The 71,664-nt window shown below is 46.7% G+C and overlaps 3 protein-coding genes across 7 annotated transcripts in view; all 3 read right to left on the reverse strand.

The window, feature by feature from the left end:
- Positions 1 to 474: 474 nt before the first annotated feature.
- On the reverse strand, positions 475 to 29,973 carry LOC125466847 (out at first protein homolog). Its single transcript, XM_048561944.2, has 4 exons — positions 29,024 to 29,973; positions 5,208 to 5,342; positions 4,469 to 4,649; positions 475 to 3,571 (listed from the first exon to the last, which is right to left on the reverse strand). Exons 1-4 carry the CDS (start codon positions 29,603 to 29,605, stop codon positions 3,306 to 3,308), a joined length of 1,164 nt encoding a protein of 387 aa, XP_048417901.2. The 5' UTR covers positions 29,606 to 29,973; the 3' UTR covers positions 475 to 3,305.
- Positions 29,974 to 35,537: 5,564 nt separating this feature from the next.
- LOC125466848 (myelin protein zero-like protein 3) lies at positions 35,538 to 52,174 on the reverse strand. 5 transcript variants are annotated; one of them, XM_048561945.1, is made up of 5 exons: positions 52,071 to 52,174; positions 51,828 to 51,985; positions 44,457 to 44,821; positions 37,300 to 37,363; positions 35,538 to 35,683 (listed from the first exon to the last, which is right to left on the reverse strand). In XM_048561945.1, the coding sequence occupies exons 1-5, from the start codon at positions 52,138 to 52,140 to the stop codon at positions 35,621 to 35,623; spliced, it is 720 nt and encodes a 239-aa protein (XP_048417902.1). In that variant the 5' UTR covers positions 52,141 to 52,174; the 3' UTR covers positions 35,538 to 35,620. The 5 variants fall into 5 exon arrangements, 3 of the variants coding, with proteins under 3 accessions (XP_048417902.1, XP_048417905.1, XP_048417903.1); XR_007250515.1 differs by lacking the exon at positions 35,538 to 35,683 and adding an exon at positions 40,480 to 40,557; XR_007250516.1 differs by lacking the exon at positions 35,538 to 35,683 and adding an exon at positions 40,480 to 40,553 and having other exon boundaries at positions 37,339 to 37,363.
- A 12,955-nt stretch (positions 52,175 to 65,129) lies between these two features.
- Positions 65,130 to 71,664, reverse strand: part of LOC125466849 (myelin protein zero-like protein 2) — a 23,759-nt gene continuing 17,224 nt past the window's right edge. Inside the window, exons 5-6 of the mRNA XM_048561949.2 lie at positions 67,445 to 67,534; positions 65,130 to 66,655 (exon numbers count right to left, since the gene is read on the reverse strand). Of these exons, the coding sequence (XP_048417906.1) occupies positions 67,462 to 67,534 (73 nt within the window). The 3' untranslated portion in view covers positions 65,130 to 66,655; positions 67,445 to 67,461. The remainder of the gene's footprint in view (positions 66,656 to 67,444; positions 67,535 to 71,664) is intronic.

Here is a 71,664-nt window from a genome sequence, read left to right on the forward strand (position 1 = left end):
ATCTTACCAAAATCTTTCACTCTAAATCATTTAAATCCCAATCTCACAGAATTCCGTACACAGTTCCCTATTCACATGTGCGTTGAGAATTTTAATCTTCATTGAATATTCTCTTGTTACCTGTGCAATATCTTCTGTTTTATACTGTCTTCCACATTCTTCTGTCCTAATAGTTGTACTTTTATTTACTGTCATTAGATAACCTGCTCATTGAAGCTTCCTCTTCTTCATCAACTGCCTTACACTTCCTGGTTATTCTGTTGTAACCATTTACACTCCCCTTTTTCCCAGGCTATTCCACTCCCCCTCATTCACCATCCTTCATCACCTCCACCTCCCTCCCACAACCTTTTCTTCTCCCTCCTCCTGAAGCTCACACCAACTTAATAACCAAGAATCAGTTAAATACCCGAATGGAAGCAGAGAAGTGAGACAGCAAATCAATTCAAATCTATCACAAAGAAATAGGTGTCACCAATGCATGAGTTTATTATCGAATCCAATAAATTCTCCAAATATGCAAACAGAGTTAATTTCTTTTATGAATAAAGCAATCTTTTATTTTTACACAATAATACAAAAATAATTTTATTTATTAGGATATTTCTGAAATACTGAAGGCACTTTGTGAGATTCTGCAGAGTTATTGCAGTGAAGGCATGTGCACTGTTGATTCACCCCAAAACATTCCCCTATCACCGCAATACCCCAAACATTCCCCTGTTGTCATGGTACCCCAAAACATTCTCCCACTCCAAACAAGCATTTCCTCAACACCCCAAAACTTTGGCACCAACACCACGGCATCTAGAAGCAAACAAACCTCCTCTGACTGCATAATGAATCTGTTCTAAGGTGCAATGTGGACTCAGTTTCTTCATGAATATCTGAATACTGACCAATCTGATAAATGACAAATCTAGTTCATCAGCATTTATTTTGCAAGGATCTCCCATCGAGGGTGCAGTTACTGCTTGATTCCGTGAAATCTTTATCAGAAGTAACAGCTACTCTGAAAGCCTTTGTAAAGTATTAGCATTACATTTGAGACCAGGAGATTAATGAAAACAAACATGGCTTCAGACCACCAATGAGGAGGAAGAATGAAAGAACAATCACCAAGGGATCACAGATTTGAAAGTGATCTGTTTAGTCTGGGCTCTCACACATTTCTCTCTCCCAGTCTGTGGCCAATTAATGGTTCAAGAACTCTGTCAGAATATGGCATCACAGCATCAGCTATCACTGCACCAAGTGATGCTAGATCTAGTCACATTCCAATCCAACATCAGTAAGCAAGACAACTGATTATAACAGACAAGTAAGAACCTGAAGCCAAACACCTGCAAATTAAAATATATTTCTTTATCTGGCACAACCTGGCAGTGCAGAGCATCAAATCTGCAACACTGACTTATAAGTTGAGTTAAGGCACCAATTCTCAAACGATGCTCAGTTACTGACCATGAAACTCAAATTTAAGTCACAGTCTGATATTCTTTTCATTTCTGGTGAAAAGTTGAGAAGCAAAGTTATTGAAGGATCAAAGAGGATGCATGCTCAATCACCCAGAGATTCCTTCACAAGAAGGAAATGTTGATTTCAAAAGGAGTTGGGACAGCTTCCCAGATCTTTGGTTACTCAGTTTCATTTAAGTTTTTAATTCACAAACACATTCCTCAGGGAAAACACTGATAAGAACTCAATACTGTGGCAACGATTAAACTCTTTCCTTGCAGCTAACCCTCAGACTTCCATTTTGCAATGAATAATTTCTGGGGGTGATTCAGACGTTTAAACTGAAATTTAAAAGGACTCTGGCTTCTGGAGAACTCAGGTCAAGGAGGATGATCCTTTGAAAAACACTATATTCTTCAATTTTTGGAAACACTGACTCACAGAGTTTCACAGGACGGATGTCTTTACAAATAGCATATACACAGTAGAAAATCCTTCTCCTTGTGGTGACTGGCAAACACAGAGCGGTACAAAGAACTGGAACCATTTGAAATATTTAGACTAAATCAACAAAGAAACTAAGTGGTTAAAAGATGAAGAAAAGTATCTTGGCGAAACTATAAATCCCATTATTTCATTCCCAAAATCTGCAAAGTTCAATCTTCACAGGTCAGTCACAGCCAAGTCACTAGCTGCAGAATGTGTTATACATTAAGGGAAATTAAGGCAACAATGGTGAAACACGCTGAGGAGATGACAAGAATCTACCAATTTCTCCCATTTTTCCTTGGTATTCAGGTGCCACCCGCCACCTCTGGTAGACAACACAACTGTTAACTGCAGACTTTCAGACCTCCATAAGTCGCAGCTGGTTCTGAACCAGGACACCTGAACACAACTGAAACAGCCAAGGCTCAGACTTCAACAAAATCTCAATCACAAGCCTCTCTGACACAAAATAAGGGCAATCACAAATCCAAGTGGTTGCTGACAAACAGCAAGTTCAGGATGGAGGTCCAACACTGGAGAAAACACAGTATCCTGCTACCATTCAACAAGTCAGTCCCTGGCCTGCGGAATCAGTGAGAACCTCCTCCTGAAAGACTGGACCACTCTGTGAAGCTGATAAGATGCTGGTCACAAATGTGGGGGTGGGTGGGGTTGAGCATTATGTTAAAGGTGGGTGAAGGTGGAGGAAAGCCTACAGTGGAACGTGGTTCTCTCTGACTCAGGTTTAACTCCCTCCTTGAGTCAAATAAACTGAGCCCCACACCCCACTGCCTGACCTGAGAGGTATCTAACTTGTTCAGCAAACATCAATATATTGCAGACTTTAATTACTGAAGTTTCAGAAACCAGAAAGATTGGAAATTCTCCTCTGGAATTTCACTACTGTGAATGGACCCAGATAATCTCACCATCTGGACTGTTGGAAAACAGCACTGGAATTAATCAGAATTTAAGTAAACTCTGATATTAGTTAGTCCTCCAAGTAATGAGAGGGTAAATCAGACAAACCCTAATGATAGACACTCAGTAAGAGTTCCCAATGCACAGGCAAGGTCCTCAGCGACATTTGAAACCTCCTTGGTCCGTACAGGGGAGTGGAGAGGGTCGGGGGCCTGTCCCAAACTGGAACTACCGATCCAATAAGCCTACGAACTCCAGTGCCCCTGCCCAGTTAGGGAAGGGGCAAGGGGGGAGGTGACTGAGCACAAGCCGGAATTTCCCTCACTGAACCCCAGTCCCATCGGATTCTGTCTACAAGGGGTGAGGGTGTGGGGGTTCAACTCTCCCCTGCAGCCATCTTCTGTCAGCTGGTCCGAGCAAATGGGCGATGGAAATGGTTAAATATCTTCATCCCACAGGCACAGCTGTTTCTGCGGGACATAGAAGTCAAAATGCGAGCATTTCTGGCAGCTTTTGATGCCACACTTGTAAGAGCTGGTCTTGCCGGCAGGGTCTTTTGTGCGACAGTATTTCAGGAAGCATGGGTACCACTCGATACAGAGGGAGTAGCGGCAGATACAGCCCTTCCAGCGATCCCGACTCAGCCGGCATTGCGGCACGTCCTCGGAAACTGCCACCACTTCGAAAATCGAAGGATCTATACCTGTACGGAACCCAAAGAGAAAAGGTCAACCCTGGGGCCTATTCCACATCCCAACCCAGACTGCAGGCCCTCCCCTCCCTCCCTATCCCCTTTACCCCCACCGCTCTCTTTGATTACACTGCACTGACTGAAGGTCACCCTTGTACTGTGTGAATCATACAATAACTCAGTCAGCTTGCCGCAAGTTACACAGTCACATTCTGGGATAACCTGGAGACAGGCAGAAAGGAAAATGGTGCTGAATCGATTTGGGAATCTGGCTGGTGAATTTGATCAAAACTGTAAGTTCACGCAGGCGACAGCAGTTTGCAGGAACACCTTCAACCCAAGTGGCCTGTTTTTTGCAACAATAACAAAAATTGCTGGAGAAACTCAGCAGGTCTAGCAGCATTTGGGAAGATAATCTGTGCTTTCTGCTTTCTCTCCACAGATGCTACCAGACCTGCTGAGTTTCTCTAGCAATCTGCTTTTGTTGCCGATTTCCAGCATCTGCAATTCTTTACATTACTTTTGGTATCAATTTAGCATTTGTATGTTTCTCTGCGGATGTGAATGAGAGTCTCTGATCTGCCTGTCTGCGAGAACCAGACATCAGTTTCCGAGACGGGAAGCGGGGTGGGGGGGGGTCTAAATGTTAAAACATGAGCCAGACAGTTTAGGGGTTAAACTCAAAAACACTTCCTCACACACACAGGAAACTAGAAATCTGGAGCTATCCCCCGGAAAAAAAACTATTGATGCTGGAGTTTTAAAGCTGAGATTATGAAGATTTAAGTTGGACAAGGAGGCTGACAGTTGATGTATAGATGGAGCAAAATAAAACCGAACAGCAGGACAGGCTTTAAAAGGACTAAATAGTCTCGTCCAGATTCTCTGATCAATCTCTGTCACATAAACCTTTCTGGATCCAGTATTTCACATCGCTCTGCCTGGAGTAGACTGCATCAGTGGCCTCTGCACAGGCGCTGTTGATGTGGGCACTCAGGCGGCGGGCCTTGCTGTAATTCACTGCAACATCCATGTACAGGTGCTCGGGACCTCGCTGTTCCTCGGCCACACGGACAGTTCTCGGGTTCTTCTGTAGAGACAGAACGAGAACAGACTCAAGGGTCAGCCGACTGAGCTCAGGCAGGAGCTGACAAAGCAATATTTCAAAAACAAACCTGACAAATACAGCAACTAGAGAAACAAAAACAAAGAACATTAAAAAAATCAGGCTATTCAGACCATCAACCAAAGATCTGCCCTAAATGAGCCACCAATCGAATCCACATTCCAATTATCTAACACCTTTCACATAACAAAAGATCCCATAATGCTTCATGGTAGTAACACAAAGCAAAACAGATGATCCAACTTCAAAACGGGATAACGAGCCAGAAAATCCCAAACTTTTGTCAAATCCGTAGGTTTTAATGTGCCTGAAAGCGAGAAGCAAAGGGGGGCGGGGAGAAGGGAGAGATGATGGGGGAAAGGGGCGGGGAAGGGAGGCAGGGGAGGGGAACCCAGAAATGAAGCAGCAGAGATCCCGAGGCGGTTAGGGGAGAACGCAGCAATAGGGGAGGGGGTTTGAAAACATGAGGAGGCAGGAAAGAGGTTTGACAGGAGCTTCAGTTTCTGACACTTCCCAACTTACCTGACGCAGCTTGGCCATCGATTCACTGGGAATCATTTCATTCTTGTGGAGTCTGGTAATGAAACACAAACCCTGGAACTGTCTCTGACCTCGTTCCAACTCGCCCAATATCAGGGAACGGATAATCTTTACATCCTTCGTAGGAGCAGACGGTTAGAGAGAACAGAAAAATGTTATTAGATTGTTTTATTCATTGATGGGTTGTGAGTGTCACTGGCTGGGCTCAGCATTTCTTGCCCATCCCTAGTTGCCCCTGAGAAGGTGGGGGTGAGCTGCCCTCTTGAACCGCTGCAGTCCTCCTGCCGTGGGTTGACCCACAATGCCCTTAGGGAGGAAAAATCCAGGATTTTGACCCAGCAAGTGAAGGAGTGGGATACATTTCCAAGTCAGGATGGTGAGTGGCTTGGAGAGGAACTTGGAGGTGATGGTGTTCCCATGTATCTGCTGCCCTTGTCCTTCTAGATGGAAGTGGTTGTGGGTTTGGAAGGTGCTGTCTGAGGATCTTTGGTGAATTTCTGCACAGCATCTTGTAGATGGTACACACTGCTGCTACTGAGTGTCGCTGGTGGAGGGAGTGGAACCTTGTGGATGTGGTGCCAGTCAAGCGGCTGCTTTGTCCTGGAAGGTGTCAAGCTTTTTGAGTGTTGTTGAGGCTGCCCCCATCCAGGCAAGTGGGGAGCATTCCATCACACTCCTGACTTGTGTCTTGTTGATGGTGGACAGGCTCTAGGGAGTCAGGAGGTGAGTTAATTGCTGTGATATTCCTAGCTTCGGACCTATTTTTGTAGACACTGTGTTTATGTGGCTAGTCCTGGCCAATTTTTAGTCATTGGTAATTCCCCAGGATGTTGATAGTGGGGGATTCAGTGATGGCAATGCTATTGAATGTCAAGGGATATCGGGTTAGAGTCTCTCCTGTTGGGGATGCTCGTTGCCTGGCATTTGTGCAATGAGAATGTTACTTATTGTGCGAAAGCACAGAAGATGTGTGAAGCTCCCAAGTCTCCACTTGTCATTGAGATTCCGTGACTGAAAGGAGCTTGGACTCTCAGCCAATGGTCAGCAAAAACTAAAGTCTATTGGCGGTGGTGTGAGAACTAATGTTTCAAATCAGTGACTGTTCATCAGAAGCTGTCATTTTCTCAGATTATATTTAAATATAATTTCAGGAAATAATTGGATCAGAAATCTCTCTCCACATGAGGGCGCCAGAAACCATCAAACCCAGAGCCTCCCACTGACCACAACCACCAGCCGCCCCAACTTTCCACAGAAAGCCCCGCTCTCCCATTACCCTCTCCCACCAAACCATCCTCCTCCCTCTCCCCAATTCTGTCTTTTCAATATCCATCCCTCCTTCCTCCAGATCACAGGGTAATTAAACATGCATTAAAATTGTGCAGAGTCTTGCCAGGATAACATCTGAGTTTTTGGGTTCCAGTCTGACCATCTGCACCACTCACTGAATAACTAGAAACATCACTAAACCTTGGACTTGAGTTTGAGGAGACAAGTCATCAGGGAGGTTGTAAAAAGTTCCTCCAATCATTTGAATATTGACTGCAATGACTCACAGCCGCTCCCCACACAGACACATTCTCACACCCAGTGTTTGCTCAGCTTCCCACACACACTGCAACTCCACCGTGAGCCTATCCTTCATTTGAATGTGGGAGATTTTACTGAGAAACTGAAAGATGTTCCTTTTAAATAAAACTATTACAACAACCTTTGATCCCAAAGCTGCTGATTCCAATCACCAGGGTTATTTTCCCAGGTCATCAAATTTCTTACCAAATGCCAAACAATTCAATAAACAGCAGCTAAAGCACTAGTCTTATATGGTGACAGTGTCGAGGTGTGTAAAAAAAACCAAGGAGATTAGATCTCCTCAGCTGAGGCGACTGAGCTGACTGTCACAGCCAGTAATCTGTAGAGAAGGAAGTTTTTTTAAAGAAAAAAAACAGTCCAAAGCTCAAACAGCAGCCAATGAGGAGATAAAGGGCCTGAGGCAGGACCAAATCCACCTGGAAAATACCTGACTATCCCAAACCAGAGTGGTCTGGGTGACTGAGTTGGCAGGATATCAGCAAAAACTAAAGTCTAAAAGCAGCGGTGTGAGAACTAACATTTAAAATCAGTGACTGTCCATCAGAAGCTGTCATTTTCTCAGATTATATTTAAATACAATTCCAGGAAATGATTGGATCAGAAATGGGAAGAAAAATGATTGGAGACCATTAGGACATGGTATCCAAAATGGAAAGGGAATTTACAAATGGATCCAATTGCTCTACACCTATACTATTCGTGCAGTCTCAATCAGTAGGTGGGAATCTGAAAGCTTCCTGATCCGATCGGAGTCAAATAGGGCTGCTCATTCTCCCCTTCCTTGTCTTGTGTATTGTATAGAGGCCTTTGCCAAGACCATCAGGAAGTTTGGGAGCCTGAGAGGGGGTGACTATTCCAGGCAGCAGAGGCCTGAAGGTCAAAGCCTCCCTGTACATGCCATTTTCTGCTTGGATCTACTGTCAGAGCCAAGGTAAATCAAGACAAGAGTGAGGCTGTGTCCTTTGGGAACTAAATCAACTGATCCTCTATCCCCTTCACCGTCAGGGCAGATTTCCTGAAGGTGCTCAGAGTATCGTTTGGAGAAGTGCATAGCCAAAGTGAAGCAGAAACTGGGCTTTTGGGAGCTCCACTCTCCCTCCATTGCAGGTAAAAACCTGGTCATTAGGTGTGGAGCACTCTTTTGTTGTACAAGATGCAGGTCTGGCCCATTCCCTGAACCTGCGCCATTGCTGTCACCCGAGCCATCCTCCATGTCATCTGGAGGTCTGATATGGATGTGTCCACAGGGACACCATGAATGAAACCCTGGACTGTGCGTGCGCGTGCGTGTTGGAGGTGGGGTGGGGGTGTGGGGGGTGGAAATACATAACCAATATCGTTTTGCATAAAACTTATTGGTCTTCCAAAACACGGGCGTGACCCTGACCAAGTGTTGCAGACTGGCATATTCCAAGGTGCAGGACTCTGAGCTGAGGGACGCACTAAGGCTTAGGGAAGCTGCTGCTGAGGTGCAGTGGGGAAACAGCACTGTCTGAGGTCTTCCTGCTAATGGTAAATGGGGGTTTTAATTATCAGACCCTTCTGGTGCCTCGAATATATGTGATTTAAATCTTGTACAAGAAATGCCTCTGCATATGTTTGTTCTCCATATGCAAAGACTGTACACACTGACTATGTATATAAAGAGTAATTTTATGAATAAAGTATAGTTTTGAAATTAAAAGATGATTGGGCCTGGCAGGTCCTCAGGCCACTAACTTCATTAGAATAACATGGTCTAAGGTACTTTCACACTGAGGCACAGAGATATCAAAACTCAAAACTTGGCTAAGACATCAGCCTATGTCCACATCTGGAGTACTAGACATCCGGATGTGAATGAAGTTTTGATGAGTAACTAAAGATTGTGTTACAGATGCTTTCTTTGGTCATGTAGCCTCAATTGTCAGTCTAACTGTAATTGATATCCATTTGCATATTTTACAGACAGACAAGAATCTGAGCATCTCTACTCTGACTCTCAACTTTTGTGAATGGGAAGGAAAAGAAAGATGTGAGAGACACACAACCAAGAAGCAGTGAGAAACAGACCCTAACTTGTCAAAATACCAGGAATCAGGATGTGAGTTTGCTCGCTGAGCTGGAAGGTTAGTTTTCAGACATTTCGTCACCATTCTAGGTAACATCATCAGTGAGCCTCCGACGAAGCGCTGGTGTTATGTCCCGCTTTCTATTTATCTGGTTGGGTTTCCTTGGGTTGGTGATGTCATTTCCTGTTCTTTTTCTCAGGGGATGGTAGATTGGCTCCAAGTCAATGTGTTTGTTGATGGAATTCCGGTTGGAATGCCATGCTTCTAGGAATTCTCATGCATGTCTCTGTTTGGCTTGTCCTAGGATGGATGTGTTGTCCCAATCAAAGTGGTGTCCTTCCTTATCTGTATGTAAGGATACGAGTGATAGTGGGTCATGTCGTTTTGTGGCTAGTTGATGTTCATGTATTCTGGTGGCTAGCTTTCTGCCAGTTTGTCCAATGTAGTGTTTGTCACAGTTCTTGCAAGGGATTTTGTAGATGACGCTCGTTTTATTTGTTGTCTGTATAGGGTCTTTTAAGTTCATTAGCTGCTGTTTTAGTGTGTTGGTGGGTTTGTGGGCTACCCTGATGCCAAGAGGTCCGAGTAGTCTGGCAGTCATTTCGGAAATGTCTTTGATGTAGGGGAGAGTGGTTATGGTTTCTGAGCCTGTTTTGTCTGTTTGTTTGGGTTTATTGCTGAGGTATCGGCGGACTGTGTTCAGAGGGTACCCATTCTTTTTGAATACGCTGTGTAGGTGATTTTCCTCTGCTCTGCGTAGTTCCTCTGTGCTGCAGTGTGTGGTGGCTCGTTGGAATAATGTTCTAATGCAGCTTCGTTTGTGGGTGTTGGGATGGTTGCTCCTGTAGTTCAGTATTTGGTCCGTATGTGTTGTTTTCCTGTAGACGCTGGTTTGAAGTTCCCCATTGGCTGTTCGCTCTACTGTGACATCTAGGAATGGCAGTTTGTTGCTGTTTTCCTCCTCTTTTGTGAATGTTATGCCAGTAAGGGTATTATTGATGGTCTTGAAGGTTTCCTCTAATTTGTTTTGTTTAGTGATGACAAAGGTGTCACCCACATAGTGGACCCAAAGTTTGGGTTGGATGATTGGCAGAGCTGTTTGTTCGAGTCTCTGCATTACTGCCTCTGCTAAGAACCCTGATATTGGAGATCCCATGGGTGTACCGTTGGTTTGTCTGTAGGTTTTGTTATTGAAAGTGAAGTGGGTGGTGAGGCATAGGTCCACTAGCTTGATGTTGTTGTCCGATATCAGGGTTCTTAGCAGAGGCAGTAATGCAGAGACTCGAACAAACAGCTCTGCCAATCATCCAACCCAAACTTTGGGTCCGCAATGTGGATGACACCTTTGTCATCACTAAACAAAACAAATTAGAGGAGACCATCAATAATACCCTTACTGGCATAACATTCACAAAAGAGGAGGAAAACAGCAACAAACTGCCATTCCTAGATGTCACAGTGGAGCGAACAGCCAATGGGGAACTTCAAACCAGCGTCTACAGGAAAACAACACATCCGGACCAAATACTGAACTACAGGAGCAACCATCCCAATACCCACAAATGAAGCTGCGTTAGAACATTATTCCAACGAGCCACCACACACTGCAGAGCAGAGGAACATCACCTGTACAGCGTATTCAAAAAGAATGGGTACCCTATGAACACAGTCCGCCGATACCTCAGCAATAAACCCAAACAAACAGACAAAACGGGCTCAGAAACCATAACCACTCTCCCCTACATCAAAGACATTTCCGAAATGACTGCCAGACTACTCGGACCTCTTGGCATCAGGATAGCCCACAAACCCACCAACACACTAAAACAGCAGCTAATGAACTTAAAAGACCCTATACAGACAACAAACAAAACAAACATCATCTACAAAATACCTTGCAAGAACTGTGACAAACACTACATTGGACAAACAGGCAGAAAGCTAGCCACCAGGATACATGAGCATCAACTAGCCACAAAACGACATGACCCACTATCACTCGTATCCTTACATACAGATGAGGAAGGACACCACTTTGATTGGGACAACACATCCATCCTAGGACAAGCCAAACAGAGACATGCATGAGAATTCCTAGAAGCATGGCATTCCAACCGGAACTCCATCAACAAACACATTGATTTGGAGCCAATCTACCATCCCCTGAGAAAAAGAACAGGAAATGACATCACCAACCCAAGGAAACCTAACCAGATAAACAGAAAGCGGGACATAACACCAGCGCTTCGTCGGAGGCTCACTGATGATATTACCTAGAATGGTGACGAAACGTCTGAAAACTAACCTTCCAGCTCAGCGAGCAAACTCACATCCAGAACCTCAACCTGAGCTACAAATCTTCTCAAAAGTCACTACCAGGAATCAGGTTCATGAGATGGGGAGAAGTGAGGTTCTTAATGCTTTGTTGTTTGAAATAAAAAGTGATTTTCCATTCTTTGCTGGTGATGAGGGAATGGAGGGAGGGAGAGAGAGACTGGTGAAAGCTCGAGGGAGTAGATGACATTCAGTTGGACAGGGACAACACCCCCCTCCCCCAGGACTGAGCTCTGGGTCAGAGAGTCTAATTCAGCCAAGTGCGCTCTCACAGCCAGCACAACTTCCTCCTCCAGAACATCTGACATCTCCTCTCTTACCCCATGAAAACACCTCAGAACAAGCTTCCTGTCACCCCTCGGACTAACTCCTCCTCTGGACAGAGTTAGACACAGTTACAGTAAATCCGACAAAGCAGGTGAGGGTGTCCAACCTGATTGATAAAGTAACTATGTCTAAAGGTCAATGTCCAGCATACAACAGGATTAGCCACTTCTCAGGTACACTGGAACACAGTGAGACTGGACTCTCTGTGAACCCGGAATCTCACTGCACAGGAAGAAGCCACGAAAACACAGAGAGGTGGAGAGTGGGAGTGATTGTGAGAGGCCAGAAAGCTGACCGTAGCCTGAATCATCCCCCTGAGGATTTGATGTTTATAGCAGTTTTGGGATTTCGGCTGGAGAGTTCCAAGGGCCCACAACAGGAGTTGCTCGTGTTCTGGCCTTTCATTAAACAGTGAATGAGCCCATTTGGAAAGATCATCCAGGGGCTCATTCTCCCCACATGCATGTGCGGCTGAGAATTCAGGCTGGCAAAGGGACAGCAGGAAAATTGCTGAACTACTAGAGTTGGAAAATAAATTTCAGTCAAACTTCACAATACCAAACTCTGGAATAAGAAGTGATAATGGGAACTGCAGATGCTGGAGAATCCAAGATAATGAAATGTGAGGCTGGATGAACACAGCAGGCCCAGCAGCATCTCAGGAGCACAAAAGCTGACATTTCGGGCCTAGACCCTTCATCAGAGAGGGTCAAGTCTCAGCTCTCTGATGAAGGGTCTAGGCCCGAAACGTCAGCTTTTGTGCTCCTGAGATGCTGCTGGGCCTGGTGTGTTCATCCAGCCTTACGTTTCATTATCTGGAATAAGAATCTCATGTTTGGAAGCTCAAAGTTCACTCTGTATGATTGACCATAAAAATCAAATGCAGTTAAAGAACAGAACTGAATTCAAATAGCCAACAAGCCTGGAGTGCTGTAATGATCAGGCCACAGCTGAAGTACTGAGGTCACCTCTCTATTGGAAGTATGTGATAGCACTGGACAGGGTGCAGAGGAGATTCAGCAAGATGTTGCCTGGCCTGGAGCAGTTTAGTTTTGAAGAGAGGGTTGATGAGGCTGTTCCTTAAAACAAGAGAAGGGTTGAGTGGGGACCTGATAGAGGGGTATGGAGAGTGAATGGGAAGCAGCTGTTCCCCTCAGCTGAAGGGTCAAAATGAAGGGAGCACAATCTTAAGATGAAAGACAAGAGGTTTAAGGCAATATGAGGAAATTGTTTTTTCACCCAGCGGGTGGTAGGAGTCTGGGAGGCACTGTCTGGGAGAGTAATTGAAATGGGATGTGCACTTGAAACATCATATCATTCAAAGCAATGGGTCTAGTGTGTGAAAGTGGGACTACTGTAGGCAGTAGTGTGTTTTTGGTGGTACAGATTCAATGTACAGTATGATTCCATGATCAGGAATTAAACTAATGAGTAACACTGCAACCAGGTCAGACAGCACAACACTCAGACACCAGCAGCTTGACAAACTGGTCACTGACCTCCATAAATCCAATGGGATACAGTGCCACAATCCCATCCTTCTTCCTGGCTCCGTCTGTTGGTCCCAAACACACATTCCCCACACTCCAATTCCCCTCAACTGCTGCACTAATCCCCAAGCACTCACCTTCAACCTTCTCTCCCTCACGCTGCCATCCTCTCTCCATCTCAACCATCCCCTTCCCATTTGTTGCAGTACAAAAATATGGTAAAGTTCACATAACAAGATCCCAAAAATAGCCTTGAAATGAACGAGTGAAACTAGTGCTGTGGCTAATGCTATAAACACACTGTGGAAAACTCTCCCCTCCTTCCTCTTTGTTCTTCTTTTTTCCAGAGATATAGAGGAAAGGATAGCAAAGATGATTCTCGATAGGAGTGAGACAGACAGGGTAGTTGTCATGGGGGACTTCAACTTTCCAAATATTGACTGGGAACACTATAGTTCGAGTACTATAGATGGGTCAGTTTTTGTCCAGTGTGTACAGGAGGGCTTCCGGACACAGTATGTAGATAGGCCAACAAGGGGCGAAGCCACATTAGATTTGGTACTGGGTAATGAGCCCGGCCAGGTGTTAGATTTGGAAGTAGGTGAGCACTTCGGTGATAGCGATCACAATTCTGTTATGTTTACTTTAGTGATGGAAAGGGATAGGTGTATACCACTGGGCAAGAGTTATAGCTGAGGGAAAGGCAATTACGATGAGATTAGGCAAGATTTAGGGAGCATAGGATGGGGAAGGAAACTGCAGGGGATGGGCACATTAGAAATGTGGAGCTTATTCAAGGAAAAGCTCCTGTGTGTCCTAGATAAGTATGTACCTGTCAGGCAGGGAGGAAGCTGCAGAGCGCGGGGGCCGTAATTTACAAAGGAGGTGGAATCTCTGGTCAAGAGGAAGAAGGCTTATGTTAGGATGAGATGTGAAGGCTCAGTTAGGGCACTTGAGGGCTACGAGGTAGCCAGGAAAGACCTAAAGAGAGAGCTCAGAAGAGCCAGGAGGAGACATGAGAAGTTGTTGGCGGATAGGATCAGGGTAAACCCTAAGGCTTCTGTTTGTCATTTTATACTGTTTGTCATTTTTATAAATGACCCGGATGAGGGTGTAGAAGGATGGCTTAGTAAATTTGCAGAGGACACTAAGGTCGGTGGAGTTGTGGGTAGTGACGAAGGATGCTGTAGGTTGCAGAGAGACATAGATAAGCTGCAGAGCTGGGTTGAGAGGTGGCAAATGGAGTTTAATGCAGACAAGTGTGAGGTGATGCACTTTGGTAGGAGTAACCGGAAGGCAAAGTACAGGGCTAATGGTAAGATTCTTAGTAGTGTAGATGAGCAGAGAGATCTCGGTGTCCATGTACACAGATCCTTGAAAGTTGCCACCCAGGTTGACAGGGCTGTTAAGAAGGCATACAGTGTTTTAGCTTTTATTAATAGACAGATCGAGTTCCGGAACCAGGAGGTTATGGTGAAGCTGTACAAAACTCTGGTGCGCTGCACTTGGAGTATTGTGTACAGTTCTGGTCACCGCATTATAAGAAGGATGTGGAAGCTTTGGAAAGGGTGCAGAGGAGATTTACTAGGATGTTGCCTGGTATGGAGAGAAGGTCTTATGAGGAAAGGCTGAGGGACTTGAGGCTATTTTTATTAGAGAGAAGAAGGTTGAGAGGTGACTTAATTGAGACATATAAAATAATCAGAGGGTTAGATAGGGTGGATAGGGAGAGCCTTTTTCCTAGGATGGTGACGGCGAGCACGAGGGGGCATAGCTTTAAACTGAGGGGTGAAAGATACAGGACAGATGTCTGAAGTAGTTTCTTTACTCAGAGAGTAGTAAGGGAATGGAACGCTTTGCCTGCAACAGTAGAAGATTTGCCAACTTTAGGTACATTTAAGGAATCATTGGATAAGCATATGGACGTACATGGAATAGTGTAGGTTAGATGGGCTTGAGATTAGTATGACAGGTCAGCACAACATCGAGGGCCGAAGGGCCTGTACTGTGCTGTAATGTTCTACGTTCAGTTGCGGGACATGGGCATTATGGGCTGGGCTCAGCATCTATTGCCCATCCCTCGTTGTCCTTGAGGGGGTGGGGTCGAACTGTCTTCTTGAACTACTGAAGTCCAAGTGTCATTGGGAGACCAAAATGCCCATGAGGAGGGAATTCCAGGAGTTTGACCCAGTGAGAGCGAAGGAATACCAATATATTTCCAAGTTAGGATGGCTCAGAGGGGATGGTGTTCCCATGTATCTGCTGCCTTTGTCCTTCTAGTTGAATATGGTCATGGGTTTGGAAGGTGCTGTCTTTGGTGGATTTATACTGGGGTCTTTAACATCAAGGTGAGGAGGGGTAGTTGAGGCCTTGGGATAACATCTTATCCAAAAGACAGTACCTCAGAAAAGTCTCTTCATATCTCAGGCTGAATTATAGCTAAACTGAGTCACTGTCTGGGTCAATATTCTACAGATTTACCACAGAAAGCATCTTACCCAGATGCATCACAGCTTGGTATGGCTGTCTAAGGCCACAAGGCCCAGTCCATCACGTAAATCAGCCTTCCATCCATTGACTCTATCTACACTTTCAGCTGCCTTGGGAAGGTGGCCAAAGACCCCTCCCACCCTCTTCCATCAGGCAGAAGCTACAAAAGTTTGAAAATGTGTACCAACAGATTCAGGAACAGCTTCTTCCCCGTTGTTATGAACAGACCTCTCTAACATACGAGCTAATCTTTCTCTGCACCTTCTCTGTTGCTGTAATAATATATTTTACATTCTGTTCTATTACCCTGTTTTGCTTGAGGTATGATCTGTTTGGATAGCAGGTAAAAGGATTCTTTTCACTGTGAAATAGTAAATCAAATCATATTGCCCATCAAGAAGGTCACCGTCAAGAAGGTGCTGGTGGGCTATTCTTCTTGAACTGCTGCAGATCAGGGGGTAAACAGACACATAATGCTCCTAGGCAAGGAATTCCAGGAGTTTGACCCAGTGACAGTGAAGGAACGGCGATATATTTCCAAGTCAGGATGGTGAGTGATTTGGAAGGAAACTTCCAGGGTGTGGTGTCCCATATATCTGCTGCTGTTGTTCTTTTGGATGGAAGTGGTTGTGGGCTTGGAAGGTGCTGTCTGAGGATCTTTGGTGAATTTCTGCAGTACATCTTGTGGATAGCACACATTGCTTCTACTGAATGGGTCAGTGGTGGAGAGAGTGAATGTTTGTGGATGTAGTACCAATCACATGGGCCGCTTTGTCCTGGATGGTGCCAAGCTTCTTGTTATTGGAGCTACATCATTCAGACAAGTGGTGAATATTCCCTCACACTCCTGACCTGTGCATCGTAGATGATGGACAGATTTTGGGGAGTTACTTTTCACAGAATTCCCAGCCTCTGACTTGCTGTTGTAGTCACTGCATTTATATGTCTAGTCCAGTTGAGTTTCTAGTCAATGGTAATCCACAGGATACAGATAATGGAGATTCGGTGATGGTAACATCATTGATTGTCAAGGTGGTGAGATTGTTTCTTGTTGGAGACATTGCCTGGCTCTTCTGAGGAGTCATGAATGATGCTGAATGCTGCTGTGGTATTATCACTGAACATCCCACTTCCCTTATGATGGAGTGAAGGTAGTTGGTGAAGCAGGCAAAGATGGTTGGCTGAGGGCACAATCCTAAATATCTAAGAATCATAGCACAGTGGTAGTGTCCCTGTCTCTGGAACAGAGGATTCCAGTTCAAGTGCTAGGTCATAATGCCCTTAAACAGACTGATTTAAAAGTACTCTGAGGAACTAGGGGCTGTCATGGTGCAATGGTAGTGTCCCTACCTTGAGTCAAACATAAATCCGACTTGCTCCGGAAGTATGTTATAATACATCTGAACAGGTTGATGAGAAAACAGGACGTTCTGTGCCTATCTCTGAACCAGGGGGCCTGAATTCAGGTCTCACCTCTAAATGTGTAATAACAATTCTGAATAGGTTGATCAGAAAATACCTACTCTGAGCAACTCTTATAAACTTGTCCTGGAACTGAGATGATTGCCCTCACACAAGTACTACATCTTCCAATATGCCAGGTGTGACTCCAATCAGTGGAGAGTTTTCCCCCGATAACAATTTTTAAAAGTTTTACGTGGCTGGCTCAGATTTATTACCCATTCCTAGTTGCCCTTGTGAAGGGGACGATGAGCTGCCTTCTTGAACTGCTGCCATCCATGTCCTTTAGGCTGACCCACAGTGCTGTTGATCCCAGTATTGCTAGGGTGCCTTGATATCAAGGGCTATCAATCTCACCTCACTTCTGGAATTCAGCTCTTTCATCAGTGTTTGAACCAAGATAATGCATGTTTTGTTACTTAGCCATAACAATGATCAGATTAAGAAATTATATCAAAATAAAAAAGAGAATTTTACAAAACAAACCAAAGAACTGCAGATTCTGGAAATCAGAAACAGACACAGAAATTGCTGGAGAGACTCAATAAATCTGACAGCATCTGTGGACAGAAAGTAGAGTTAATGTTTTTGGTCCAGTGATCCTTCTTCAGAACAGAATGTACAACTTTAATTGTGGGACAGATGGTTCTATAGTTCTGTGTCATTCTTTAAGTCTCATTTTTAATCATGTTAAAATCTTCAAGGTACAAACGGTATCTAACCCATAATCGAATTCTGCTGGTTTGCCTGCCTCTTAAAAGCTGTCACTGGACAGAAGTCAGGACAGACTGACTAGCTTCAATTTGCAGGATTTCCAGTGACTGACATCAATGGATTGCCCATTCTGCAACTTTAAAGGGACGGGCCAGTTAAAGAAAGATTCATTTTCACAGCAAACTCATATCCTTGTAGACTGATGTGGAATTTATAAACTCTTCCCTGCATCAAACAATACTTTGTTGCTGTAAAGTTTTACAAAATGCTATTCTCAAAATACTCATCACACAAAACAATTGCAAATTCTACATTCTGTGTCTCAATATCACTTTACTAATACAATCCAGTCTTCTGAATTCTCCTAAATGCAACAAAATGATGACACAAGTTACACTGAGAAGTTAAACATTTACAGATTAATATTCTCAACATCAAAGAAATATTAATCTTAAACACCTAATACTAAGTATTAAGTCATAATTCTCTGCTAAATTTCTTGTAGTAAAATACTTAAGGTCTGACAGCAATATGATGGATGGGAAACTTTGTTTCATCTCTTGACTAAAGGTATCATTTGAAGTTACTCCCAACACAGCAATGGATTGAAGCCTTACAGAAAACACAGATCATCACACAGACACTGCTTGTGGATGGAGTCTTATGACATTCTTAAAGCAGCCACAGACACCCTGGGTCAGTGCCAGAATAATCATCGAAGGATGAGGCAAAGGACGGCATTGCCCATTCTGCAGCTTTAAAGGGATGGGCCAGTTAAAGAAAGATTCATCTATGAAATGGGCACAGCTCAACAGGAGTCAACACTCACAAAATGTACTCCAACGACAGCCACTAACAAGGAATCAGTGACCCCAGTGACTCTGTGTGTGTGTGTGTGTGTGTGTGTGTGTGTGTGTGTGTGTGTGTGTGTGTGTGTGTGTGTGTGTGTGTGAGAGAGAGAGAGAGAGAGAGAGAGAGAGAGAAGAGAGTGCAGGAGTGAGACTGAGACAGTGTGAGTGAGTGAGTGAGTGAGTGAGAAGTGTGTGCGAGAGAGACCCCCCCATACCCCAGTGAGACTCAGTGTGTGGGAATCTTGTATCCATGAAATCCATGTCTTTGGTTCAAAGAGCTGAAAGATATTGAGAAAGAAGACACAAGGTATTCTTATAAAGTGCAAGATTTCTTGCAGCATGAGAGTGAGCTAGCGTGAAATGCAGACAGCAAAAGAGAATAGTGGAGAAGAGGAGGACCTTTGTATTTAGTTTTAAAAGTAAAGCAATGAATGGGATTCCCCGGTAACTGAGGGATGGGGAACAGTTGCCATGGGAACAGGAGCATGTGTTCTGATACGAATTGGAGATGTGGCAGTCCAGAATCCAGAAAGGATCTTGTAAACTCTGGTTTTCCATCAATCTTAGTGACTAAAATTTTTATAACACATTCAGAGAGATCTGTTGCTGAAAGTGTTAATTATTTTAGTGTTTTATATTATTACCCTATCGCAGGTGCGAAAGGTAGTTTCATTGCTTCTAGAGTCCAGGAACACACTGTGTTAGTCAGCTGCTGAGGACCTGGTCAAGGTTAGGAACATGCAGGGATTGAATATTCTTGCTGCAAGATTGGTACAAGTTGGGACAAAGCAGGAGGACACGCCCAGCATGAAGTTGGAGAACATCTTGTGGGAAACAAGTTGAGCCGTAAATTCAACACCTACCTTCACACGGGGAACTCACTCACAACAACTTGTCATGCATACAGAAATTCAGCAACTGACTGTCTAAAGAATTCCTGCCCAGAACCGTTCAGAACTTCACACTGAACACATTCTTGCTGCTGCACCCTCTGTAACAAAGCAAACACTAAATTACAAGAACACATCCAGTAAAAACAGATGAAACAGTTAATAACAATTACAGATGGACACACCATGTTCATTACTTTTTATCTATTCATTTGCGGAATGTGGTGTCACTGGCTGCAGCCAGAATTTGTTGCCCTTGAGAAGGTGATGGTGAGCTGCCCTCTTCAACCGCTGCATTCCTCCTGCTGTGGGTTGACCCACAATGACCTTAGGGAGGGAATTCCAGGATTTTGACCCAGCAACGGTGAAGGAATGGCAATACATTTCCAAGTCAGGAATGGTGAGGGTCTCGGAGGGGTACCTGGAGGTGGTGTGTTTCAGTGTATCTGCTGTCCTTGTCCTTCTGGATGGAAGTGGTTCTGGGTTTGGAAGGTGCTGTCTGAGGGTCTTTGGTGAATTTCTGCAGTACATCTTGTAGATAGTACACACTGCTGCTACTGAGCATCGGTCGTGGAGGAAGTCGGATGTTTGTGGATGTGGTGCCAATCGAGCAGACTGCTTAGTCCTGGATGGTGTCAAGTTTCATGAGTGTTGTTGGGGCTGCACTCGTCCAGGGACAAGTGGGGAGCATTCTATCACACTCCTGACTTGTGCCTTGTAGATGGTGGACAGGCTTTGAGGAGTCAGGTGGTGAGTTACTCACAGCAGTATTCCCAGCTACTGGCCTGCTCTTGTAGACACTGTGTTAATGTGGTGAGTCCAATTGAGTTTCTGGTCAATGGTAACCCCCTGGATGTTGATAGTAAGGGCATCAGTGATGGTAACACCATTGAATATCAAGGGACGGTGGTTAGATTGTCTCTTACTGGTGATGGTCATAGCCTGGCATTTGTGTGGCACGAATGTCGCTTGCCACTTGTCAGCCCAAGCCTGGATATTGTCCAGATCTTGTTGTTTTTGAACACAGACTGCAGTGTCTGAGGAGTCATGAACGGTGCTGAACATTGTACAGTCATTGGCGAACATCCCCACCTCTGACCTTATGATGGAGGGAAGGTCATGAATAACCTGAAGATGGTTGAACTCTTGCAGGGATGTCCCGGAGCTGAGATGACTGACCTCCCACAACCACAACCATCTTCCCACATCTCAGGTATGGCTCCATAGCACTGCGCCAGTGACACAGGTTTGATTCCCCTCTTGGGTGACTGTCTGTATGGAGTTTGCGCATTCTCCCTGTGTTTGTGTGGGTTTCCTCCCACAGGATAAAGATGTGCAGTTTAGGTAGATTGCCCATGGTAAATTGCCAATAGTTTCCAGGGATGTGCAGGCTAGGTGGGCAAACCATGGGAAATGCAGGGTTACAGGGACGGTGTTGAGTCTGAATGGATGCTGTTTGGAGGGTTGGTGTGGATTCAATGGGCCAAGCAGTCTGCTTCCACCCTGTGGTGATTCAGTGATTCTATTACTCAGAGACCTGACAGTTAGATTGAAGGGATCAGAAAGACAGCAGTGTCTGTGTTTCTCACTAATCTCCTACCACAATCCGTAGCTGAGAAGGGTCACCCCCAGATCTGGGAGAGTTCAGGATGAAACAGGCTAATGCACCACTCCTGCTCACAAACGGTTAAAAACAAGAAACATCTTTGCTACTGTGAACAAAGTGTCTTTGAAGCAAACAGCCAACATCTCTCTCTGTTACTCGACAAGACCATCCTGATAACACCAGTATTCCCTGTCACTGAACACCAGCCCCCACCACCCACCCAGTGCAAACCCAACAAGGAACAAAAGTTTTTCTCCTGTTTCCCCTCCCCAGGTCCCAGCTGCTGGGGTAGTCTGGGGTAACTGGAAAGGAAATGAGTCATTAAGAAAGAAGATTGGCCAATAATAACTGCTGCTCCAACAAATCCTTCCAGCAAGCAGCAAAACAAGACCAGCTGACCTAGTCCTGGCAAAGTGAGTCAGTTTCAATACTGCTTACATCAGCTATTAATAATCAGTGCACTTTATTCTGCCAGTTCTCAAGCTTTTCTTTATAGAGTGTGCCCTGGATTGAAGAGGAGGCTGCATTGAAGCCTCGGGGAACTGTCACCCTGACATTTACACAATGGTCATCACCTCATCACGGTAATCCTCCCACTTAAGAACGTAGAACAATACAGCGCAGAACAGGCCCTTCGGCCTTCAATGTTGTGCCGACCTGTGAACTAATCTAAGCCCCTTCCCCTACACTATCCCATCATCATCCATATGCTTATCCAAGGACTTATCAGAATGACCAACTCACTCAGTAAGTTCTGCTCCCTAAGTCAAAAATCTCATCAGAATTTCTTTTTAATGAGATGTGGGTGTCACTGGCTGGATAGTATTTCTTGCCCATCCCTAGGTGCCCCCTTGAGAAGGTTGGGGTGAGCTGCCTTTTTGAATCGCTGCAGTCCACCTGCTGTGGATTGACCCACAATGACATTAGGGAGGGAATTCCAGCACTTTCACCCAGCGACACTGAAGGTACAGCAATATATTTCCAAATCAGTATAGTGAATGGCTCGGAGGGAACATGCAGGGAGTGGTGTTCCCACATGAAAGGCTGAGATCTCAGCTTTCTTATAATTCTGGCACCTCAAACATTCGAGATTTTAATCTTGCTGAAGATTTGAAGCTCTGGAATTCCCTCCCTAAATCTCCACACATTTTAAATAAAATGCAAGTCATGTGGGCATTGCTTGATGGGTCAGCATTTATAGCCAGTCTGTAATTGCCCTTGAGAAGGTGGTGAGCTGCTTCTTGAACCACCGCAGTCCTTGGAATGTATAAACTACAGCCCTTCTCTCACTCCCCTTCTTCCGCCCAAGTGCTGCTTGTGAGAAGGGATTTGAATTATTCTCTCCCCTCCTAAATTGATACTTGAACTTTATCTCTATGTTCAAGTGTTTGATCACCTATCATAATATTGATTTACATGGCTCAATGTTATATTTTGTTTACAATGCCTTGTTTCAAATCATGGAAACACTTTGAACATTTCCTACATTAAAGGAGCTATATGAAAAGCCTACATTAACCAGTCTATTGCAATGTGATCCCCATACCCCAGCCTGATTTACATGGGTTTGCTGTCAGAAGGACTGGCTTATTTTCTATTAACATCATTTCTTTCATCTATCTTTCTGTAATATTGTTAGCACTCCATTTGCTATATGCTAAAAAGCACCTCCTATCTGTTCTACTTCCTCCTCCATCCTTTCTCTACAGCATAAGAACTGAAGAAACAATTGTACTCAAAATATTAAGTCTGTTTTTCTCTCCACAGATGCTGTCAGACCAGCTACGTTTCGCTGGCTCCTTTTTTTTTTATTATAAGCATGCAAATTGTTAATCCTCATTAAAATGTTGTACAATTCAATTACAAGTTTAATAACATTCTCAATACATCACCTTTACCCCCATCAAAGGACAAAGGCAGCAGGTATATGGGAACACTACACCCTGCAAGTTCCCCTCCAAGCCATTCACCATTTGGACTTGGAAATATTTCTCTGATGCTTCAGGGTCACCGGGTCAAAATCTTGGGATTCCCTCCCTTTTGATCCTGTGGCTGTACCTATAGCACATGGACTGTAGGGTTCAAGATGACAGGGAGAACACAGAAAGGTCACACCAGCATTTTCCTTGACCAATTGTTAAGGCCTATCCCAACTGTTGTACCTTTAATCTCTTCCTCTGATTAAAAAATGATTCCATTTGCATTTTACTGTTGCAGGACTTTTCCATTCCAACATCACTTATTAATTCACTGTTCAATAATCGGACCCAGTGCCAATGTTCTTATTTATTTACTTTGTCGTGAAATCGTAGTCAAGGTGACATTTTCTGTCTAGCTTCCCTCCCAGCTTCTAAGTTACTGTGCTCTGCCCTCCGTACATCCTGGGTCTAGGCTGTGTCAGATTCCTGCGATTTAAACTGGACACATCTCAGGGTGATTAAGGCTGATTAACGCACACTGCAAGAGCCTCAACAGGGAACACATTTGCAATGATGTGTGTTAAAGTTTGAAATTAGGGAACTGTCCAACTCAGACGACATACTGCCTGCCAAATCCATGACTTACTTCAAAACTTCAGGAAACATACTCCACATGCTTTTCTTTGTAATCCCAACAGAGAAAAAAAGCTGAGAATTCAGACAGTGCCCCTAACAGTACCTTAAAAATTGGGTTTCTGGACATTAGTTCTAAACAATCACTGTGACTGGGTGAAATACAAATATTTTGTTAAGCTAACTATTCAACCAGACAGTTCAGTAACAAGATTACAAAGTGTGAAGCTGGATGAACACAGCAGGCCAAGCAGCATCTCAGGAGCACAAAAGCTGACGTTTCAGGCTTAGACCCTTCATCAGAGAGGGGGATGGCGAGAGGGTCCTGGAATAAATAGGGAGAGAGGGGGAGGCGGACCGAAGATGGAGAGAAAAGAAGATAGGTGGAGAGGAGAGTATAGGTGGGGAGGTAGGGAGGGGATAGTCAGTCCAGGGAAGATGGACAGGTCAAGGAGGTGGGATGAAGTTAGTAGGTAGGAAATGGAGGTGCGGCTTGGGGTGGGAGGAGGGGATGGGTGAGAAGAAGAACAGGTTAGGGAGGCAGAGAAAGGCTGGGCTGGTTTTGGGATGCAGTGGGGGGAGGGGATGAGCTGGGCTGGTTGTGTGGTGCAGTGAAGGGAGGGGACGAACCGGGCTGGTTTTGGGATGTGGTGGGGGGAGGAGAGATTTTGAAACTGATGAAGTCCACATTGATACCATTGGGCTGCAGGGTTCCCAAGCAGAATATGAGCTGCTGTTCCTGCAACCTTCAGGTGGCATCATTGTGGCACTGCAGGAGGCCCATGATGGACATGTCGTCTAAAAAATGGGAGGGGGAGTTGAAATGGTTCACGACTGGGAGGTGCAGTTGTTTATTGCGAACTGAGCGGAGGTGTTCTGCAAAGCGGTCCCCAAGCCTCCGCTTGGGTTCTCCAATGTAGATAAAGCCACACCGGGTACAGTGGATACAGTATACCACATTGGCAGATGTGTACAAGATGTCCATCAGGAGACACCATGTGCACAGAACCTGGCGAAGATCTCATGCCCAGTGTCACAGGGACCCTGCCTGCAGCAAATACTGCAGTGCTTATGTTTCCTGTCAGTTGTCCTCTCAGAACAATTACCACTCAGAAATGAAACAATCCTGACCTACATTAAAGAGGTAGTTTGTTATTTCTCCTGCTCTTCTTTAGAGTCTCACTCCCTCAGTGAGAATCTCTCCCTCTCGAAAACAGAGGCATCTACAAAAACTGTGTCCCTTTTTCAAAAAGAAAAACTTGCAGGTGAAAGGAAGGAGGACAGACCCCAGAGTAAGATGAGTGCAGGCCCGAAACGTCAGCTTTTGTGCTCCTCTGATGCTGCTTGGCCTGCTGTGTTCATCCAGCTCCACACTTTGCTATCTTAAATGTGGGATAGCCCCGTCTTGATACTAAGATTGTAAGATCAACATCGAAGCTTCAATGATCTGCAGTTTCCTCAAAGTTTCTGATGAAATACCATTTACAGTAGCTTCACATCCTCTGGACCCCTGCTCCTCTTTCACCAACTCTCTCAGGCTGAAGCAGACTTTCCATCGGCTACTGCCCCCCAGCTGCATTTCACCCCAACCCCCTGCCCCAAACGTCTGACCCCAACTTCTCTGCTTTACTGTCTATTTGCACCATCCTGTGACAATAGTTCTGAGAGATTAGAGCAGTCTCAACCCTCAGGTGCACCGCCTCCACCCCTTCCATAACAGTGAAGTAAGGAAGTTTCTGCCCCTCCTGAGTGAGTGACAGGGAGTGAGTCTGCCTTCCCAGAGTGAGGGCTGGTGAGGAAGGCACCAGGACAAAGGTCTCTGTATTCTCGTTCCCCACCCGCTTTCAGGGTGAGGGACCTCTCTCCCCCAGGATGGGAATCACTCTCTGCCGCTCCCCCAACAGGGTAAAGGTCACTGTTGTCCCTCCCAGGGTGGGAGTCTGTGTCTCCAGCCACCCACTACGGGGCTGTATGTTCGTCTCTACACCACCCACCACCCCAGGGTCAGGGTTTGTCTGTCTCTGTTTACCCTGTTCCCCACCTGGGTACCTGTCTGAAGTCGGCCAGCAGGCTGATGAAGTTACCATCCCCCCTCCCACCCCGTCCCTATCTCTTTTTCTCCCCCTCCCTGTACCTGTCTCTCTCCCCCCGACCCCAGTACCTGTCTCTCTACGCCCCCCCCCACCGGGTACCTGTCCCCCCGTTCCTCCCCCGCCCCCGGAACCTGTCCCCCCGTTCCTCCCCCCCCCCACCGGGTACCTGTCCCCCCCGCCGTTCCTCTCCCCCCCGACCGGGTACCTGTCCCCCCCGCCGTTCCTCCCCCCCGACCGGGTACCTGTCCCCCCTCCGTTCCTCCCCCTCCCCCACCGGGTACCTGTCCCCCCCTGTTCCTCCCCCCCCCGGGTACCTGTCCCACCCCCGTCCCCGCCCCAACCGGGTAGCTGTCCCCCCCCCCCACCGGGTACCTGTCCCACCCCCGTCTCCCCCCCCCACCGGGTACCTGTCCACCCCCCCGTTCCTCCCCCTCCCCCACTGGGTACCTGTCTCCCCCGCCGTTCCTCCCCCCCCCCGACCGGGTACCTGTCCCCCCCTGTTCCTCCCCCCCCCCCGGGTACCTGTCCCACCCCCGTTCCCCCCCCCAACCGGGTAGCTGCCCCCCCCCCCAACCGGGTAGCTGCCCCCCCCCCCGGGTAGCTGCCCCCCCCGTTCCTCCCCCTCCACCGGGTACCTGTCCCCCACCCCGTTCCTCCCCCCCCACTGGGTACCTGTCCCACCCCCGCCCGCCCCCCCCCCCCCACCGGGTACCTGTCCCACCCACCCCCGCCCGCCCCCCCCCCCCCCACCGGGTACCTGTCCACCCCCCCCGTTCCTCCCCCTCCTCCACTGGGTACCTGTCTCCCCCGTCGTTCCTCCCCCCCCACCGGGATACCTGTCCCCTTGTTCCTCCCACCCCCCATTCCTCCCCCCGCCCGGGTACCTGTCTCCCCCCCCCCCCGGTACCTGTCCCGCCCCCGTTCCTCCCCCACAACGAGTACCTGTCCCCCCCCCCGTTCCTCCCCTCCCACAACGAGTACCTGTCCCCCCCCCCCGTTCCTCACCTCCCACAACGAGTACCTGTCAACCCCCCCCCCCCGTTCCTCACCTCCCACAACGAGTACCTGTCCCCCCCCCCGTTCCTCACCCCCACAACGGGTACTTGTTCCCCCCCCACCGGGGTACCTGTTCCCCCCCCCCCCCACCGGTGTACGTGTTCCCCCCCCCACTGGGGTACCTGTTCCCTCGTTCCTCCCCTCCCGGGTACCTGTCCCCCCCACAACGAGTACCTGTTCCCCCCCCCGTTCCTCCCCCCCACCGGGTACGTGTCCTCCCGTCCCCCCCCCCCCCCCACCGGGTACGTGTCCTCCCGTCCCCCCCCCCACCGGGTACGTGTCCTCCCGTCCTCCCCCCCCCCCCCACCGGGTACGTGTCCTCCCGTCCCCCCCCCCCCCCACCGGGTACGTGTCCTCCCGTCTCCCGTCCCCCCCCCCCCCACCGGGTACGTGTCCTCCCGTCCCCCCCACCGGGTACGTGTCCTCCCTCTCCCCCCCCCCCCCCACCGGGTACGTGTCCTCCCTCTCCCCCCCCCACCGGGTACGTGTCCTCCCTCTCCCCCCCCCCCCCCCACCGGGTACGTGTCCTCCCTCTCCCCCCCCCACCGGGTACGTGTCCTCCCTCTCCCCCCCCCCCCCCCACCGGGTACGTGTCCTCCCTCTCCCCCCCCACCGGGTACGTGTCCTCCCTCTCCTCCCCCCCCCCCCCCCCCCACCGGGTACGTGTCCTCCCCCTCCCCCCCCCCACCGGGTACGTGTCCTCCCTCTCCCCCCCCCCCCCCCACCGGGTACGTGTCCTCCCCCCCCCCCCCCCCACCGGGTACGTGTCCTCCCTCTCCTCCCCCCCCCCCCCCACCGGGTACGTGTCCTCCCCCCCCCCCCCCACCGGGTACGTGTCCTCCCTCTCCTCCCCCCCCCCCCCCCCACCGGGTACGTGTCCTCCCTCTCCTCCCCCCCCCCCCCCCCCACCGGGTACGTGTCCTCCCTCTCCTCTCCCCCCCCCCCCCCACCGGGTACGTGTCCTCCCTCTCCTCTCCCCCCCCCCCCCCACCGGGTACGTGTCCTCCCCCCCCCCCCCCACCGGGTACGTGTCCTCCCTCTCCTCCCCCCCCCCCCCCCCACCGGGTACGTGTCCTCCCTCTCCTCCCCCCCCCCCCCCCACCGGGTACGTGTCCTCCCTCTCCTCTCCCCCCCCCCCCACCGGGTACGTGTCCTCCCCCCCCCCCCCCACCGGGTACGTGTCCTCCCTCTCCTCCCCCCCCCCCCCCCCACCGGGTACGTGTCCTCCCTCTCCTCCCCCCCCCCCCCCCCCCACCGGGTACGTGTCCTCCCTCTCCTCCCCCCCCCCCCCCCCCCCCACCGGGTACGTGTCCTCCCTCTCCTCCCCCCCCCCCCCCCCACCGGGTACGTGTCCTCCCTCTCCTCCCCCCCCCCCCCCCCCCCACCGGGTACGTGTCCTCCCTCTCCTCCCCCCCCCCCCCCCCCCCACCGGGTACGTGTCCTCCCTCTCCTCCCCCCCCCACCGGGTACGTGTCCTCCCTCTCCTCCCCCCCCCCCCCCCCACCGGGTACGTGTCCTCCCTCTCCTCCCCCCCCCCCCCCACCGGGTACGTGTCCTCCCTCTCCTCTCCCCCCCCCCCCCCCCCCACCGGGTACGTGTCCTCCCTCTCCTCTCCCCCCCCCCCCCCCCACCGGGTACGTGTCCTCCCTCTCCTCCCCCCCCCCCCACCGGGTACGTGTCCTCCCTCCCCCACCGGGTACGTGTCTCCCCCCACCCCCGGGTACCTGTCCCACCCCCGTCTCCCCCCCCACCCACCGGGTACCTGTCCCACCCACCGGGTACCTGTCCCACCCACCGGGTACCTGTCCCCCCCCCCCCCACCGGGTACCTGTCCCACCCACCGGGTACCTGTCCCCCCCCCCCACCGGGTACCTGTCCCACCCACCGGGTACCTGTCCCCCCCCCCGTTCCTCCGCCTCCCCCACTGGGTACCTGTCTCCCCCGCCGTTCCTCCCCCCCCACCGGGGTACCTGTCCCCTCGTTCCTCCCACCCCCCATTCCTCCCCCCGCCCGGGTACCTGTCTCTTCCCCCCCCCCCACCCTGGTACCTGTCTCTTCCCCCCCCACCCTGGTACCTGTCCCCCCCCCGTTCCTCACCCCCACAACGGGTACCTGTTCCCCCCCCCCACCGGGGTACTCGTTCCTCCCCCCCCGGGTACCTGTTCCCCCCCCCCGTTCCTCTCCCCCCGCCACCGGGTACCTGTTCCCCACCGGGTACGTGTCCTCCCCCCCGCCCGTTCCTCCCCCCCCCCGGGTACCTGCTCCCCCTGTTTCTCCCCCCCCCCGGTACCTGTCTGAAGTCCGCCAACAGGGTGATGAAGTTGCCGTCCCCCCTCCGGAACTCGATGCTGATGGAATCCGACTCGGGATCCGCTTCCAGCGTCTCCTCCGCGACTTCACCCCCGGCCAAGCGGACCCGGACCCGGAGCCCCTCGGCAGCAGCTCCCGGGCCCGCAGCGGGCGGCAGCAGCAGTAACAGTAGCAGCGGCCCCGGTACCGGCAGCATCGCCGCAAACCTCCCCCCCCAAACAGGGCACCAAGTCCCCGGGAATCCCGGACCCAAACTCTCCCAAAGCCCAGTCCCGAACAAACTTTCCCCAAGTTCTGCTCCTGGGATTCCCGTCACTTCCTGCAGCTCCGCCCCAACCCGCTCGCAGTTCACCCAGACAGCCAGATACCCCGGGCAGGGGCAACACACCCCGGGGAAGGGGGAATATACCCCGGGCAGGGGGAATAAAACCCCGGGCAGGGGGAATAAACCCCAGGGAGGGGTATTAAATCCCAGGATGGGCCAATTACCCCGGGCAGGGGCATTAGCCTCATACAAGGGCAATAAGCCCCAGGCAGAGGCATTAACCTTGTACAAGGGCATTAAACCCTGGGTAGGGGTATTAAACCCAGAGGCATCACCCCCAGGTAGGGCAAGGTGCACAAACAGAGGTATTTGTTTATTTTGGGGGAATTAAATGCCCCTGCTCAGGGGTTAGACTCCCTACTTATTCTCAATTCTTTAACTGCTACTAGGCTTAGCATTTGTTGCCCATCCCTGGTTACCCTTGAGAAGGTTGTGGTGAGCTGCCCTCTTGAACTGCTGCCATGAATTTGCATAGTGCATCTTGTAGATGGTGCACATTGCTACTACTGAACATTAGTGGCAGTGGGAGTAGATGTGGTGCCAAATAAGCTGGTTATTAAAAAAAAACAAATATCATCCATGGGATGTTGGCACAACTGGCGAGATCAGCATTAATTGCACATCCCAAACTGAGTCAATTGAACAGCTAAGAGTCAACCATATTGCTGTGGGTCTGAAGTCACATGTAGGCCAGACCAGCTAAGGATGGTGGTTTCTTTCCTGAAAGGACATCAGTGAACCAGATGATTTCATTGGTCATCTTGAGATAATTCATTCCAGATTTTTATTAAACTTCATCATATTCCATGATATGATTCAAACCCAGAGTATTGAAAACTAAAAGAACTGCAGATGCTGTAAAGCAGGAACAAAAACAGAAGTTGTTGGAAAAGCTCAGCAGGTCTGGCAGCAATTGTGAAGAAAAATGTCAGAGTTAATGTTTTGGGTCTGGTGACCCTTCCTCAGAACTGGTGAAGGGTCACCGGACCCAAAACGTTGACTCTGATTTTTTTTCACAAATACAGCCAGACCTGCTGAGCTTTTCCAGCAACTTCTGCTTTTGTCCCCCAGAACATTACCTGGGTTTCTGGACTAGAGGGAGGTGAGATTGCTTCGTCCTGGACGGTGTCAAGCTTCTCGAGTGCTGTTGGAGCTGCACCCATTCAGGCAAGTGGGGGCTATTCCAGCACATTGCTGACTTGGACCTTGTATATGGAGGGCAGACTTTGAAAATCTATTTACATCTGTCTAAGGCTGTAATGAAGTCAGGAGCTGAGAAGCCAAGCAGCATCCAAAATGAACATCAATAGCAGGTCACTGTTGAATGAATGCCACTCGATAACACTGTTGACCAATTCTTCTGTCACTTTATTGATCAAGAGGAGATTGATGGGATAGTAATTGGTCAAGTCAGACTTTTCATGGGTTTTTTTTGGATAGGATACAGCTAGGTAATTTTCCACACTAAGGATGAGATATTTATGGAGATTTCGCCTCCTGTTTATGAGTCCACCATTCTCAACTGGATATTGCAGGATCGCAGAATTGAGGTCAAATCCATTGTTTACAGGATTGCTTAGCTCTGTCTATCACTTGCTGCTTTCGCTGTTTGGTGTGCAAGTAGTCCTGTTTGGTGGCTTCACCAGATTGACACCTCATCTTCAGGTCTGCCTGATGCTGCTCCTGGCACAGTCCAATGAACATTCATCCCCTGGCTTGATGGTAATGCGTAAGTGGGGCTGGGGGATATGCCAGCCCATGAGGTTACAAATCGTACTAGAGTACAACTCTGCTGATGATGCTGGCCCATGACATCTCACGGATGCCCAGTCTTGAGTTCTAGATCTGTTCAAAGTCTGTCCCATTTAACACGGAGATAGTGCCACACACATGATGGAATGGAGGGACTTTTTCCTCACAATATTCACAGTTTGTCCAAAAATGTTTGTGATGTTACAGTTTAGCAGCAGACACAATGTAACCTCCCAAAGATCTACTTGTTGCCTCACATTCCACCCTCCAATACCCAGTAACCAATCACAGGGCAGCTTCAACATGGACATGTGGGAGATGATGGTGGCTCAGTGGTTAGCATCGCTGCCTCACAGCACCAAGGGGTGTGTACCTCCGGGTGATCCAGTTTCCTACCACAGTCCAAGGATGTACAGGCTTGGTGGATTAGCCATGGGAAATGCGGGGTTACAGGAATAGGGAAGGGGGTGTGGGACTGGGTGGGATGGTCTTTGGAAGGCTGGTGTGACTCAAGGAGCCAAATAGCTTGCTTCCGCACTATAGGCATTCTATGGCCTACTGGTATTAATACTGGATTGTTAATGCAAGTAATGTTCTGGAGACCTGGGTTTGAATCCTGCCACAGCAGATGGTGGAATTTGAGTTCAATTAAAATAAAGTCTGGAATTGAGAGTCTAAAGATGACAGTGAATCCATTGCTGATTGTCAGGGGAAAAACCATCTGGATCACTACTGTCCTGTAGGGAAGGAAACTGCCATCTTTACTTGGTCTGGCCTACACATGACTCCACACCCACAGCAATGTGGTTGACTCAACTGCCCTCTGGGCAATTAGGGATGGGCGATAACTGCTGCCTAACTCAGTGACACCCTCATCCCATGAATGAATAAAAATAAACTGGGTTTTGATGAATCACAGGGGTGGCTCTAGCCATTCCAAACATCCAATTGACAAAAATATTGAGAGAAATCAGTGAAATAGGTCTGCCCCGTTACTTAGAAACAACGGGAGATATCAAGGCTCAAGTAGATCAACTATTTGGTACGATTAAATCTCCTTGATCAACTTGCTCAGATGTGCCATGACTAAAGCAGGGAAGATTTGAACCTGATAATAAAATGTGAGGCTGGATGAACACAGCAGGCCAAGCAGCATCTCAGGAGCACAAAAGCTGACGTTTCGGGCCTAGACCCTTCATCAGAGAGGGGGATGGGGAGAGGGAACTGGAATAAATAGGGAGAGAGGGGGAGGCGGACCGAAGATGGAGAGTAAAGAAGATAGGTGGAGAGAGTATAGGTGGGGAGGTAGGGAGGGAATAGGTCAGTCCAGGGAAGACGGACAGGTCAAGGAGGTGGGATGAGGTTAGTAGGTAGCTGGGGGTGCGGCTAGGGGTGGGAGGATATCCCCTCCCTACCTCCCCACCTACACCCTCTCCACCTATCTTCTTTACTCTCCATCTTTGGTCCGCCTTCCCCTCTCTCCCTATTTATTCCAGAACCCTCTCCCCATCCCCCTCTCTGATGAAGGGTCTAGGCCCGAAACGTCAGCTTTTGTGCTTCTGAGATGCTGCTGGGCCTGCTGTGTTCATCCAGCCTCACATTTTATTATCTTGGAATTCTCCAGCATCTGCAGTTCCCATTACCTCTGAAGATTTGAACCTGGGCCTTCTGGCACAGAGATACAGACACTAGCACTGTGCCACCAGGTCTTCTCTATGACAGAATGGGCTTGAGAGATGACCAATGATAAACACAATCTGAAACCTGAAATGTGACATGTAACTGCTTTGTATGCAATTCAACACCAGGAGCAACTGTTTGTTTTCAGCCACTGTCATTCCACGAGTAGAAGTTTACAGTATCTCTGCTTTACTTGGAGATGGTTGTTATGGTTACGCTCTACGGTCTGTGATTGGTGCTTTTCCCAATCTTGCGGCTGCCATTGAAACCTTTCTTGTTGTGTCCCTGTGGTCTGCCAAGGCCAGAGAGATTGTTGTCCGCCTGGGAGACTCCCCCTCACATGGACAATGCAGGAGACAGGAATTCAGAGCACTCCATGCATACTCCTGCAAACCCAGAGCAGAAAATGATGCAAATACTCAGCAAGTCTGAGAGAAAGCAGCATTTTAGGCTAATGACTTTTCATCAGTTAGCAAGGTCATTGCAAACTCATCCCAGATAACAATTTGTCGCTGAAAACTCCCACTCACACATTTAATTTAAAAGGAAAGAATTAACTAAGGACTTGGGCCTGGAGAGAAGCTGGAATCGCGACAGGATAATTGGTACAGCACTCTTCTTATAAAAGAATGGTTCAGATAGAGAGTGAGCCACACACTAGGCAGTCAGGGTTCAATGCCTGATGAGTTCTGCCAAGATGTTTGATGCTGGCTCCCCATTATTGTTGGTAATTGATCAACTTTGAATAACATAGCAACCCGCTCCCATATTCCTGTAAGCACACTGCGCTCGTTACTAGATAACAAAGTGTGGAGCTGGATGAACACAGCAGGCCAAGCAGCATCTCAGGAGCACAAAAGCTGCTCTCTGATGAAGGGTCTAGGCCCGAAACATCAGCTTTTGTGCTCCTGAGATGCTGCTTGGCCTGCTGTGTTCATCCAGCTCCACACTTTGTTATTTTGGATTCTCCAGCATCTGCAGTTCCCATTATCTCTGCGCTCATTACTAGTCCTTCCCCAAAAATTCAGCATATGAACAGTTAAAATAGTTCCTGAGTGAAGATGAATAACAAGACAGAAGGACTGAGTGATTCAGTGAAAAACATCCCCGGGGCAGCAGATCCATTGTTGCTGATTCCCAGATTCCACAGGTTTCTACATTGTGCAGATTCACAGATTCTGCAGTATTCCCAAACTCTGAGCAAACCACGGAAACCTCACTGACAGAGTTAGATGGAAGAACACCATACTGCTGGAGGGGTAGGGCTGGGGGAGTGGGCACTGTCGGAGGGTCAGTGCTGAGGGAGTGGGCACTGCCAGAGGGATAGGGCTGGGGGAGTGGGCACTGTCGGAGGGTCAGTGCTGAGGGAGCGCTGCACTGTTTGAAGGTCAGTGCTGAGGGAGTGGGCACTGTTGGAGGGTCAGTGCTGAGGGAGTGGGCACTGTCGGAGGGTCAATACTAAGAGAGTGTCTGAGGGAGCGTTGGTGGGTCAGTACTGAGAGAGTGCTCCACCTTGAATCAAAGAATGGCATGTCATAGAAGGAGGCCATTCAGTCCATCATATTTGAGCCAGATCTTTGAAAGTGCTTGTTCATTTTGTATCCAACCTTGCCCACATTCTTGCCTCTTGGCCCTGCACAAATTCCCTTTTTATGAATTTAAATAATAACTTTCAAATGAAAATTTTATATCAGCTCCCACCACCTTTTCTGTTGGTGTGCTCAGATCACAATTCATTGTGTTGTCAAATAAATCCACCCCACCAACCCCCTCACCCACCCTGCCACCACCAACTGGATACTGGCCCCTTGTCCATGGAATCAGTTTCTCGCAAATTAGATTAGATTAGATTCCCTACAGTGTGGAAACAGGCCCTTCGGCCCAACAAGTCCACACTGCCCCTTGAAGCATCCCACCCAGACCGATCCCCCTATAACCCACAGACCCCTGAACACTACAGGCAATTTAGCATGGCCAATCCACCTAGCCTGCACATCTTTGGACTGTGGGAGGAAACCCGAGCACCCGGAGGAAACCCATGCAGACACAGGGAGAATGTGCAAACTTCACACATACAGTTACCCGAGGCTGGAATCGAACCCGGGTCCCTGGCACTGTGAGGCTGCAGTGCTAACCACTGAGCCACCGTGCCGCCCTGCTCGATGAAACCCCTCAATGATATTTCACAGTTTTAATAAATCACCCTTTTTGGTGAACAATCCCAGCTTCTCCAGTTTAACTTAATTTAACCAAACTCCTTCCTTGACATTCCCTTCTCATGAATCTCACGGTCGCTCACTGAGCTCCATCAACTTTTGCCCCAGGGCTGCACACAATCGTCCAGTTGGGATTGAACTATGGATTTCTGAAGGTTTGGATTCATTCTGTTCCTTTTTCCTCAATAACAGGCTCCTAACACAGAAGCAAAGTACTGCAAACACTGGAAATCTGAATAAAAACAGAAGATGCTGGAAATCCACAACAGGCTTGACAACATCTGTGAAGGCAGAAATGGAGTGAATGTTTCAGTAAGATGACCTTCCATCCCAGAACACTCACTTCTCTTCAGTATGACATGGCTGAGGTCATTACAGGATCAATAAGAACTCTAAGCACTCCCTTAGAGTGTGTATAAAAACAAGGCATGAAAGGAGTGAGCAACAACATAAGACTCTCCCAAACCTGCACCCTGTATATTAGTGAAAGTTGTGACTGTTAAATAATCCCCTACACCATCTTCAGAGAAAGAAACTCTTAAACAGATTAGCATAGAATCCAGGGATGATCTCACTGACACAGTGGGATAATAAAAACTTCAAACTATGTGACTGATTCAGATGCTGGATAAAACCGATGGAAATCTTCATCCTCTTCATTGGAATTCTAGACAGAAACAGGAAAAATTCTGTGAATATCCCTATTTCAGCACAGCACAGAGTTAAAACAGATTAAAGCTCCCTCTATTCTTTTAAACTTGAGTAAAGCTTTTTCTACTCTTAAACTTAAATTAAAGCCCCCTCCGTACTGTCACTATCAAACACTCCCAGGAGAGCAACAGCACACATTAGATCCACAGTAAATCTTCTACTATTCTTTTATCATACCACAGCATTCCTACAGTGTGGAAGCAGACTCGTTGGCCCATTCAGTCCACAATGACCCTCTGAAGTGCACCCCACTTGGACCTATCCTCTGCCTATAATCCTGCATTAATCATGGCCAAATCACCTAATCTGCACATCTTTGAACTGCAGGAGGAAAGCGGAGCACCTGGAGGAAACCCATACAGACATGGGGAGAATGCGCAAACCCACAGATTTGCCTGAGGGTGGAATCAAGCCTGGGTGTTTGGTGCTTGGCACTGTAAGGTTGCATTGTGAGCCACCGTGCTGCCCTGAAATAAAACTAGAAATAAAACTTCTTCAATGCCATCCCCATCAAACACACACAGTGCAGGTACAGCACACAATTAGATACAGAGTAAAGCTCACCCACAATGCCATAAGGAAGGGAATTATAGGACTTTGATCCAATGACATTGAAGGAATGCTGGTATATTCCAATTCAGGAGAGTGGGTGGATTGGATACATGGTGGTGTTCCCATGTATCTGCTGCCCTTAGCCATCTAGATGGAAGTGTTTGTCAGTTAGGAAGGTGCTGTCCGTTTGATGAATTTCTATAGTGTGTCTTATCAATGGTGGTGGCAGTAGATCGAGAAGGTCAGAAATCAGACAATACCAGATTATAGATCAACAGGTTTATTTGAAATCACAAGCTTTTGGACGGTTGCCCCTTCGTCAGGTGAAGTGTCTTCATCTGACAAGGGGGAATCTTTCCAAAAGCTTGTGGTTTCAAATAAACCTGTTGGACTATAATCTGGTGTTGTCTGATTTCTGACCTTCTCGACCCCAGTCTAACACCACCACCTCTACAACACAGTAGAAGGAGTGGATGTTTGTGGATGTAGTGCCAATCAATTGGGCTGCTTTATTCTGGATGGTTTCTGTTTCCTGAATGTTTACCAATTCTCAATCCATGCCAGAATATTACCACCAACCCAGTGGGCTTTGATTTTGCACAACAACTTCTAAGATAGCAGTTTATCAAAAGCCTTTTGAAAATCCAAAAGCACCACATCCACTGGTTCCTCCTCATCTATTTTATTAGTTATGTCCTCACAAAAGCCCCACAGGTTTGTCAAATGTGATTTCCTTTTCAACAATCCACGTTAATTCTATGTATTCCCATCTGATAGATTCCAGCTCTCTGCCTATGGTGCTCTACACAGAGATCTCCACCTTGGATTGTAGTGAATAGCAGGGAGTCATGAGGGGCCGAATGGCCTCGTCTGTCCACTATTTCTTATGATTCAGGCAGCTGATCCTCAGGCCCTAAGTACACCCACCCCAACCCTCATAACTCCCCTCCCTCGTTGGCTCCTGGATAGCAGGAGGGATGTTAGTGCCTAGCCAATCAGAATGTGTATTTGAGATCCTACCTGGAAACATGATGCACAACACAGACAGATCCTGTTTCCCTGGTCATTTTCATCTTTATCAAACCTGCCCAGAAAAACAGCTCCAGTTATTGGTTACCACAAAAGGCAAATATCCCAAAGGAACTAATTATTTATTTTTGTTTCTATTGTATTTTTGTTTCTATTCAGATGTCTAACTCTGGCTTTCATAGTGTCAAGTGAGGGGTAGGAATGTGGAGGGAGTGGGAAGATGAGGGAGCTGGGAGATCCCGAGAGGGAGCTGTGAAGAACTTATGTTTTCCACAGCAAGTTATAATCTAGCATCAGCTGCCTGAAATCTAGATAGTTTCCCAATTTATGGTGATAGGAGGGTGAGTTGGAGTAATTGGAAAATTCTATCATCAAATCAGTGTAGACCTGATGGGCCAAATGGTTTCCTCAATGCTGAGTGATTCAATGATTTGTAAACCTTTCCTTCTTCATTAACCAGCAATTCTGCAGATTAGCAGCTCATCCAACATACTCTCAATGACTGAGATAATGGGAACTGCAGATGCTGGAGATTCCAAGATAATAAAATGTGAGGCTGGATGAACACAGCAGGCCAAGCAGCATCTCAGGAGCACAAAAGCTGACGTTTCGGGCCTAGACCCTTCATCAGAGAGTTCTGATGAAGGGTCTAGGCCCGAAATGTCAGCTTTTGTGCTCCTGAGATGCTGCTTGGCCTGCTGTGTTCATCCAGCCTCACATTTTATTATCTACTCTCAATGACTGCTCCATTTCAATGCAATATTGTGATATTGTAAAGTAATTAATTTGACAATGAGAAGCCAGTCACTGATAGCTGAGATGGAGACTGACTGGGAGGGAACTGGAAAAGACAAATAAAAACCAAAAAAAATAGCTGGCTGAGGAAAGCTGACATAAAATAGAGGCCAGTGATTAGTCTTACTTCCTTACTACTTACTTAGCCTATCTCTGCAACAAATGCAACACACACTGCCTGTGCTAGATGTGGGGCTCTGAAACAACACCATGAGCTATCAAAATGCAGAATTAAATGTACAGCACCAAACAGGAAATGAAAGGTGCTGGAGAAACAAGGTATTTAATCGATGTAATGTTTTAAGAGGAATGCAAATCAGAATTCTTCGTAAATCCAAGCTTTCCTTTCTCAATTCCAGGCTTCGGTGTGTGAGTGAGGCAGGGATTCCAGAACACAGACAGGGATTTGAGTGAGTTTTGACGAGTTTGAATTACATTCACCATAATTCTGACAGGACTAGGTTCAGTAATTGCAGGAAGGCTGTTCCTAACGACGGGGGAATCCGGACCCAAGTCTAAAGGTGTTGGGTAGGCTATTTAGGATTGAAATGAGAAGAGATTTCTTTACCCAGAGATGAGTGAGCCTATGGATTCATTGTCACAGAAAGCGGTTGAGGTGAAAACATTGAGTGTTTTCATGAAGTTACGCAGAGTTCTTAGGCCTGACGAGGTCAAAGGGTATGGGGTGAAAGCAGAAATGGGGAATTCAGTTCGATCATCAGTCATAATCATAGAGAATGGTGAGTCAGGCTCGAAGGGCTGAATGGCCCACTCCTGCTCCTATTATTTTGTTTCCATATTTCCAGTCTACTCCAACTGATCCTATCCCTGGTGTGTTACTGCTTAAAGAGCTAAGTTATCAGGATGTCACCAGGTACTAATCAGATTCTATAAATCACCGAAAGATCAATAACATTTAATAGACACAGAGAACATCACGAAGATGACAACCACAATTCCTAGCATGAATTGGAATTTTGCAGATATCCATCTGAAGTTAAACAAAACAGCATTATGCATTTTAAATTGAGCCGTTGTCGGATTGAATAAGCATGTTGTGAAAAAAATGGTAACAATTGAAGATGAGGAAGTGCATAGAGTCAGCACTTCAAGCTTGTCTCATGATGATCGGAGGTATCCTGCTGAGCTGTGGGAAATCCTGCAGGATGAGCTTTATTTGAAAGAGAATTTACTGATGCACTCAGCTGGTGTGGCCTACACATGGCTCAAATGAATAGAAAGAGATGGTGTGACAAGGGCAAGGCCTGAGGTTTCTGAGAAGCTGAGCTGTCTGAGCAGGTAACACACCTGGTTATAGTGTCAATGTTCATTAAAACCTTTCAAAAAGACCTCTTTGAAAAATTAAAGGTCATTAGTATTTATAAACCGCTAAAACATTAGCACAAAATAGGAGGCCATTGTAGCTGTACAACATGCGCAAGTGCTAATGTGCATTTACCGGTATTGGTACAAGACACAGAAAGCAAGCAAGTCATGTTAGAAATGTGGTCTGTTTCATTCACTGCAAAGAAAGGTTGCCCTGACATGAAACAAGAGATGCTACACGTTCTCTGGTGCTCTTGGTCACAGATGAAACAGATAGCTCAAGAAGGATAATTTTCGAAAGAATAACAAAAGTTTGTACCCAAAGCTCTTCACTGGGACAATACTGTCACAGTTATATCAGCCTGGCACAGTACACTGTGAGTTGCCCATAGATCACCAATGACATTGAGAAGACAGTGAGGATGTGCAAGACATTCCTCTGTCCCTCTGCACAGTGACACAAGTAATCTCTGCGTCCTTGTGAGGATCCCTCAGTCCCTCATGCCAAAATTGCAACAGATTTATTCGCCATGCATTAACAACTTCTCCTAGTCACTATTTTGTTAAATTTCCAATTATCAAACAGTTAAAGGACAGACTAAGTGTGTTCATGGCAGACACAATGACTGCAATATTCTGTATAACTGTGAAGATCATACCTGATAATGAAGCACAATTTGTAACAAAGCATTTTAGGAACGTGTGTCAAAGGGGCATAACCCTATGGCAGCTCACCACATTATCCCAGGTCCAGCAGTCTCACTGAGCAAATGGATCGGCATTTAAAAACATTCATTGAGAAATGCAGAACAATAAAACAAATTAAATAAATTAAAATAAAATAAATAAATCAAATAAAATCTTCTCATTGTTTTATTACACCTAAGAGCTAAATCTCTGGATATAAGCTTATTATCACCAGCAGAAATCATGTTTGGATGGCAAATTAGGCTAATCTTGCCAAACCATCACAGTTCTAAGTTCTCAGAAATACAGGACTAAATTCTCAAAAGTCAAGAGGAGAATGAAGATCGAACATGATCAACTTACAGCTGTGGAACTTGCTCATTTACTCACAGGGCAGAAGGTCAGAATCATGTATCCTATCCGAGGAAGCTGGTTACCTGCCTGAGTAAAGTGAGCAGTCAGTCCAGATTCTACAAAGTTACAACACTAAATGGAGCAACACCGAAGAGAAACAGAAGCCAATACAATACTCCAGCTGTGTACAGAAAACCATCACAAAGGTACATTCGGATAATGAAGGTATGGAAACGATCATGATAATAACCGATACATTCATAAGAAAAGTACAAGTTGAGAAAAACCAAAAGTTAAGCCTAGATCTCCAGAAGGCTGCACCATCTCAAGGTCCAGAAGGACAACCAAACTATCTGTACACAGAAACAGAGAAAACAGGAGCAAGTAGGCCCAAGCCTGCTCTACAATTTATTAGGATGATCATCCAACTCAGTGGCCTGTTCCCATTTCTCCCATGTTTCCTTTGATCCTGTTGGCCCTAAGTCCTTTTTGAAATCATACACTGTTTTGGCGTCAACTGTTTTCTATTGTGGTGAATTCCACAGGCTTACTGCTCTCTGGGTAAAGAAATTCCTCCTTATCTTAATCCTTAAAGGCTTATCCATGACCCCTGGTTCTGCTCTCCTCCCCATACAACATCCTTCCTGCATTTAATCTGCTAATACCGTTAACATTTTATAGGGTTCTAGAGATCCTTCCTTATTCTTCTGAACTCCAATGAATATAATCCTAACCGATTCAACCTCTCATCGTATGTCAGTCCCACCATCCTAGGAATCGAACTGGTAAACCTTCACTGTACTCCCTCTATAGCAACAGCATCCTTTCAAATCAGCCTTGTATCATATGTAAATTTGGAGATATTACATTGAGTTCCCTCGTCCAAATCATTAACATATTACGAATAGCTGGGTCCTAGTACTGTTCTTGTGGTGTCCCACTAACTATTGGCTGTAGTTCTTCCCTCTCACTAAAACTTGTGTTTCCCAACATTTCTGGGATGTTATTTGGATCCTCCTTTACAAACACAGAACCTAACCATGTCTTTAATCAATCAGCCATTTTTTGTTCACCATTCAATTCAGTAATTCTACAATACTTCAGTATATATGCTTTTGCTATTACTTAACTTATGTAAATGTTCATTCTTGTAGTTTAATCTTGGTTTGATGGTGGGCAAGGAAGGGGAAGTGAGTATGCTAATGGACCAAGATGACACCACATGACCACGAGTCACTGAGTGTATCTAAGACAGAAATAGATACATTCTTGAATAGTAAGGGGATCAGAGGTTACAGGAAGAAGGCAGGGGAGAGGGGTTGTGAAACATATCAGTGAGGATTGAAAGGTGGAGTAGTTCTGATGGGCTGAATGGCCTAATTCTGTTTCTAAAGCTTATGGTCTTGAGGATTCAAGCAGCAGTGAGACTGAGGACGTGGACACAAGTTGTTCAGGAACTAAGATTCTTGAGTAGATTTGTAGATCGGTGCTGTGGTTGATTCACTCACTGAGCAGGTTCATGTGGTTGGTTCATCAATCCATTCAATCCACTCAGCCCAGGAGTTCCTCAAATTCAAAAGGCAAGACCATGGTTTCCTTTGATGTTCCTGCCCTATTCACATTGTTTGACGCATCACTGGCTAGAGAAACACTAGCAACAGTTCTATAAGACAAGACTCGAGTGACACCAACCCCACAGACAACATGCTGAAATTACTGGACCTGTGCCTCATGATCCACTTTACCTTCAACGGCCAAATCTACAAACAAATCAACAGGACACCCATGGGGTCACCTATCTCTGGGCTAATAGCAGAAGCAGTGATGCAGAGACTCGAAAGCATGGCCCTTCCACAGATCCAACCTAAACTACGGATCCGATACACGGACAACACCTTTGTTAATAATAAACAAACCAAACTAGAGGAGACACACCAACTTATAAATAATGTTCTCACTGGCACAAAATTGGGTGGCAGTGTGAAATGTGAGGAGGATGTTATGAGAATACAGGATGACTTGGACAGGCTAGGTGAGTGGACAGATGCATGGCAGATGCAGTTTAATGTGGGTAAATGTGTGGTTATCCACTTTGGTGGCAAGAACAGGAAGGCAGATTACTATCTAAATGGAGTCAAGTTAGGTAAAGGGGAAGCACAACGAGATCTAGGTGTTCTTCTACATAGTCAATGAAAGCAAACATGCAGGTACAGCAGGCAGTGAAGAAAGCTAATGGCATGCTGGCCTTCATAACAAGAGGAATTGAGTATAGGAGCAAAGAGGTCCTTCTGCAGCTGTACAGGGCCCTGGTGAGACCGCACCTGGAGTATTGTGTGCAGTTTTGGTCTCCAAATTTGAGGAAGGACATTCTTGCAATTTAAGGAGTGCAGCATACGTTCACAGGGTCAATTCCCAGAATGGCGGGACTATCATATGTTGAAAGATTGGAGCGAATGGGCTTGTATACTCTTGAGTTTAGAAGGATGAGAGGGGATCTGATTGAGACGTATAAGATTATTAAGGGATTGGACACTATGGAGGCAGGAAGCATGTTTCCGCTGATGGGTGAGTCCAGGACCAAAGGACACAGTTTAAAAATAAAGGGTAGGCCATTTAGAACAGAGTTGAGGAAAAACTTCTTCACCCAGAGAGTGGTGGATAAATGGAATCCTCTGCCCCAGAAGGCAGTGGAGTCCAACTCTCTGGATGCTTTCAAGAAAGAGATAGACAGAGCTCTTAAAGATAGTGGAATCAAGGGTTATGGGGATAAGGGAGGAACTGGATACTGATTGTGGATGATCAGCCATGATCATAATGAATGGTGGTGCTGGCTCGAAGGGCCGAATGGCCTACTCCTGCACCTATTGTCTATTGTCTACTGTCTAAAATTCACCAGGGAAGAGGAAAAGAATGAATAGCTCCCATTCCTGGACTTCATGGTATAACGTAGGGCCAATGGGGAATTTCTGACAAAGGTACACAGAAAGGCCACACACGTGGATCAAATCCTGAATTCCAACAGTAATTACCTCAACTCCCACAAACAAAGTTGCGTGAAAACACTATTTAAACAAGTGACAACACAATGTAGCAATACAGAACTACGCCAAAACGAAGAATACCTCTAAAAGGTATTTCAAGGCAACAGATACCCGAACAGCTGGGTCTGATGATGCCTGTCACACAAACAACAGGAAAATACAGTACGCCCTGCCCCACTCGTCACATTACTGTACCTCAAGCATGTATCCAAACTGACCACAAGACTCTTACGATCATTGGGCATCAGAGAGGCACACGAACCTACGTCAACCCTACGCCAACTACTAACTCGAACCAAAGACCCCTTACCCACTATGGACAGAAGCAACGTGATATACAAGATCCCATGCAATGACTGCGGCCAACATTACATTGGACAGACAGAAATGAAACTGGCCACAAGGACACATGAACACCAAATAGCCACAAAAAGACATGACCAATACTCACTCGTCTCCATTCACACGGATAAGGAGAACCACCAGTTCGATTGGGACAACATCAGGATCCGAGGACAAGCCAAACAGAGACAAACACGGGAATTCCTAGAGGCCTGGTTCTCCACCAAGAAGGCCATCAATAAACAGGTAGAAGTAGACCCTATATATACACATCATGGCAAGTGATAACCGGAAGTGGGGTAATCCAGCTCAATGCACCTCAGAGTTTAAATAACAGGCGGGAAAATACAATGGCACTTCATCAGAGACTGCACTGATGATGTTACCCAGCAGAATAATGAAAGATCTGTGGAACAATGAACCAGCTCGGCGAGCCAACCACAGTGTTCAGGAACTGCGAGTTATCAGTTGCCGTGTTAAATAAACCTGTTTGAGATTTTCCTATAAATTCAACCCCGTGTTACTTATCAATCCAGTACGAGTGGTGATTTGTGTTAGGGAAAACAGGACAAGAATATTTTTATAGATCCTGGCTGAACCTACCCCTCAAGGAGCTCTATCGATCTGTTTTTGGAACTGACTCCATAGAACCCAAACCTCTTGCCCATCCACAGCAGGTGCACTGTGACGACCAGCAGAGATGGAATCACCACCAGCAGAACCAGAATGACGGTCACACTGAGGCGGAATGGGGGCTCCTTCTCAGTGACAGTGAGGACAGTGCTTGGCATCTCACTGCTTAGATCTGGTGGGTTCTGTACCACACAACTGAACGTCCCATTGTCACTCTGTGTTAAATTCTTCAGGATGATGGAAGCGTTTCCTTTTGTAACATCCCCGTTCCACAGGACTCGATCCTTGAAGGGGCCACTGTGAGCAGGAAAGACTTCAGACTGATAGTGGAGAATCTATGTCGGGAAAGAGATGGAGGATTAACTAATTTAGGTCAAATGCAAACTTTATTTCATTCCAGTAAATGCAACAATTTGTAGAAGACCCTCCCCTCACATTGGGTGATGCCACACCTGGTTGATTTTCTCCTCCAGATTCGTACCCTGACACTAACCATCTGCTGCATTCTGGGAAGTTTCCTCATTGATCGCTATAACATTGTTCATGACGTACCACCTCAAGGTCTTTGGAGTCAGCTGGTTGACAAACTGAAAGTACACAAAGCACCACGATCTACTGGGAGGTCAGTGTTGCTCAATGATTCTGCTCTGATCTTAAAGGTGAAGATTGTGGGTTAATGTCCCCCTTCAGTCTCTTGAGCTCAGTGGCCAAGGTTAACAATTCTCTCCAGTGCCGAGAGAGTGCTCTACCATTCAAAGTAACATCTTTTTCCAGAAAACGTTAAACTGGGGCCATGACTGCTCTCTCAGGGAGATGTAAAAGATCCCATGACTCTAATTTGAAGAATATTAGGGGGATTAACCCCAGTTGCCAAGCTGTACTCATTCTTCAATAGATAATACAAAAACAGACCATCTTTGTGTGGGAGCATGCTGGGTGCAACTCGGCAGCAGTATTTTCTAAACTACAACAGTGACTACACTTCAAACATACTTAATCAGATGAAACATAGTTCAGGAAATGTCCTGAGATTGTGTTACGTAAATCATTCTTTCAGTGGAATATGTTTGCTGTTCCATTAGCAAATGGTACCGTGTCTGATCTGGGACAGCTGCCATACCAAATGCTGCCACCTGAGGGCACAGGCACCACATGTTTGAACTGAGCTGGCAGCACCCCTAAAGGGCCCAAGAATCCAGGAGAATTACTGCTCCTGCACCCCAAGGCAGCAGCACTCTCCTCAAAACTCAACTCTCCTCATGAGGAATGTTGGCGAGGGTCAGTGTTTGTTGATACTCTCCCCTGGTCAGTACGGTCACTCTCTCCCCACCCCTGGTCAGTGCAATCACTCTCTCCCATAATCAGTGAGTACCGACAGACTCTCGCTGTTCTTTCCTCAGTTAATGTAAACATGGAAGTTCTAAAACTACATCATTCTTGGGGACCAGGAATAAATGGGAAACTCTCCCTCAATGGCCTTGGCCCAGAAGCTGACCTCACAGAGTGGGCTCCATCAGAGGCCATTTGGTGGTCACACTGTTCATGGATCGGTGTAGAGACAGCCGATATTGACAGGTTACTGAATTACCACAAACACACAACCAAAGCTCAGGGAGGAAGTGGTCAAACACAAGATCAGAGAGAAGCAAACGAGCTCTGATGGTCACCATTTCAAACACTGGAGTATGGTGGAACAGAAAGACAGTGTCAGGGTGAATCAAAACATTATGTAGGAATAACATGATTAAAAGAAAACTGCATCTTTAAAACACCCTGAAGCCTTGTTGAAAGAGCTCTACAGCCAATGAAAATCATTTGAAGTGCTTTTCTACAGCAGGGCCAGAAACATGGCAGCTAATCAGAAAACAGTGAAATCCCACACAAATCAATGTGACAATGAGCAAGACGATATATTTCAGTGAATGTTGGAGCAAAGATAAATTATTAAGAGAGGTACCCCATACCACCATGAAATGGTCTTTTCAGTGACAATAGGGCTTATCTTTCACATAACATCTGGAGGGTGACTCTGTGACACTAACATACTCCCTCAGCACTGACCCTCCGACAGTGCGGTGTTCCCTCAGTGCTAACCCTCTGACAGTGCAGCGCTCCCTCAGCACTGACCCTCTGACAGTGCAGCGCTCCCTCAGCACTGACCCTCTGACAGTGCAGCACTCCCTCAGCATTGACCGTCCAACAGTGCAGCACTCCCTCAGAGCTAACCCTCTTGACAGTGCGGCGCTCCCTCAGTCCTAACCCTCTTGACAGTGCGGCGCTCCCTCAGTGTTAACCCTCTGACAGTGTGGTCCTCCCTCAGTGCTAAGCATCTGACAGTGCGGCACTCCCTCAGCACTGACCCTCATACAGTGCAGCGTTCCCTCAGCACTGACCCTCTGACAGTGCAGCACTCCCTCAGCATTGACCGTCCAACAGTGCAGCACTCCCTCAGAGCTAACCGTCTGACAGTGCGGTGCTCCCTCAGAGCTAACCCTCTGACAGAGCAGCGCTCCCTCAGTGCTAACCCTCTGAAAGAGCAGTGCTCCCTCAGTCCTAACCCTCTGACAGAGCAGCGCTCCCTCAGTGCTAACCCTCTGAAAGAGCAGCACTCCCTCAGTCCTAACCCTCTTGACAGTGCGGCGCTCCCTCAGTGTTAACCCTCTGACAGTGTGGTCCTCCCTCAGTGCTAAGCATCTGACAGTGCGGCGCTCCCTCAGCACTGACCCTCATACAGTGCAGCGTTCCCTCAGCACTGACCCTCTGACAGTGCGGCGCTCCCTCAGCACTGACCCTCTGACAGTGCCCAATCCCTCAGCACTGACCCTCTGACATGGCAGCGCTCCCTCAGCACACCCCCTCTGACAGTGCCCAATCCCTCAGCACTGACCCTCTGACAGTGCCCACTCCTTCACTGCTAACCCTCTGACAGTACGGCGCTCCCTCAGTGATAATCCTCTGACAGTGCGGCGCTCCCTCAGCACTGACCCTCTGACAGTGCAGCGCTCCCTCAGCACAGACTCTCTGACAGTGCAGCGCTCCCTCGGTGCTAACCCTCTGACAGTGCCGGCTCCCTCAGTGCTGACCCTCTGACAGTGCCCGCTCCCTCAGTGCTGACCCTCTGACAGTGCCCCCTCCCTCGCTGCTAACCCTCTGACAGTGCCCCCTCCCTCGCTGCTAACCCTCTGACAGTGCCCCCTCCCTCGCTGCTAACCGTCTGTCAGCGTCCCCTCCCTCGCTGCTAACCCTCTGACAGTGACGGCTCCCTCAGTGCTGACCCTTTGACAGTGCACCCTCCCTCGGTGCTAACCCTCTGACAGTGCCGGCTCCCTCAGTGCTAACCCTCTGACAGTGCAGCACTCCCTCAGTGCTAACCCTCTGACAGTGCAGCACTCCCTCAGTGCTGACCCTTTGACAGTGCACCCTCCCTCAGTGCTGACCCTCTGACAGTGCAGCACTCCCTCAGTGCTGACCCTCTGACAGTGCAGCACTCCCTCAGTGCTAACCCTCTGACAGTGCAGCACTCCCTCAGTGCTAACCCTCTGACAGTGCAGCACTCCCTCAGTGCTGACCCTCTGACAGTGCCGGCTCCCTCAGTGCTGACCCTCTGACAGTGCAGCACTCCCTCAGTGCTGACCCTCTGACAGTGCCGGCTCCCTGGGTGCTGACCTCTGTCAATGGCACACAAGAACAGAGGTGGCAAGGAAACCTAACAGGGATAAGGTATACAGAGTATTTAGTGAGGTGTTTTTATCCTAATTCGACCCGTAAAGGTTAACTGGTCATTTAATTGAGATGTTTAAAGTCTCGTTGAGTTAATATAGAGTATGTCAAGGAGAAAATGTTTCCCTTAGTCAGAGGGACAGTCACTTGGGAGACATCGATTCAAATCAATCAGCCAAGGAACCAGGTGTGACTTGACAGAACATTGCTTTGAACACAGTTAGATGTTGTGATGTGGAAGGGGCAGTGGGGTTAGATTTGGTAATAACGTTCAAACTTGAAAAAATACCCAGAATAAAATTCATTGACCTGTGGAAAAGCATGAAGAGTCTGGGCAATAGGTAACTTCAATTCTATTTCAAAGAACCAGCACAGGCATGATGGCTGAATGGCTACCTCCTAAACTGTATAACAGTAATGATTCCATTCTCCCAGAAATCTGTCTCTGGATCAACACAGGCCATTCAAGCCCATTCTATCAGCCAATGAAGATCCATACCATGAAGATGTAAATTGGGAGCAGTAGATCATTTAGTCCACATGTCTGCTTCACCATTCAGTAAGGTCTTAGCTGATCTGATTTTGACCCAAAATCCCGTTTCCTGTGTACTGCCTAACAACCTTTGATCCCTTCATTAGTCAAGAATATACCTTAGCCTTAAAAATTTTCAATGGCACAATCAGACTTCCACACATTGTCAAATTCTTTGAGAGGAAATATATCTCTAATTGAGAGACTGTTTATTTTTAAATGGGGCCTCATGTTCTCGTCTCACCTACATGAGAAAATGTCCTTTCAACATCCAGCTTATCAATGTCCTCAGGACCTTATAAGTTTCGATAAGCAAACTCTAATTCTTCTGAACGTCTATAGATACATCTTTCCAACCATTCTTTATAATATAATCCCTCATCTCTACCGCAGGAATCAATCAACTGAGCCTTCTCTGAAATGCTTCTCTCACATATATATGCTTTCTAAAATAAGGACACATCATTCTAGATATGGTCTCACCAATACCCTATACAACTGAAACAAAACATTCCTGTTTTTATGTTCCATTCCTCCTGCAATCAATGACAGCATTCCATTTGCCATCCTGATCATTTACTGAACCTGCACACTAACGTTTTTTGGTCCATTAACCAGAGCACCCAGATTCCTCTGTAATCAGAGTTCAACAGTCTCTCTCCAATTATACAGTCACTTGTTCAATACTGTTTGTACAAACACATCGGGGAAAAGGAAGCGGTCACTCAGCCCTTTGAGATTGGCCTGCCCTTCAATAAGATCCTGGCTAATCTGATTTTAACCTCAATTCAACAGTCCTGCATTTCCCGATAATCTTTCACCCCCTTGGTCTTTAAGAATCTATCTAACTCTGCCTTTAAAATATTGAAAGATTCTGCATCCACTGCTTTTTGAGGAGGGGAATTTCAAAAACTCTCAACCATCTATCTTAAATGGGCAACACTTTATTTTCAAACAATGACCCCTAGTTTTAGATTCTTCCTCAAGACAAAACATCCTTTCGGCACCCACTCAGTATTGTCCCCGCAGGATCTTATATGTTTCATTTAAGTCACGTCTCTCTCGTCTAAACTCCAGCAGATACAGGCCTAACCTGTCTAGCCTTTCCTCATAAGGCAATCTGCTCATTCCACACATTAGTCTAGTAAACCTTCTTTAAACAGTTTCCAAAGCATCCTTCCATAAGTAGTGATCAGTCCTGCAGACAGTTCTCTGGACAGATGCAGTTTCACCATGCCCTGCAAAACTGAAATATAACCTCTATACTTTTGCATTCAATTCCCCTCACAATACACCAAGACATTCTATTAGTTTTCTTGATTATTGCACTAACCTATGATTCATGCACCAGGAGACCCAGACCTCTCCAAGCTCTAAGACTGCTCACCATTTAGATAATATGCTTATTTTTAACCCTGCTGCCAAAATGGACAATTTCCCACATTGTACAAGACTTTTACCCATTCATTCAACCTATCTATATCTCTTTGTAGGCTCGTATTGTCCTCTTCACAACTCACTTTCCTACCTATCTTTGTGTCATCAACAAATTTAGGTCCCATAACTTCTGTCCGTTCATCCAAATCATTTATTTGCAAAATATCTGTTCATATTTGTTTGCCATCTCTTTGTCCCCTATTACTAGGCTCAGTTCTATAGGACCAACACTTATTTTGTTTATTGTTTTCTATTTTAAATATTTGAAATTTTTTTTCCAATCTCATATTTTTGATAACTTTCTCCCACAACTTAATGCTTGCCTCCTCATTAATCTCTTAGTTATTCTTTGATTTTTATATATTTTGCCCAATCTACTGACATATCTTGCAGTATTGTCTTTTGTAGTTAACCACAGATGGAAAATCCATCCCTCACAATTTTCCACATTTGTTTGAATGTATTTATTCCATGCTTTTTGGACTATCTTAATAAACCACTATTGCCACTGCTGACTTTATCCTTTAACTTAAATTGCCAGTTCATGTTCACTAACTGCCCATGTTTAAATTCTAAACAGTAGTCTTGGAGCCAAATGCCTCTCCCTCAAACTGTGTGCACTATTGTGGGAGGGAACCCTGCAGCCCAATGGTATCAATGTGGACTTCACCAGCTTCAAACTCTCCCCTTCCCCCACCGCATCCCAAAACCAGCCCAGTTCATCCCCTCCCCCCACTGCATCCCAAAACCAGCCCAGCCTGTCCCCTGCCTCCCTAACCTGTTCCTCCTCTCACCCATCCCTTCCTCCCACCCCAAGCCGCACCTCCATTTCCTACCTACTAACCTCATCCCACCTCCTTGACCTGTCCGTCTTCCCTGGACTGACCTATCCCCTCCCTACCTCCCCACCTACACCCTCTCCACCTATCTTCTTTTCTCTCCATCTTCGGTCCGCCTCCCCCTCTCTCCCTATTTATTCCAGTTCCCTCTCCCCATCCCCCTCTCTGATGAAGGGTCTAGGCCCGAAACGTCAGCTTTTGTGCTCCTGAGATGCTGCTGGGCCTGCTGTGTTCATCCAGCTCCACACTTTGTTCTCTTGCACTATTGTGGTGGTTGTTTCACATGGGTGCTTGAGGTCAGTAATTAATGCAATCTCTTTGGTCAGAACCAAGTCTACTTCTGTGGAAGGGTCACTCAATTCGAAACATTAAGTTTAATTTCTCTACACAGACGCTGCCAGTCTGGCTGAGCTTTTTCCAATGTTTTCTGTTTTTGTCCTGAGTATAGACTGCTCTCCGGTTGGTGTCACTAACAGAGTGCCCTAACAAATTGTCCTGAAAACATTCTTTCAGTTTCTGTATTCTTCCTACAAAGGTGGGAAAGTTCACATTTTCCTACACAATTGACAATGGCCCCTCTAACTCCACTTGGTCACTCACTCACCCCACAATATCCTCCTGATCACTTTCTGGAAAATCCCGCTAATGCCCAGAGCCTGGTGAATGTGGGCAGAGGTAATGACCCTGCCTCAGGGCCGGAGCCCACTCACTGCCCCCACTGAGGGAGAAAGTTCTGGATTCCCGCTGGTCTGAACTTTGTGTAATGTTCCAGGGTCTGGGAGCCATCAATCTGGCCCCAAGCCGCAGACTCACCGCATGTTTCCCCCCAGAGCCCGGGCCTCGGTAGGACCAGTCCACCGTCAGGCGCTCACTGACCGGGGCCGATGACCTGAAGGTACAAGCCAGCTCCACGCTGTCGCCAACGAAGCCCCGGAAACTAGGCGCCAGCCAAATGTCCAGCGCCGCTCCGCCTGCACACACAGCAACACCGCAGTTAGTGCCAAGACAACAACAACCCCTGACCCAACCGGGACCGGGACCGGGACCGGGACTCACCCGGGAACAGGAGCACGGCGATCCCGATCAGGTCCAGGGTCGGGAGCAGCTCCCGGTCCCTCCCGGTCATAGCGAAACCAGATCGGAATCTGCCCCAGATCCGGGGGAGGGAGGGGAAGGGGAGGGAGTCACCTGGGGGCGGGGGCAGGGGAAGGGGAGGGAGTCACCTGGGGGCGGGGGCAGGGGAAGGGGAGGGAGTCACCTGGGGGCAGGGGAAGGGGAGGGAGTCACCTGGGGGCAGGGGAAGGGGAGGGACTCACCTGGGGGGGGGAGGGGGACTCACCTGGGAAAGGAGGGGAAGGGGAATGACTCACCTGGGGGGGGAGGGACTCACCTGGGGCAGGCAGGGAGACTCACCTGGGGGGAAGGGGAAGGACTCACCTGGGGGGGGAAGGACTCACCTGGGGGGAGGGGAAGGGGAGGGACTCCTCTGGAGGAGGGAGGAGGGAGGGAAGGGGAGAGGGGGACAGGGGGAGAGACTCACCTGAGTGCGTGGTGGGGAGGAAGGGTGTTTTTAATAACTTTTTTCCTGCTCTAATTTCTTCCGCTATTTCCCTGCATCTTATTATACTAAAGCCCTACAGCACTGAGACAGGCCCTTAGGCCTAAACATGTCTGTGCTGAACAAAATGTCCACCCACGCCAACCCCATTCCCCTGCACTCGGCCCATATCCTTCTAAACCTTTCCTTTCCATGTCATGCCTTCTTTTTAAAGTTGTTAATGTACTGCCTCAACCACTTCCACCGGTAGCTCATTCCAAATGTGTACCACCCTCTGTGTAAGAAAAGTTGCCCTCAGGTTCCCATTTATTCTTGAACAAAATATGGAGTTGCTGGAAAAGCTCAGCCCAGCATCTGTGAAGAAAAAATCAGAGCTAATGTTTTGGATCCGGTGACACTTCCTCAGAGCAGGAGTGGGCTCAAGTTCTGAGGAATAGTCTCCAGGCCCAAAATATTAGCTCTGATTTTTTTTCTTCACAGATGCTGCCAGACCTGCTGAGCTTTTCCAGCAACGTCACATTTTGTTCCTGATTTACAGCATCCACAGTTTTTTCCCCTATATTCTTTCCCCCTTACCTTAAACTGTGAGCCTCTAATCATCGATTCTCCCAACTCTGGGATAAAGACTGAGAGCGTTCACCCTATCCAAGCCTCTCATGATCTTATAAACTTCTATAAGATGCCCCTCAGTCTCCTACGCTCTAAAGAAAAAAAGTCCTAGCTTGTCTAACCTCTCCCTATAACTCAGTCCCTTGAGCCCTGGCAACATCCTTGTAAATTTCTCCTGCATTTTTCCTGTTTAATAACATCCTTCCTACAGCAAGGTGACCAAAACTGAACACAATACTCCAGGTGCAGCCTCACCAATGTCCTGTATAACTGCAACATCAAGTATTTCCCTAATCCATATTTCCTATTTTAGATGCATTTTCTAAGGATTTTGTAGAAATGGGTAAATAGAGAAAAACATTTTCAGCCAATGACAGGATCGTTATATCTCCTTAAAATCAGAGTTGAACTTTTCAGAACAGAAATTAGGAATATTGGAGCAGGTGTACGCCATTCAGCCCATTGTGCCTACTCTGCATGCTAGATCATGGCTGATTACCTACCTTAAAGCTGTATTTCTGTGCTTTCTCCATATGCTTTGCTTTCAGGGTCATACAGCAATGTAACAGACTGTTCGTGCCAATTCATCGACGCTGACCAGATATCCTAAACTAATCTAGACCTATTTGACAGCATTTTGCCCATGCCACTCTAAACCTTTCCTGTTCATATTCCCGTCCAGATACCTTTTAAATCTTGTGATTGTACCAGCCTCCACCACTTCCTCTGGTTCTTTGTGGATCTCTCGAGCCCTTTGGAATTCTTAGTCTCTAACCTTACCACGTAGCCACTCCCCCGAAACCCCATCTCCTTTTCTCTCTGTTTCTTCCTATTTAAAGTATCGTTGTTTTTGATTTCTTTTTTAAAAAGTTCCAAAAACAATACAAAAACTTTTAAAAACAGATAATACTGCTCCAAGGAAGTGAGGAAATCAGCTCCAGCAGTAAATAACAACCTCAAAGAAAAGGAGCAATGCCCATCCACTGTTTTGGATTTTTTTCTTCATCAGATGAAGTGCTGGACTGATGTTGGGTCCACGGCTTTTTGTCATTTATATAAATAATTTGGATGTGAACAGAGGAGATATGGTTAGCAAGGTTACAGGTTACACCAAAATTGGTGGTGTGCGGGACAGCCAAGAAGGTTATCTCAGAGTACAACAGGATCTTTATCAGACAGGCCAATAGGCCAGGGAGTGGCTGATGGAGTTTAATTTGGAGCAGTGTGAGGTGCTGCATTTTGGAAAGGCAAATCAGGGCAGGGCTTCTATACTTAATGGTAAGGTCCTGGGGAGTGTTGCCAAACAAAGAGACCCAGGGATACAGGTGCATAGTTCCCTGAAAGCAGAGTTGCATGTAGACAGGATAGTGAAGGAGGTATTTGGCTTTCCAGGAGGAGTTGGGATATCGCGTTGCAGTGGGAGAAATTAGAACAAGAGTTGAAAAAAAAGCAGGTACTGCTGGAGACATGATGGGCTGAGTGGCCTTCTTTGCACTCCCGTTTCTAAATATGAAGCAACAAAACAATCTGGTTCGCTAAAACAGAGGATTTTATACATGGATGGTTTATTCAAATCTCTAAAAAAGTAAATAATGTTTAACTTTCTTTTAATGCTGACAACTGTTTGTTTGTGCTTTTCTGGGACTTTAACCTTCTCTGTTGTTATCTTTGTGTCGTTGTGTAATGGGATCCCGCGTTTAACTGGGCACTGCCCAGGCACATTAGTCATCAGATGTGCAGCCAGATACAGATGGGGAAACTGTGCTCCGTGAAATGGAGCTTATTCCAGCAATCAATGGAGGCATTTCCTGTCATTACTGAGCTGCATGCCAATAGACTTAGCAGAAAGAAATATGAAACACAGTGAAAAGAGAACAAAGGCAAAGTATCAGCCAGAGGAAAACAAATGGAGAGGTTAAAGTTTTACAAGTAGGAGAACAGATCCCTGACAATCAGTAGTAGAATAGAATCTAATCGAGGGACTCGGGGTGGTTTATATATAGAATAATAGATACCAGGGTGTGAGTTACAAACTGGAATCTAATTGAGGGGTTCAGGGTGGTTTGTATACAGAATAACAGATACCCGGGAATGAGTTACAGACTAGAATCTAACTGAGCTTTTAAATTTGGAGTTGAGTGAGTGGCATTTATGTAGTATTTCACATTCCTGTGAGTGAGTTACAGAGTTATTTGCAGAGTAGCAAATGGAAAGCATTTTGCTGAACAGAAAAAGCAGTGGTTCCACTCGGAATTGTTTGGTTCAGTGCTGTTACCACCTCCTCCCTTTAACTAATTCTGAATGTTGATGCAATTTCTGCCTGTAGCACTAACCCTGGGAGTGAATCGCACAGCGAATGGAAGTGTTTCACAGACTTGTTCGTCCCTTGTTAATTTGGCAATTAGCCAACGTCATGATTCCTGCATTTTACTTTTGTAAACTCACCAGAACTCAGTTTTGCTTAATCTAATACATCCCTATATTGTATTTCCATCTCACTTTCCTCAATTACAATTCTCACACAATTAACAAAATGCAAAATGTATCTTATCTGAAATAACTGCAGGACAATCAACTTATTAACATTTTTATTATTTACACAAATATATTGTTTCAAAACAGTTCACAAAAAACCTGCTGTGTTTCCAAGTCACTGTCTATTAAATATTGTTAATTAGCCACAGTGCTGTTCAAATGAACAATCTATTCACCAGCTTCAGAGATAATAGGAGCTGCAGATGCTGAAGAATCCGAGATCACAAGATGTAGAGCTGGATGAACACAGCAGGCCAAGCAACATCTTAGGAGCAAGAAAGCTGACGTTTTGGGCCTAGACCCTTCATCATTTTCTGATGAAGGGTCTCGGCCTGAAAAGTCAGCTTTCCTGCTCCTACGATGCTGCTTGGCCTGCTGTGTTCATCCAGCTCTGCACCTATTCACCAGCTTCAGCTGTTTGTAGTGTGAATGTTTATGGTGACAGATGGAATGGGTTCCTCAGGGTCTGGACAGGAATTGGGGTTGTGATGGACTAATCTGGGGAGCCACAGATACTGAACTAAGTGTTTTCCAGGCAATAAATAAAAAAAAGTTAAAGTGATAGGAGGCTAGAAAGTTTCGCTGTATTAGCTTGGCTGGTACCCAGACAGTTTCATTGCAGCAAACCCAGTGATTAGGCTGCATTGCTTGTTAAATCGTTTTTTGAAGTCTGAGCTCATTTTGTAAGCTGGCAGAACAAGAAGAGCAACATTGACCAGGAGGCAGCTTCTGTTACGGCATGTTTACAAAATAAAATAATTACTGTGTAGAGTAGAGTGGGCGGGGCTTGACTCTTCTGGTTACAGCACCTCACAGTAATGTGCAGAAAGATCCAAAAGTGAGCTGTGTGCTGACTAACATAACGTGTTTGTGTCTGGGGCTTTGAAAATGACTCATTTAGTTCATTTCTTCAGAAATTTTCTGACTTTAAAACCTTTATGTCTTTCTCTTCCTTCCTGTGACTATGAAATGTCTGCAGTTAATGTGCCAGACTGGCAGCTAATTCTGGATCATTAGTCATCATTGAATCTGGTTTTGCCTGTTTCCTTGGTTCTCAATATGTTGGAGTAATTTTATTGCCTTTGCTTCTCCAGCCTGTATGAAAATAAATTCTCAGATTAGAACCATGTTTTTTTTTGTGACTAGTTCCATGATGTCAGTATTTGTACAGAAAATGCTGAGTTGTTCACTTTGGTAGGAGAAGTGGAGTGGCTGAGTTTTACTTAAATGGAGAATGAATGGGACCACATCCCAAATACTGTGTGTAGTTTTAGTCTCCTTATTTACTAAAGGATTTAAATGCTTTGGAGGTGGTTCAGAGGAGGTTTGTTAGATTGATACTGGCATGAGTGGGTTAGCCTATGAGCGAAGGTTGGACAGACTGGATTTGTTTCCACTGGAATTTAGAAAAGTGACGAGTGATTGAAGTGCATAAGATCCTGATGGTCCTGACAAGCTGGATGTGGAAAGGATGTTCCCCCTTGGGGGTCAGCCCACAACTAGGAGGGCACTGATTTATAAGTTAGGGCCAACCTTTCAGGACAGAGATGAGAGAAATTTATTTCTGTCAGAAGGTTTGTGTGACTTTGCCTCAGTGGAGGAGGTGTCGTGGAATTTTTTGAGATGGAGTTGGATAGATTCTTGTTCGGCTGAGAATTGAGGGACATTGCAGGGTAGAAGAGATTGTGGAATTCAAAACACCAAAGCAGCCATGATCATAGTGAAAGGCAAAACAGGCTCGAGAGGTTAAATGGCTTACATATGTTCCTGTTTACTATGTTTAAATATCCTTTCGTCTGTCAGTGCTGTCTGGAAGTCTGAAGATGAGAGTCTTGCATGTTTTGATGTCTCACTCCATTTTAGATTGTCAGCCTAATGAAATCCCTCTCTCCGTTAACTCATTTTCTCTTTTACTACTTTGTTGCTTGCCCTTGATTTCTATTTTCTTTTTCTTTCTAAACACCCAGTGGTCTAGAATATTTGGTTCTTGATCATGCCCAGCTTGTAGCCAGGTCTCCAATGGCCACTACACATACATGTGTTTCTCGATTAGTTATATTCCTCATGTGGTTATAATCTGGGCAGACTGCTTCCTGGGTAACTAGTCCAGCGTGTTCACTGCCCTGATCACATGCTCATCTTTTAGGTTGCTGATGTTTTGTACGTTGATATATCAGAAATTTAACACATTTCCATCACATGGTTTATAACAAGTGCTTCATTATTAATTCTAATAACCAGCCCTGTTCCAGCATATTTTTGTCTCGTATTCTGACCTTTACTCTCAACTCTTTGTTTGTTAACCTTTAGCTTTTTATCGGTCACACATTTCCTGTTCACTCTTTTATTAACTGCAGTCCTTCCCGCAGCTCGAACTTCTCTACTCAGACTTTGACACAGGCCGGTTCAGGAAAGCTCATCGTAATAGAACAACTCCCTTATGGTCCAGCACCAGTCTCCTCTCCTCTCACATTGATCTTCCATCTTCCAAATCTGCTGTTGCTTAATATCAGACAGCTCAAGATGTCATTCTGAAATAATTACGCCAGTTTCTGTTGTGAAATTTATTTCCATGTTCCTGATATGTATCCAGTTCTCCACACTGGCCATTTGTCATTGGTTCTGATTTCCATGAGTCTGTGAAAGTGCTTCCTGAAGTCACTCCTAAATTGTCAAGCTCTAGTTTTGTCTCAAAAATATCTTACTTAAGATTTTGCTAAAGACAACATTTCACAGAGATATTACGTAATTTGTGACAATCCTGGCTGAATTTATACAACTCTTGCCTCAGTCTGAAGTTTGTTTCATCTGATGTCCAAAGAGATGAGAGCACAGATTGAAGCAGACACTGAGCAGTACTGAGGGGCTGCTGTATTGTCCACACGGACACTGTGCAGTACTGAGGGGCTGCTGTACTGTCCACACGGACACTGTGCAGTACTGAGGGGCTGCTGTATTGTCCACACGGACACTGTGCAGGACTGAGGGGCTGCTGTATTGTCCACACGGACACTGTGCAGCACTGAGGGGCTGCTGTATTGTCCACACGGACACTGTGCAGGACTGAGGGGCTGCTGTCGCGTCCACACGGACACTGTGCAGGACTGAGGGGCTGCTGTCGCGTCCACACGGACACTGTGCAGTACTGAGGGGCTGCTGTCGCGTCCACACGGACACTGTGCAGGACTGAGGGGCTGCTGTATTGTCCACACGGACACTGTGCAGGACTGAGGGGCTGCTGTATTGTCCACACGGACACTGTGCAGGACTGAGGGGCTGCTGTACTGTCCACACGGACACTGTGCAGGACTGAGGGGCTGCTGTACTGTCCACACGGACACTGTGCAGGACTGAGGGGCTGCTGTATTGTCCACATGGTCACTGTGCAGGACTGAGGGGCTGCTGTATTGTCCACACGGACACTGTGCAGGACTGAGGGGCTGCTGTATTGTCCACACAGACACTGTGCAGTACTGAGGGGCTGCTGTATTGTCCACACGGACACTGTGCAGTACTGAGGGGCTGCTGTATTGTCCACACGGACACTGTGCAGTACTGAGGGGCTGCTGTATTGTCCACATGGTCACTGTGCAGGACTGAGGGGCTGCTGTATTGTCCACACGGACACTGTGCAGGACTGAGGGGCTGCTGTATTGTCCACACGGACACTGTGCAGTACTGAGGGGCTGCTGTATTGTCCACACGGACACTGTGCAGTACTGAGGGGCTGCTGTATTGTCCACACGGACACTGTGCAGCACTGAGGGGCTGCTGTACTGTCCACACGGACACTGTGCAGTACTGAGGGGCTGCTGTACTGTCCACACGGACACTGTGCAGGACTGAGGGGCTGCTGTATTGTACACACGGACACTGTGCCGTACTGAGGGGCTGCTGTATTGTCCACACGGACACTGTGCAGGACTGAGGGGCTGCTGTACTGTCCACACGGACACTGTGCAGGACTGAGGGGCTGCTGTACTGTCCACACGGACACTGTGCAGGACTGAGGGGCTGCTGTATTGTCCACACGGACACTGTGCAGTACTGAGGGGCTGCTGTCGCGTCCACACGGACACTGAGCAGTACTGAGGGGCTGCTGTATTGTCCACACGGACACTGAGCAGTACTGAGGGGCTGCTGTACTGTCCACACGGACACTGTGCAGGACTGAGGGGCTGCTTTATTGTCCACACGGACACTGTGCAGGACTGAGGGGCTGCTGTATTGTCCACACGGACACTGTGCAGGACTGAGGGGCTGCTGTATTGTCCACACGGACACTGTGCAGTACTGAGGGGCTGCTGTATTGTCCACACGGACACTGTGCAGTACTGAGGGGCTGCTGTATTGTCCACACGGACACTGTGCAGTACTGAGGGGCTGCTGTATTGTCCACACGGACACTGTGCAGTACTGAGGGGCTGCTGTATTGTCCACACGGACACTGTGCAGGACTGAGGGGCTGCTGTATTGTCCACACGGACACTGTGCAGCACTGAGGGGCTGCTGTACTGTCCACACGGACACTGTGCAGGACTGAGGGGCTGCTGTATTGTCCACACGGACACTGTGCAGGACTGAGGGGCTGCTGTACTGTCCACACGGACACTGTGCAGGACTGAGGGGCTGCTGTATTGTACACACGGACACTGTGCAGCACTGAGGGGCTGCTGTATTGTCCACACGGACACTGTGCAGCACTGAGGGGCTGCTGTATTGTCCACATGGTCACTGTGCAGTACTGAGAGGCTGCTGTATTTTCCTCACGGACGCTGTGCCGTACTGAGGGGCTGCTATATTGTACAAACAGACACTGTGCAGTGCTGAGAAGCTCCTGTGTTGTCCACACAGTCACTGAGCAGGATGAGGGGCTGCTGTATTGTGCAAACAGACACTGTGCATTACTGAGAGGCTGCTGTGTTGTCCACATGGACACTGCAGTACTGACAGAGTGCTGCAATGTTGACAGTACAGTCCTTTCGAGAGAAGTTTTAACCAATGCCATGTCTGCTTCCTTGGAGGATTGTGATCAACCCCAAGTTGCTTTCCTGGTGTAGGGCCAGCGTACCTGTTTGGGGTTACTGCCGAGTCAGTATAAAGCTCTGTTTTGACTGCATTTGGAATACTGTGAGCAGTTTTGGGTTCCATGTCTATGGAAGGATGTGCTGGTGTTGGCTGGGATCCGGAAGAGGGTTACCAGAATGATTCCAGGGATAAGGGGCTTGTCATGTGAGGACACTGAGTCTGTTCTCATTGGAGTTAAGAAAGATGTGGAGTGATCTGACTGAATCTTGCACAATACTGTGGGGCCTGGATGGTCTGGACGGAGAGAAGATGTTTCCACTAACCGGAGACTAGTACCCAGAGGCACAGCCTCAGAGTGAAAGAACAACCCCTTAGCACAGAGACGAGTCGGATTTTCTTCAGCCAGAGAGTGGTTAATTTGTAGAACGCATTACCACAGCGGGCTGTGGAGGTCTCACCATTGAGTGTTTTTAAGACAGAGATAGATATGTTCTTGAGCCGTAAATGTAACAAGGGTCACAGTTAGAAGGCAGGAGAATGGGATTGAGAAACATAACAGCTATAATCGAATGATTGAGTAGTCTTTATTGGCTGAAAGGCCTCACTGTGCTCCTATCTCTTTTGGCTTGATGATGTTCTCCTTGGTCTGTAGCTGGTCCTTCAGCAAGAATACAGCCAGCTTCAAACAAGCCAACAGTTAACAGCAAAAGCTGTTCGTGATGGACACTTTTCAGAAATTGGCCAAACTTTGCCTCACATTTTTCCTCATGTCATTATAAACTTGACATTCACAAATTACTGACTTCTTCAATACAGAGCAGTAGACCATACAATGAATATGTCTCCAAACTATGGAATACCACAGAATTGGAGTTATTGTATCTTATGTATTCCTTGAAAATTACTAATTTCACAGAATGATTTGGATTAAAGTAGAACTGATTGATAATTAGTCCCATCGGAGCATGAATGTTACAACATGTAAGATGACAGAGACTTGGAGAGATTTTTGTGAAAATCTTTGGCACAGTAGTAATTTTTACATTTAAAAAATTTTTTTTTTTTACTATCACTTATTGTAGTCTCAGCATTTCACAGCCCAGAGCTCCCAGTGCTGGTGATGCTAATTTAAGTCAAGGAGCAAGGGGCTTTCATTTGTAAGTGCTCACTACATTTAAAAGGTGATGCTTATAAATTCACTAAGGTGAAATTAAACTCTTGAAGAAAAAATATTTTCCAATGTCCTATGGTTGTCAGTATGCTGTAAAAACTGAAGTTTCACTGTCTTGGTTGATGGACAGCCTATAATCAAAAAACAGTCAATTCAGTTAAAAGCTTTCCCACTGAGTTCCATGACTTCATCCATTCCTCTAAATTGGATCTCTGGGATTTGATCTGAGAGGTGATGGGAATACAATAATCAGCAAAATCTAAAGAAAAAGGCTGTTGACTTGTTTTCCAGTTTGGCATCAACCAGGTCTGCTCACAGAATCTTCCAACACTGGAGACTATTCAACCCATCGCCCCCTGCTTTAAGGAGAATGCAGTGGTGTGGTGGGACTGAATTCACTGTCTGGAGACCCAGGCTAATGCCCTGAGGCCACTGGTTCAAATACCAACATGATAGTTTGGGGAAATTTTACATTTGATAATTAAAATTATCAAGTTGAAAAGTATGTGTCAGTAACAGTGACCATGAAATTAGCATCAAAGGTGACAAATACATGGGAACACCACCAGTTGCAATTCCCTCCAGGCCAGTCTCCATCCTGACTTGGAAATATATTGTCGTTCTTTCACTGTCTTTGGGGAAGAATCCTGGAATTCCCTCTCTAAGGGTATGGTGGTTCTACCTACAGTACACCGACTGCAGTATTTCCAGAAGGCAGCTCACCCCACCTTCTCAAAGGCAACTAAGGGTTGGCAATAAACACTGGCCCAGCCAGAAACATCCACATCCCATGAATAAATAAAAACAAAATGATTGTTTATAGCCCATCTTATTTTCCTTTAAGGAAAGATATTATCCAGCCAACCTGCAACTCCAGACTCTCAGCATTGCAATTGATTCTTAAGTGCCCTCTGAAATGCAATTCTGGGGCTAATTGGGATGTGGCAACAAATGTTAGCCTTGCCAGTGGCACTTGTGTCCAATGCGGAAAGAAAGAATTCCAGGTCAACTCACTATTTCTCTCAATATTAACCCAATTACAATCGCCCAAGTCTTTCAGCCAATGACAGGAATCCCAGTGATGGTAAGGCTGCATTGAGCCTGTGCCATCCCTGATACTCCTTCCTCCAATTTACCCCAGCTAAGGTTCAGTTCAAATCTTTACCATGGGACAGGCAATTCAAATGAGGCCAACTCCAAATAAAATAAAGGAAAACCTTGAACTAGTGTTAAAATGTAATTTATTCCTATAAATGCTTTTATTATAGGTGTGAAAATGTGGCTTTTATATGATACATAGCAAAGTCATAGTGTTTGAACAAAAATAATACAAATCTCTTACATATATAAAATTCTCTGGATTATTTGAAAATAAAACAGTTCAATATTTACAGAAATTTCACTTTTCAATGCACTTTCTTTAACACTGATCTTTGATCCCCACCTCCCTCAGTGTTAACACGAAGAAGGAAATAAACTGAAACCCAAATTGCTTTTTTAAAAAAATTCCTAAAACATGGTGCGTATCCTATCTAACAAACATCCATACCCTAATTACTGATGAATCTTTCTTGGAATCATGTTCTGAATATACAACTTAGCCATGAATGCCAAAAGAATGGTGAAACCAATTCAGAAGTAAGGCTAAGTAGAGTATCAGAGAAAGCAGTTATGATTTAAAAAAAAACATTGTAAGAGCTTCTCTTGATATTTACAATGGAAACAAGTTAACAAAATGAATCTGGGAATTAATAATGGTGAACAAACAGATGGCAGATGAATTAGCAAGTATTTGTCATCAGTAACATCCTAAAAATAAATCACAAAATGGAAAGGGGGGAAGGAACTCTAGAAAATTGTCAGTACAAGAGAAGTGATACTGAGCAAATCATTGAAGCTGTATACTACCAAGACCCCAGGTCCTGACAGACTTCATCCCTTGGGCATTGAAAAAATGGCTAGAGAGATATTTGGTGCATTGATTTTAAATTTTCCAAAACTCCCTAGATTCGGGGAAAGTTCCATTAAATTGGAAAAGAGCAAATATAATTCCTTTGTTCAAGAAGGGACAGAGACAGAAAGCAGGAAACTACAGGCCAGTTAACTTAACATCTGTCATTGGGAAGATATTAGAAGCTATTGTTTCAATATACTGTAACATGGCATGTAGAAAAATTCAAGATAATGAGGCAAAGTAAACATGGTTCCAAGGAAGGGAAGTTATGTTAAGTTAGTTATTGGAGTTCTTGGAGGCAGTAACATGTGCAAAGGAACAGGGAACCAGTGGGAGGTAACTATAGTTAGAATTACAAATGGCACTTGTTAAGGTGTTACATTGAAGGTTATTGAAGAGAAAAATTGCTCACTGTGTAAGGGATAACATTGGCATGGATAGAAGATTGGCTGGCTAACAGGAAGCAGAGATTAGGTATAAATGGGTTATAGAACATAGAACATAGAACAGTACAGCACAGAACAGGCCCTTCAGCCCACAATGTTGTGCCAACCATTGATCCTCATGTATGCACCCTCAAATTTCTGTGACCATATACATGTCCAGCAGTCTCTTAAATGACCCCAATGACCTTGCTTCCACAACTGCTGCTGGCAGTTGTGAAGGAAAAGACAGAGTTAATGTTTTGAGTCCGGTGACCCTTCCTCAGAACCAATGGATGCTATCACCACGACCAGGTTCTTTCCATGAGTTAAGGAAAATAGAAGAAAACAAAAATGAGAAAAGAGAGAAAAAAGAAAATACATTTAAAGGAAGGTGGATAGAGCAGACAAGCCCAGGGCTCAGAAGCCCTATTCCACCACCAAGATGTTGACTGTGGGGGATTCAATGATGGTTGAAAGGCCAAATGTTTTCTCCATTCCTTCCCTTTTCTGAGTGCGTGCAGTTTAGCCCCTATAAACTGACGCAATACATTTCCAGTGATTAAAAAGAAACCAGTTAAAGGGGGATCATTTTCCTGCTTAGTCACAATAATCTTTTAACACATACATGATTGAATAAAATATGCTTCCATGACATTTGCATTAAGACACAGATCAGGATTCAGAACAAAAAAGGTTAGAGTGCGCCCCGACATTCAATTTGATTACAGGTTAAAATATCTCAAGAAGTCCCAAACCCCACAATTGTGAGAAATCACAGATCAATACCTCAGCATTTGGATCAAGAAACAAAAGATCAGAAAAAGATTTTAGAACATTTTTAAAATAGTACATTCATGACTCACGTGGTTCCTGTCCCCATCCATGCAAATGTAACTTTCCAGCAGAATAGTAGAGAAATCCCAAGACCAGCATCAGACAAAGAGCCAGCAACAAATTGCGGACAGATCCCAGCAAACTCGTGATGAATGGTATGTTGCTAGGATCTCAACAGTATACAATTTCCATAAATGGACTGATGAAGGGATTCAATGGAGATAAATTTGCTGATGACACAAAGACAGGTAAGACAGAAAATGTGAAGAAGACATAAAGAGGCTACGAAGGGATAGTGATAGGTTAAGTGAGTGGGCAAGGATCTGGCAGGTAGACCGTAACGTGGAAAATGTGAAAGCCCTATTTTGGTGGGTAAACTGAAATAAAAACAAAGCATATGATCTAAACAGTGAGAGACTGCACAGCTCTGAGGTGCACAGGGATGTAGACGTCCTACAGCATGAAGTATAATGGTTAGTACGCAGATACAACAAGTAGGTAGTGAGGCTGATAGAACACTCCAGTTTATTGCAAGGCAAATTGAATGCATAGTTAGGGAGGCTATGGAAAGGCTCAGCAGTTCTGGCAGCATCTGTGAAGAAAAAAACAAAACAGAGTTAATGTTCTGGGTTCGGCGGCCCTTGCTCAGAACTGTTATGAGGAAGGGTCACTGGATCCGAAACATTAACTTCGATTTTTTCCTTCACAGATGCTGCCAGAGCTGCTGACCTTCCAGGAATTTCTGTTTTTGTTCCTAATTTACAGCATCTGCAGTTATTTTGGTTTTTATTAAGTGAAAGTTAGCTTTTGGTGCAGTTTGCATTGTGACAAAGAATTTCCTAAACCTGAAATTTATAAATTGCTAATTCTCAGGATGTGTCTGTAGCTGGCTGGGCCCAGAGAGGTTGGTGATGGGCTGCCTGCTTAAACACTGTTGTCCATGTGTCATTCCTCTGTCAGTCATTTGAGGAAACTGACAGTTTTGTGGGCCATTTAGGAGGGGTGTTGCAAGTGAGCCACATTACTATTGTTCAGGAGACAAGTATCACCCAGATTGAGCAACTTTTGGCAGGCTTCCTTCCCTAAAGGACATGAGTTGGCAAGTTGGGTTTTTCCAACTGGGTCATTCTGTCACAATTACTGAGACCAGCTCCTTACTACCAGATTTACTAAAACCGAACTAAATTCTTAAACTGATCTGATGGAATTTAACCATCTCATTCTCTGCATCAATAATCTGTAACTATAACAACTACACTCTCTGATTTTCTCCATAGATTTACTAATAAATATTGACAAGCCAAGGCTGCATTCATGTGGAGCCGCTGTAGATTGGGGTTAGACTGTAGAATCTACACAGAATCCAGTGTGTACCACATCATTAGCTCCACCTAGGAAGTAAGGAACAAAAAGGGAAAACGGAATCTGAAATGTTCTTTCTCTCTACAACAGGTAAAGAGACGTGTGGCTCTGTTTTAGAATTTTGCTTCTTCTCTTGTTAAAATCAAACTTGGTTCAGAAATTGACCTGGAAAATAAAATAAATTTCAGATTTCACAACAAACAACCTGACTGAATTGTAGCTTTACTACAGCCTCTAGCACCATCACCCAGCAACCAACGCTGCTCTCCCATGGCAGCAGCTACATGGGAACCCCATCCTCTGCAAGTTCTTCTCCAAGTCACTCACTATCCTGACTTGGAAATATACCACCATCCCTTCATTGTCACTGGGTCACGATCCTGAAACTCCCTAATAGTACAATGTGCACCTATATCCCAAACCTTGCAGTGGTTCAAGAAAGGAGCCCACCACCGTCTTCTCAAGGGCAATTAGTGACAGGCAATAAATGCTGGCCCCACCAGTGGTGTCTTTTTGATATGAATCAATATTCTTCCTGTCTGCACTCTGCAAGTAACCTTCAGGCCTGCACTTAGATTAGGCTTTTCACATCCCTCCCACTTCCTGCTGATCCAAAGACTTTCTGCAAGTTGCTACCTTGCCCATGAAAGCCAAAATTCTGCTCCAGCCACAGAATCTATTCTCAGCAGTTGGGCAGGAGTGGAGAATGGCAACCAGGCCAAGTGGCAGTACGGCGCTCCCTCGGCACTGACCCTCCGACAGCACCGCGCTCCCTCGTCAATGACCCTCTGACAGTGCCGCGCTCCCTTTGGGAGTATTAGCATGAACTTTATATTTGACTCTCTGCAATGGATCCTGAACCCAGAACCATTTCATCACCGAGTGTGCAATCACCAAGCCACACGGAGGTGAATGTTTGTCACCACAACGTGGTTTTCATATTCAATCAGGTACCTTCCTGGTGCGGTTTGTCAGGAGACAGCTGTTGTCTCTAACCCTTCAGTCAGAAGCTCTGGCTCATGGTCCGATTTCTGCAATTCCAACCTGTAAACAGAATGAGATGAAGGTGAAGGTCGGAAAACTGAGATCCTCAAGCCAATGTCTCTACCACTGGACATGAAATGACTGTGGCACAGAATAGAGTTCTGGGGCTCAGACTGTGGGCTTTGGGGGGTGAGTGAGATCATATTATTTTGAGGGTCCCCTCTTGAGGCTTCCATGAGAACTATTTATTGATTTTCATTTTCATTCCCTCATTTATTTGGTGTTACAATCATGTAGCAACAGTAGAGTCATAGAGATGTACTGCATTGAAATGGACCCTTTGGTCAAACTTGTCCATGACAACCAGATATCCTGAATTAATCTAGACCCATTTGCCAGCATTTGGCCCATTTCCCTCTAAACCTTTCCGACTCATATAACTATCCCTTTAAATGTTGCAGCTTCTATATTTCTAAAGACAGATTGAAATTTGGATACAAACCAGTGCAAGGTGAGAAGGATTCATCAACATCCTCAAATATAAACCGGCTATTAAACTTAAAGCCACAAACAGGAAAAAAAAACTAATTTCTCAGACATAATATTCAAATTGGTCCAAAAGAACAGGCATAAATTAGTATTAAATACCTAAGGAAAAAACCCCAAACATTCACTTTGACATACAAAAAGCCAGCCCTGTTAAACAGACCACTGGGGACTGGAGAGATTACACTTTAATGTCTAGTTCTGACATAGTCCCGGCACCAGCCTACCATTTGGGAAACTGCAACCTGATGACTCAAACATTAACTTTAAATTATCCAACTGACAATATCAACTACATGCATTACAAGTTACCGCAGGTAGCAGCTTCTGAATCCCTGCAGTTTTAAGCTAGAGATTCCACATTCATTTTCAAAGATTCCATTGTTGAAATTACTCTCTCCTACTTTGCAGCCTCACCCTCCAACTCCTAATCCCCAGCTTCCCAACCGCTGTCCTTAGCCCCCGCCAACACCTCCCATCCCCAGCTTCAAACATATTATCCCCCAACCGCACATTGCCCCCACACCTCTCAGCCCTTGACCCCACCCCACACCCCCACCATCCCCTGATCTTACTCCACCTCCCAACCTCAAACCCCGCCCACTCCTACACCACTAGCTTCACTCACCCCAGCAAGTGCCATTCACCTTTATAGAGCGCCTGTACTTGGAGGAGCTATCCCTCAGAGATTCTGACAGATCCACATTTGGAGGAGATCTGTTTCTAACTGGTTGGGCCTGGTGATTAAGACCAGAAGGTGTATGAGCAAAAATAGACCATTTAACCCATCATTCAATAGACTCTGGCTAATCTGATAATCCTTAGCTCCACTTTCCTGCCTTTTCCCCCATATCCTTTAATTCATTTACTGATTAAAAATCTGTCTACCTCAGATCTGAATATACTTAATGACCCACTTCTACAGCCCTCCACACATTCACTCCTCTCCTCATCAGTCTTAAATTTCTGACTCCTTACTCAGACATTGTCCCCTCTGGTCCTAGACTCTCCCACAAACGGAAACAATTTCTCCACACCTACCCTATCAAGTCCCGTAAGAGTACAAGATATAGTAGCAGAATTAGGCAATTCGGCCCATCAAGTCTGATCCACCATTTGATCATGGATGATGTGTTTCTCAGCCCCATTCTTCTGCCTTCTCCCTGTAACCCTCGATCCTCTCACTAATCAAAGCCCATCAATCTCTGTCTTAAATACACTCAATAATTTGGCCTCCGCAGCTCTCAGTGGTAATGATTCCCACAGCTTCCACCCTTTGGCTGAAGAAATTTGTCCTCATCTCAGTTCTAAAAGGATCGTTCCTTCACTCTGAAGCTGTAACCTCAGGTCTTGGTCTTTCCTACTGGTGGAAGCATCTTGTTCAAGTCTACTCCATCCCGGTCTCTCAGTATTCCGTAAATTTCAATCAGATCCCTCATATCTTTCTAAACTCCAAGTGCAGACCTAGAGTCCCCAATCGGTTCCCATGTGGCAAGCCCTTTATCCCTGCAGTCATCCTTATAAATGTTCTCTTGATCCCACCTCCCCCCCGCCCCACTGTCCAGTACATCCTCCTTACTTACGGGGACCAAAACTGCTCACAGTATACCAAATGAAGTCTGACCAGAGTGTTATACAGCCTCAGCAGTGCAAACCTGACCTTGTACTCTAGCTCTCTTGAAATGAATGCAAACATTGTATTTGCTTTCCTAACTGCCAACTAAACCTGCACATTAACCTTAAGAGAATCCTGAACTAGAACTCCCAAATCCCTTTATGCTTCAGATTTCCGAAGCCTCTCTCCATTTAGAAAATGGTCTATGCCTTTATGCTTAAGGCTATTAGAAATAGGAGCAGAAATTATACAATTCAATCATGGCTGATAATTATCTCAACCCCATACTCCTGCTTTCTTTTGTCAAGGATTGACGCCCTTGACAATCAAGAACCTACTTATCTCTGTCTTAAATATACTCAATGACCTGACCTCCACAGCCTTCTGTGGCAATGAATTCTATGAATTCACCACTCTCTGACTGAAGAAGTTTCTGTTCTTTGGCGACACGGTGGCTCAGTGGTTAGCACTGCAGCCTCACAGCACCAGGGACCCAGGTTCAATTCTAGCCTCGGGTGTCTGTCTGTGTGGAGTTTGCACATTCTCCCCGTGTCTGCGTGGGTTTCCTCCCACATTCCAAAGATGTGCAGGTTAGGTGGATTGGCCATGCTAAATTGCCCGTAGTGTTCAGGGAGGTGTAGATTAGGTCAGTTATAGGGGGATGGGTCTGTGTGGGATGCACTGAGGTTCGGTGTGGACTTGTTGGGCAGAGGGCCTGTTTGCACACTGTAGGGATTCTATGTTCATTTCTGCTCCAAAAGGTCTTGCCTTTATGTTAAAACTGTACCCTTGGGCCCTATTCTTCCTATCAAAGTACACAACCTCATACTTTCCCACATTATATTCCACCTGCTACTTCTTTGCCCAGTCTCCAAGCCTGTCCAAGTCCTTCCACAGCCTCCCTGCCTCCTCAACACTACCTGTCCTACCGCCTATCTTACATGTTACAAACAGGTCACTTCTCATTCTTCTACATTCTAAAAAGGATAGGCTTAATCTAGTCAACCTCTCCTCCATGAGACCATCCCTCGGTACCTGCTACCTCCCGAGTCAACCTTCTCTACATTGCCTCCAATGCTAGTGTACCATTCCTTAGGTCAGAGGCCCAAGTGGGAAGTGGGTGGATTGGGAGTTGGGGAGGGATGGGGAAAGAGGGGCCCCATGCGGTCTTTCCAAACTCCAGTACCTTTGGCGATTTCCGGCCTGCAGCATTAAAATGGTGAAAGTGTCTGCAGCTTGAGGAAGCTGGAAGGGCATTGCAGGAAGTCAGTTCCTTCCACCCCTCCACCATGAACCCCACCCCACCGCCCCACAACCTCCCCTGCCCCAACACCCCCCAACCACCCAACCCCCACAACCTCCCATGCCCCAACCACCCCACCCACCCACCCACAACCTCCCCTGCCCCAACCCCCCCAACCACCCACCCACAACCTCACCTGCCCCAAACCCCCCAACCACCCACAACCTCATCTGCCCCAAACCCCCCAACCACCCACAACCTCACCTGCCCCAAACCCCCCAACCACCCACAACCTCATCTGCCCCAAACTCCCCCAACCATGCACCCACCCACAACCTCACCTGCCCTAAACACCCCCCAACAACCCACCCACCCACAACCTCCCCTGCCCCAAACCCCCCCAACCACGCACACACCCACAACCTCACCTGCCCCAAACCCCCCAACCACCCACCCACCCACCCACAACCACACCTGCCCCAAACCACCCCAACCACCCACCCACAACCTCACCTGTCCCAAACCCCCCCAACCACCCACCCACCCACAACCTCACCTGCCCCAAACCCCCCAACCACCCACCCACCCACAACCTCACATGCCCCAAACCCCCCAACCACCCACCCACCCACAACTTCATCTGCCCCAAACCCCCCCAACCACCCACCCACCCACAAACTCATCTGCCCTAAACACCCCCCAACCACCCACCCACCCACAACCTCCCCTGCCCCAAACCCCCCCAACCACCCACCCACCCACAACCTCACCTGCCCCAAACCCCCC

Source organism: Stegostoma tigrinum, chromosome 32 (genome assembly GCF_030684315.1).
Source record: "Stegostoma tigrinum isolate sSteTig4 chromosome 32, sSteTig4.hap1, whole genome shotgun sequence".
NCBI lineage: Eukaryota > Metazoa > Chordata > Chondrichthyes > Orectolobiformes > Stegostomatidae > Stegostoma > Stegostoma tigrinum.

Excerpts from the sequence above, each read along its gene's own strand:
- LOC125466847 (XM_048561944.2), bottom strand. The coding sequence starts at position 29,605 with ATGCCCTTGTACAAGGTTAATGCCTCTGCCTGGGGCTTATTGCCCTTG. Across the intron at positions 5,343-29,023 it reads TGTTGGCGGACTTCAGACAG|GATGTAAAGATTATCCGTTC; the intron begins GTACCGGGGGGG and ends GCTCCTACGAAG. Across the intron at positions 4,650-5,207 it reads CGATGGCCAAGCTGCGTCAG|AAGAACCCGAGAACTGTCCG; the intron begins GTAAGTTGGGAA and ends CTGTCTCTACAG.
- LOC125466848 (XM_048561945.1), bottom strand. The coding sequence starts at position 52,140 with ATGACCGGGAGGGACCGGGAGCTGCTCCCGACCCTGGACCTGATCGGG. Across the intron at positions 37,364-44,456 it reads TCGATAGAGCTCCTTGAGGG|GTTTGATAAAGATGAAAATG; the intron begins GTAGGTTCAGCC and ends TTTTCTGGGCAG. Across the intron at positions 35,684-37,299 it reads GTTGTGCATCATGTTTCCAG|AATTCCAATGAAGAGGATGA; the intron begins GTAGGATCTCAA and ends GTTTCTGTCTAG.